Here is a 72089-nt window from a genome sequence, read left to right on the forward strand (position 1 = left end):
TGCTTAAGGAGAAATCACTCTCCTGTGGCAGCCCCTCAAATATTGGAATACTGCTATCATGTCACTCCTGCTCCTTTTTTTCATTAAATTAGTAGACATGCCCAATTCCTGCAACCGCTCTTCATATGTTTTAGCCTCCAGACCCATAATCATTCTTGTTCCTCTTCTCTGCATTTTTTCCAGAATCTCAACATACTTGTCATAATATCACCAATACATCTTCTATCAGCAAATACGTCTTGTATTTAATGTATTTAATAAATAACTAAATGTTAATTTAAATACTTTAATTTATTAAATATGCCAATTATATTTTAAGTAATTAATAATTAAATATTTAATTTATGCCATTAAAATGCAAATACATCTTGTAAATACAAGCAAACACACCTTGTATCAGCAGAAGCTTGCAGAGTATTAACTCTCTGATGCTACTATGACTTAGTGAGTCTTCAAAGTATATTGTTTTGCTTATTTATTTGATTTATAACCCATCTCTAGACAGTATATAAAATTAAAACACAATGAGCAGAGGAAGAAAGGGAAATTAATTGATGTAGCTCTTCGCTATAAATATTTCTTACTAAACTATTTCTTACTAAAGGGCCGGTTTAGCTCACGCTGGTAAAGCCTGTTATTAAGAACACAGTAGCCTGCAATTATTGCAGGTTCGAGCCCGGCCCAAGGTTGACTCAGCCTTCCATCCTTTATAAGGTAGGTAAAATGAGGACCCAGATTGTTGGGGGGGCAATAAGTTGACTTTGTAAAAATATACAAATAGAATGAGACTATTGCCTTATACACTGTAAGCCGCCCTGAGTCTTCGGAGAAGGGCGGGGTATAAATGTAAACAAAAAAACAAAACAAAAACTAAAATATAAGAGATAGAAAACACAAAATAAATTAAATTTCAGAAAAAATACAGCAGCTTCTTGAACTTGTTGCCTCCCTGATGTATTGAATGGCAGATCAGTTGGCCCTCTGCAAAAATAATGGAAGCTGCAGACAAACACCTCCAAAAGGTACCAGGTTGAAGAAGGCTGCGGTTGGGGAGTGGAAAGATAACTTGGTAGTTGGCTGCCAGCAGTTCGGCAGTTCAATTCTCACTGTCTCAAGGTTGACTAAGCCTTTCATCCTTCTGAAGTCAGTTAAAATGAGGGCCAGATTGTTTGGGGCAATATGCTGACTCTGTAAAACCACTTAGAAGGGGCTGGGCTGTAAAGCACTTGAGTAAAATTCTCTCCTTGGTCCTCTTTTATGCACATTGAAAATCTGGAATAGCTTTATTTTTAATCAGGGTGCGGGGAAGCCAGGGGTGAAATGCTCCCGGTTCACACCGGCTCTCCCGATTAGGTAGCGATGGCAGCTGCTGGTTCAGAGGACCGGTAGCAAAAATCCCTGGCCCCGCCCCCTGCCTCTGCTGAGCCCCACCATCTGCAGAATTTTTTTTTTTACTTTTAAAAGCCAGTTTTGCTTCAGCCGAAACATGCCTTTAAAAGTAAAAAAAAGCCTTTGAGGATCCTGCTCCTCAGTTGAGATGGGCAGAGACTTTAAACATAAAAAAAAATATTTAAAGGCTACTCTGGGGATCTCACCTGAGTTCCTCATCAGCAGAACCTTAAAAAACTCCTTTTAAAAGAGTCTAAGCCACTTACCTGATTACTGATTGACCTCATGGCTTTTCTTGCAGCCGGAAAGCCCCAGTTTCGCTTTTAGCACCAGACAGAACTAATCTAAACTTAGCTAATCTATTTCATCACTGAGTGATTAATGCTGTCTGGCTTTGCTTGCTGAGGAACTCTGGGAATTGAAGTCCACAATAAAATAAAATAAAATAAAATAAAATAAAATAAAATAAAATAAAGTAAAATAAAATAAAATAAAATAAAATAAAATAAAATTTGTGCAGCTTTCTGAGATTTGGTGTGTTTCTGTAGTGTTTCACTCTAACTACACAAGCACACAAAATCTCAGAAAGCTGTATGTGGTATTTTGTGTGTGTGTGTGTTTTATTTTATTTATTTATTTATTTATTTATAATTACGTTTCTATACCGCACCATCTCCCGAAGGACTCATGGCGGTGTACAGCCAATATTAAAATACACATACCACTATAATATAAATATAATTATTTATTATATTTATATATAATAGTGTTTATTTAACACTATTTAAAAACAATTTAAAAACAAATATTTAGTGGCCGAATCACTAAAACGGTCGAAGACCGATTAAAACCCATTAAAATTTCACTAAAATACATTCTTAGGCTAGTCCCACTCGGTGAAATAATAAAGTCTTTAGTTCACATTTGAAGGCCCGGAGGTCGGGGAGTTGGCATAACCCTGGAGGTAACTCGTTCCATAGAGAAGGCCCTCCCCCTGGGGGCCGCCAACCTACATTGTTTGGTCAACAGCACCCTGAGGAGGCCTGCTCTGTGGGAGCGCACAGGTCGTTGGGAGGCAATCAGTGGCAGAAGGCGGTATCGCAAATACCCCGGTCCTAAGCCATGGAGCACTTTAAAGGTGGTAAACAGCACCTTGAATTGCACCCAGAAAGCTACCGGCAGCCAGTGCAGGCCGCGCAGGATGGGTGTTATATGGGAGCAATGTGGTGCCCCCTCTATCACCCGCGCGGCCGCATTCTGGACTAGCTGGAGCCTCCTGGTGCTCTTCAAGGGGAGCCCCATGTAGAGAGCATTGCAATAGTCCAGGCGGGAAGTGACGAGGGCATGAGTGACCGTGCGTAAGGAGTCCCGATCAAGGAAGGGGCACAACTGCGAATCAGGTGAACCTGATAAAATGCTCCCTGGCGACGGCCGTCAAGTGTTCTTCTAAGGACAGCTGATCGTCCAGGAGAACACCTAAGTTGCGCACCCTTCCCCTGGGGGTCAGTATTTCCCCACACACACACAGTCAGCGATGGTGTAAGCTGACTGTACTGGGACACCGGAACCCACAGCCACTCAGTCTTGGAAGGGTTGAGTGGAGCCTGTTCCTCCCCATCCAGACCCACACGGCCTCAAGACACCAGCCCATCACCTCGACGGCTTCATTGGGGTGGTTTGGGGTGGAAATGTACAGCTGAGTATCATCAGCGTACAGATGATAATCCACCCCGAAACCATGGATAACCTCACCCAGCGGCTTCATATAGATGTTGAACAGGAGAGGCGAGAGAACGGACCCCTGCGGCACCCCACAAGTGAGGCACCTCGGGGTTGACCTCTGCCCCCCTGCCAACACCGTCTGCGAACGGTCAGAGAGATAGGAGGAGAACCACCGATAAACAGTGCCTCCCACTCCCAATCCCTCCAACTGCCGCAGCAGGATACTATGGTCGATGGTATCAAAAGCCGCTGAGAGATCTAACAGGACCAGGACAGAGGAACATCCCCTGTCCCGAGCCCTCCAGAAGTCATCCACCAACGCAACCAAAGCCGTCTCGGTGCTGTAACCGGGTCTGAAACCGGACTGGAATGGGTCCAGTTAAACAGTTTCCTCCAGGTGCTGAGGAAGCTGATATGCCACCATACTCTCAACAACCTTCGCCAAGAAACGAAGGTTGGAGACTGGACGGTAGTTCGCTAATACAGCTGGGTCCAGGGAGGGCTTCTTGAGGAGGGGCCTCACCACCGCCTCTTTCAAGGTGGTGGGGAAAATGCCCCCCACCAAAGAAGCGTTGGTAACTCCCAGGAGCCAGCCTCGTGTAACCTCCCGTGTGGCCAGTACCATCCAGGAGGGACACGGGTCCAATAAACATGTGGTGGGATTCAGCCTACCCAACAGCCTGTCCATGTCATCGGGAGTCACAGGATCGAACTCAGCCCAGATAAAACTCTCAAGACTCGTCCCCGCCAACCCACCCGGATCTATCCAATCAGTGTCCAGTCCGTCCCGAATCCACGTGATTTTATCAGACAGATACTGTACAAAATCCTCAGCACGCCCCTGTAAGGGGTCCTCCCGAGCCTCCTGCATAAGCAGGGAGCGGGTCACCCTAAACAGGGTGGCTGGGCGATTATTTGCCGATGTGATGAGAGCGGAAAAATAGTTATGTTTCGCCGCTCTGATCACCACTAGGTAGATCTGAATATGCGACCTCGCTAGTGTTCGGTCGGGTTCGGAGCGACTGGACCTCCAGCCGCTCTCTAGGCGTCTTTTCCGGCGCTTCATCTCTCTCAGCTCTTCGTTATACCAAGGAGCTGGTCGAGTTCGTCGCCGGGTCAGAGGCCGCAAAGGCACGACACGGTCTAAAGCCCCAGCCGCCACCTCTTCCCAGCCGCCACCTCTTCGGAAACGGCCAAGCTCCGTCAGAAACCTCTCTGGGTCCACCAGGCGCCTGGGACGGAACCATCGAACCAGTTCCGTCTCCCTGCAGTGCGGTGCAGTGGTTTGAAAGTCTAGCTGAAGGAGCAAATGATCTGACCATGACAAGGGTTTAAATAATAACTCCCCTAACTCCAGACCATCTAGCCACTGTCCCAAGATGAAAATCAAGTCCAGTGTGTTACCCCCAGTGTGAGTGGGACTGGTAACTAACTGGGTCAGGTCCAAGGCCGTCATGGAAGCCATGAACTCCCGAGCTGCCATTGACGAGTCGCCTGCTGACGGCAAGTTGAAATCCCCCAAAACCATAAGTCTGGGGGTCTCAACTGCCGTCCTGGCTATCATCTCTAGCAGCTCGGGCAGGGCTGCCGTTATGTAGCAAGGAGCCAGGTACGCAATCAGCAAGCCCACCTGCACCCCACAGCCCCACTTCACTAGAAGGGTTTCACAACCGGCTATTTGCGGGACAGCGACCTCCCTCCATTCCAGACTCTTGTTAATAACAACCGCCACCCCCTACCCCTACCCTGGGCCCTCAGGGTAGTGTGTGTGTGTCAGTTGTGTTGTGTGTGTCAGTTGTGTGTGCGTGTGTCAGTTGTGTTGTGTGCGTGTAAAGTTGAAAGTTTGAGCTTTTTGTGGCTGTGTGAAGTGTGAAGTGCAGCTGCTTTTACATTATGTGTGAGTCAGTTGTGTTGTGTTGTGTATGTGTAAAGTGTGAAAGTTGGTTTTTGAGCTTTTTGTGGCTGTGTGAAGTGTGAAGTGCAGCTGCTTTTACACTGTGTGTGAGTCAGTTGTGTTGTGTTGTGTGTGTGAAAGTTGGTTTTTGGTACCTCTTATTGTTTTTATACTTTGTTTATTATTTTTATTATTTATTGTTATTGGCCATGCCCAGCCAGCCATCTGACCACCAAGCCACCCCCACCAATTAAGCCACGCCCACAGAACCGGTAGGGAAAATTTTTAGATTTCATCCCTGGGGGGAGCCCAGCAAATTGCTATGCTTGCACCTCAAATAGTCTTGAGCCTGATCCAGGTAGAATAGTGCATTTGAAAATATGAGATCAATAAATAGTTTCATCTGCAGATGTGCTAAATGTCAAGAATTTAGACTGATCTTGTTAAAGGACTATAGTCTGCAGAGATATGTAACTTGTAATGGTGAAGTAACTAAACTGCAGCCAGGGTGCTAAGAAAAATTATTAGAAGGAACCCTAGTGAGTGGTAAATGTTTGAGGAAAACTACATTAAAAAAATCTATCTTACTCTAATATAAAACCCACCTTTGGAGATTCCCTGGTTAAGAATAAAAAATTTCAATAAAAGCTCCACTCAAAACCAACAGTCTTTTAGGATAAATAAGTAGCAAATGTCTGGCATATTTCCAGTCCATTTCAAGGATTCAGTGATATCTGAAGGCAAAGTTACATGAGAAAACAGGCAACACATCAAGAAAAGATGCTGATCCCTGTCTAATGTCACCCTTGAGTCAAGCAGAGTTCCTCTAATAGAGACATGTCCGTGGCCATGCAGTTTTCTTAGTAACAGTATAGAATTGGTTTCCCATTTCATTTTAACACTTTTTGCTACTGCCAGTCTAGCCTCCAGCTCCAGGATTTTATGATAGCCTTTCAGCTGCAGATGTGCTTAGAATAACAAGAATGACAAAAGTGCTTAGCTCTGGGCATGTAATTTAAACACTGTCACTTCCATCTGGATTGCCTCAGTTTGGGCAAAAGGGCAAGTATTTGCTTGGTCCAGGGCCTCTCACTCTAGAATTGGAAGCAGGTCTGGAATCTCTAGGTATAATAAACAGAAGAATTTGGAAACTGCTTTTTTTGCATATGAAGCTTGTGCCTAAGCACAAAAGTGCATGAATATACACAAAAGCATACAACTTTAATGTTACTGCCAGCATTCCATCCATTTTCCTTCTGAAGGTCATGCACATTAATCTAGCATTGAACCCTATCCAACAAGAAGTTCAGTGGTGAGAAAAGTAAGGCCCTATACTTATGCAGGAAAATGTAATAGTAACTGTGAAAGTAATCTTAGTGACCTAGTGCAGTGGCCACCAAACTTTTGGGCATCAGAGACCAGTTCTAGAGAGAGAGAGGTTTTTCTGCAGAGGGGACGTGGGGATGTGGTTTTGTGTGCTGCCTGCATCCCATGGATGGTGCTTTGTTTGTTTGCATGGCCCAGTTTCTGGCATGCTATGGACCAGTGCCAGTCTATGGACTGGGGGTTGAGAACCCCTGTCCTAATGGACCATCATTTAAGTATAAGGCAGCAGTATGATGCAGTTGCCAAAACAACAACAACAACCCAATGCAGTCCTGGACGGCATCAAGATCACAAGAATGGTAATACCACTTTATACTTCATGCGGCCACACTTGAAATACTGAATGGTCACCATGATACAAAAAAGATGCTGAGAACCTAGAAAGAGTGCAGAAAAGAGCAACACAGATGAAAAGGGATCTGGAGACTAAATTGTATGATGAACCATTGAGGTAACCATATCTAGCCTATTGAAGAGAAGAGTTAGGGGTGACTTAACAGCTGTCTTCTTGAGGGCATCAATTTATTCTCCAAAGCATGAGAAGGCAGGTCAAGAGGTAATTGGTGGAAACTAGTTAAAGAGAGATCCAATCTAGAATTAAGAAGAAATTTTCTGACAGTGAGAACAATCAATGGAATACCTTGCTTCCTGGAGTTGTATTGCTGGAGGTTTTCAAAAATAGATTGAATAACCATTTGACCAGGATGGTATAAGGTTCCTGCCTTGAATAGTGGGTTGGACTAGAAGACCTCCAAAGTCCCTTCCAACCCCATGATTCTATGGTCTAAGTACAACTTGTCTACAAGGATCTTAATTAAAACAGCATTAATCTATTCTTCTAGGCAATCAGGCAATAGCATGATGAGTTGCAAAAAGTTCTCTTTTTCTTTTATTTGGGTTATGTATGATTTACTAACGGCCAGAGCATCACTTCCTTAATACCTGTTGATGTGCTTTGACTGCAAGATGCCTCATAACCAAAACACCAAACCAACCCCATGATTAGGGAAGGGACCCCAGCAATGCAGTCAATAGAGCACAGGTGACTCCTACCATAACTCTGATGGCTCATGCACTATTTAAAGCCATGTGGAACCTTTTCCAGCGGGCATCACACTCAGTGGTGATGCACAAGGATTGGAAGAGGCACCCAGTTAAGACATGAGGATATTACCTAATGTACATGTCTCTAGTTATATAAGGCAGGGATCTATTCTAATATGTCTTGTTCCAGTTGAGTGAGTATGACCCAGATTAGTTGGTATATTAGAGAAAGTACTGAGCCCTCAATCTTTGGCCATGCCTAGGAGATGGGATGCTGGCACTCTGGAGTCAGGCAACAGACTAGCTCTCATTCCCCCCTCAGCACCAAAAAGAGATTCATCTTAAGCAAGAGGAGTTTCTCAATCAAGTCAATGTTGAGACATGAGCAATGGGTGTCACCAAGTTGCCTATGCTTGAGAACTCTTTTGGTATTGCCAGGCAACCAATTGCTAAGACTGGCTATGCCTTGGCACTTCATTGCCTGCTGTAGGGCACCAGCAGTCTACACAACCTCACCTCCAATGTAAGTCAATATTAGGAGGGCCATGGGTGGTCCTGAACCAGACAAATGTACGCCCAATTTCACATTCAAGTCACAAGAGGTAAGGCAACCTCCAGTCCAAGGAACTGTATTTCCTTTTTTTCCATCCAGAATCTTGTTTTCGGGATTTTATCTCAAGAAGGCCATCCTCATTTTTTATTCTGGATGAGAGAAAGCAAATGGAGAATATAGCTTTCGCTCCATCCACAGATCAGCCAAAGCACTTATTATGTGCATAAAATGTTTTCTATCTCACTGCTTTTATCTAAGTAGCAACCAGCATCATCCCTACTTAGCTTTTGAGCCCAGGAAGGGAAGCTAGAAGCGACTACCTGCTGTGGTTGTGTAACCCTTGTGCCTGTTTCCACTCCTCCTTCCTTCCCCTTTGCCATTAGTAGAATGAAGATGGAACTAACACTTGCATTGGGGTAACTAGCTGACCTGCTGCTAGTCTTTTGGGAATTTTCCCCAGGCCATAGGCTGAACTACAAGCAATTCCTGTGCTATGAGCATAGGCCAAAAAAACAAAAAACAAAAACCAGAGCCCTAGGACAGCCTGCTTTCTCTTCTCTCTGTCAAGCAGAACAGCTCTTACCTGTGCCACAGCACAGCTTTCAGGATTAATTAGTTAATGTTTGTAGAGATCTCTCAAAATGCAAAGCTCTGTGTAAATGTCAGCTCTTATTATGAGTAAGCAGCTTTTCAAAGGCAAGCCTCTCAGTGCAATGACATGGAAGCTAAGAGGAACATTTTTTGTTACCTATAAGGATCTGCTCAGAATTATCTGGGCTTAAGTAAAGCCCATTCTCTTGATTTACACTGAAATGGTGCCCTTTGCCTCACTTGAGTGCAATCTAATAAAAGACAAATCCTGTTTGAAAAGCTTTGGCACTGCACCAGGACATGGGGAGACCAAATAGCTAGCCAGGGTATGAGTCACTCAAGGTAGTACGTGGAAAACCAGGCTTGTTCTGGGGTGGCATATCAGATGTTCTTTCTTGAAGTGCTCTTTGCTTCCAAGGACCCCTTTGGATTCACTGGCTGAGGAAGAATCTTCAGCAGCATGCGCCACAGCTGGGAAACCAAATGAATGTTCTTCCACTCTTTCCCTTGAGGGCAGCAATAGTTTCGCAAGACTGAGTTAAGGCAGAAGGCATTTTATAGAAATGAGATGGAAAGATCTGCATGCCTTATTGCTCATATCAATGAGAAAAATTGTCCCCCAGCATTTCACCAGGCACATCTGCAGAGCCTAAAGAATAGGGAACAGCTGGTTCCTACTTCCAGGCCTTGGCCCCTGTAGTGTTTTCCAACATATTGCCTTCATTAGCACTTTGCTCAGTGTCGCAAGAATACCCAGAAAGAAGAAAACACAGTAAATTGTAGTACTGCATTTTCATTCTTTAGGAGCAGGTGGACTTATGGTGAACCTCTTGGGCTAAATTTGTCATTATGTAAAGAAACACCAAATTGTTACTAAAATGAATATGACTAAAACAAACTGATTTTTGGAAGGTCCAGAAGCTATGCAAAAGCACACCCCATTCTCACACAGCCTCCAAAACTCACACAAGAATGGGGTCAGCTTTTGAGAATAGTGGTTGAATGTTGGTGAATGCTGATGCATCAGTCACCTTTGACACATGTCATAGGTTCAATATCACTACCTTATATGCTTTGCATCAACAGAGTTTTTCCCATTTATGTTAATGGGAGTGACTGGAATCTTCAGAAACGAAGTCGACCTCAAAGACGCACTCGTGAAAGAATTTGGGGACGTTTTCAGAGACTGCCTGGGCAAGTACACGGGGACCCCTATCTCTTTTAACTTAGACCCCCAAGTTGCCCCTATCCGTCTAAAGGCTAGGAGGGTCCCGTTCGCCCTAAAGCCCAGGATTGACCGGGAACTGGACAAGTTAGTAAACCAAGGAATTCTAGTGCCAGTTGACCATGCTAAGTGGGAGACCCCTATAGTCACCCCAGTCAAACCGGACGGGTCGGTCCGGATTTGCGCTGACTACAAGGCAACGCTTAACAAAGCGTTGCAAAAGAGTGCTTACCCCGTTCCGGTGGTACAGCACTTACTGCACTCAATGGGGCAAGGGCAAGTTTTTGCCAAGCTAGACTTGGCCCAAGCCTATCAACAGCTGCCCGTAGATAGCAGCACAGCCGAAGCGCAGACAATTGTGACTCACAGAGGGGCTTTTAAGTGTACCCGGTTACAGTTTGGGGTTAGTGTGGCTCCAGGGTTATTTCAGAACCTAATGGAGCGGCTGTTGCAAGGACTACCAGGGGTGGTACCATACTTTGACGATGTATTGGTGTCCGCTGAGAACCTGGAGGAATTAGGGATAAGATTGCGGAAAGTTTTGGCCATTTTCCGGTCTGCCGGTCTCACGGTTAAACTGAACAAATGCCAGATCGGGGTTGAGTCTGTGGAATTCCTGGGCTACCGGATAGACAGGAAGGATTCACCCCACTGAGAGCAAGGTACGGGCCATCAGGAAGGCCCCGGTTCCAAAGAACAAAACGGAGTTACAGGCATTCTTAGGTCTGATCAACTTCTACGCAGTATTCTTAAGGAATAAGGCAACAGTAGCCGAGTGGCTGCATAAATTACTAGCAAAGACGGCTGCATGGTCTTGGGGAAAGGCGGAAGCTAGGGCATTCGAAGGGTAAAGAATCTCCTAACGGTGATAGCCTCCTTATCCAATACAATGGCACGCTGCCATTAGTGTTAAGCTGCGATGCATCTCCCTATGGGGTGGGGCCTGTGCTCAGCCACAGGTTACCAAATGGCACAGAAGCCCCTATTCCATACTACTCCCGAACCATGTCATCAACTGAAAGGAATTATAGCCAGCTTGATAAGGAAGCCTTGGCTATAGTCTCCGGAGTAAAGAAATTCCATGAATATGTATTTGGTCGTGATTTTGAAATCATCACGGACCATAGACCTTGCTAGGTCTGCTGGCAGGCGATCACCAACGCCCGTGGCACTTTCGCCCAGACTGACCCGATGGACTATCTTCCTGGCAGCGTATTCTTACAAATTACTACACCGGCCAGGAAAGGAATTAGGCATGCAGACGCCTGAGCAGATGCCCGTTACCAGAGACTATCAAGACCCCACTCCGGGATACCAGTTCTGCTAATTGACTCTTTGGACTCTGGCCCAGTCACATCCAAAGAGGTGGCTCGGCTTCGTATAAGGACATTACAATAAGAACTGTGATTGGTTGGGTACAAAGAGGTTGGCCCGCTGCGCCGGGCGAGCGGTTTAAAGAGTTTGTAAAAAAACGTGGGGAACTCTCAGCTCAAGGGGGGTGCCTGCTATGGGGGGATCGAGTGGTGATCCCGGAGATTGAGGAAAAGGTATTGATCTCCTTCACGAAGGCCACCCAGGGATCGTGAGGATGAAGGGTCTAGCGAGAAGCTATGTGTGGTGGCCCTTAATGGACTCGGAAATTGCTGAGGGTAGGGAAATGCCAGGCCTGCCAGGAGTCCAGACCGCTACCCCCAACGGCCCCAATTCGGGAATGGGAGAGACCCCAGGGCCCCTGGTCTAGGATCCATATCGACTTTGCCGGCCCCTTCCACGGCCAAACCTTTCTGGTAGTAGTCGATGCCTACTCCAAATGGCTGGAAATCATTCTCATGAAATCCATGACAGCCGAGGCCGTGATTTCAGTCCTACGGCACCTACTTGGAACCCACGGGTTGCCCGACACTTTAGTCTCCGATAACGCCCGCAATTCACGGCAACCCAGTTTGAGGGTACTTGGCAGAGGAGGGCATCCGCATGTCCTCTCGGCGCCTTTCCACCCTGCGACGAACGGCCTTGCAGAACGTTTCGTTCGGAGCGCAAAGGAAGCATTGTCCAGAATCAGGCCAGGCAATTGGCAAACAAAAATTGATACATATTTAGCAGTCCAACACAGAACCCCCTGTGTCACAACTGGCCGCAGCCCGGCCGAGCTATTAATGGGTCGGAAGCTTAGATGCCCACTAGACCGCTTAAACCCAAACTACACACCAGACGGTTACAAAGGGGCACACGGTAAAACAAGAGGATGGCAATAGACCTAGTGTGGGCACACAACTACAGCGAGGGCCCGACCTGGTTAGCAGGAAAATCCTAGAAATAACAGGACCAAAATCATATCTAGTAGAGATAGAGGATGGCCGGGTATGGAAGCGCCACATAGACCAAATAAGGAAACGCATAACCGTAAATCAGAATCAGACGAAACAGGCCCTGACTATTCAATGTTTGAATCCACAGCTGACTCAAACCCGGGCAACGCGGGACTTATCTGAGTTCCAGGAGGTCCAGCGACGCCAACCGGTTCCTCCTGAAGACAGCAGGGACGACTCTGCAATAATCCAGGGCCGGATGGCCTAGAGGAGGAGCTGAGAGGAACAAACAGTCCCTCCGGTCAGCTCGACTCACTCCCAGAGAATGAATTGCGCAGGTCTGAAAGAGTCAGGAGACGCCCAGTCTACTTGCGTGATTACGTCGAAAAATGAGATGTAAATATTATGTAAATATTGGTAAAGTGTTTTCTGGGAGGGAAGGAGTGTAATGTATCTTTAAAAGTTTTGGCGGGAAAAAAGCACGTTGCTGATTGGTTGAAGCCACCGGCTAAACTGTATATAAGGAGAGGTTTTCCCGGGCACTGCCTGCTGGGTTCACCATATAGTAAAGAGCTGTTGTCACTATCCTGGTCTCCTGCCTCGTTATTGCCCGAATCTAACATTAATGGTTTTGGAAATGTGTCCACATGCTACACAATTCAAGGAAAAGTTTCCAGTGTACCAAGGTGCCAGGAAATATTTCTTATAAGTGGTTCAATATGGATTATCTTTAATAGTGCAGCACCATGCTAGCTTCCTTGATTCCCAAAATGACAGAAAAGAAAATCAAAAAGAGGGCAAAGAAATTCTTAAAGTTAACTGTCTCAAAATACATTGCCTAACTTAAAATAACATACAGCTGCCATGAAACAAACTGTATAAAAGAGTTGTCACAAAGCATGTGTGGGAAAAGTTGAAAAAGCCTCTACAGAGAAAATGTGCAAAAGAATTCTAGGATAAGGAGATAGAATGTAGATGTTTTTATGCATTGCTTTGTTTAGAATACAAGGAGCAGATTGTAGTACAATGAGCAGTTTTGGATTCATAAACCTAAATGTTGCCCAGTTACTTGTGGCAGTCCAGCACTGGCTTGATCAGTCTCTTAGGGCTGGCAGATGGTCATGGCAAGGATTTGGCAGATATGGCTTTGGCAAGATTGCATCATCACTATGGTAATTCAAGGAGAGGCGACTCATTGTCCTTCCCTTCCAACTCCCAATAGGAGACCAACGAAGTTAGTCATTCCAATAGTATTTAAACAAATAGAAAGTACTATGTATACAGGAAATACTTTAAAAGATAACTATATGTGAATAATAAAAAGTCATAATCAACTTTACAAATGTAGCAAGACAAACATGTCTTACAAAACATGTCTTATAAAAAACATGTAAGGGATGTATTAGTCACTGTTCTGACCTAGGCTTCCTTAGACAGTATACAGCACAAACTTACTTCTGGCAAACCTGTTTAATTCAGACGGCTGTGAATTATTGTCATTCCCAGTGGAAAGGCTTATCAAACTGTCTTGCAGAGGAGTGTTTACAAACACTCACCTTATCACCTTTGGAATGCTGCCAAAGAACTAATTGCCACACGCAGGGCAAGGCCAAACTTAGCACAGAGTCAAATGGAACTTCTCCACAGCTTTTACTGACCAGATGAACTAATTGCTTCCTGAAAAAGCTCACATCCTGTTTGCTTCTCTTTTATGTCTTTTGGGAGGGGCCAATCATCTCCAAGCCTTACTCCCAAGTCGACCCTGTTTCTTAATTGTTCCTGTCTCCTGGCAGTTCTGCACATGCACACACTGGGAACAGGCTCACACTGCTATGGGCCTATACTAGGTCACCCAGGGCCTGAAATGGGACAATGGGCACACACCTGCTCTGGTATTTCTCTCAGAGGAATAGCTACATGATCTTTGATTAGGAAAACTTTTAAGTGCCCCCCCCCGCATTATGGTCAGATTATTAGACCCATTATATTGGTCTCCTCCCAGAGACTGAAGGACCTGAATGGGTTCCAGAGGAAGCTGGGAGCTGTTACTCTGTTCCAACTGAGGCCTTGGATTGGATTCATTCCATCACTCCCCAAGGTTTACTGAGAAGCTGAGTGAGATGAAATGGAAGAAGAGATATCTAGAGTCCTGCTGAAACTCACCTAAAGATGAACTCAACTGAACATGGATTAGAGCCACATTAAAGCCTATTTTTGGTAATAATGGAGGCGAAACAGCAGTACTTCTCTGGTGCACCTTTCTTTTATTGTGTATGCAGATTCCTGCCCCACAGCCTTGTTTCAGGTGACAAAAGCCCTCTTGGGTAAGAGGGGCTTGAAGAATCTTTTCTAGGGGTGTGTGGAAGAATTTGCATAACATCTTTTGGAGATAAATTCACTCAGCTTCGATCTCAGCTGGACTCTGGCCTTGTTGCAGGTCCAGAGAAGATGGTTGTGGAGCAGTCTTGCCTGGTAATCTAGGAACAGTTTGAACATGTTGGGTCTCAGGAAATGAACAGGATTCTTAGGAGCCAAGTTATTTGAAGGGCCACTTTCTCCTGATTATATCTGCCTGTTCCATCAGGTCTGGCAAAAGAAGCACATTACAGGTCCTATCTATAAGAAGTTCCAGGAAATGGGAATTCTCTTCCGTGGTGCCTGCCTTATGGATCATCTCCCCACCCCCACTCTGAAGTGAGACTGGCTCCATCCCTGTTGATTTTTCAGAAGTCCCAGATGACTGCTGAGATACTGAGGTGACACCATTATTGTCTTCTCTTAGAATTTGTGACTTTTATTTTTATAATAAGAATTTTGTTTATATATTAACTGTTTTACAGTTTTATTGTATACCATCCAGAAACACTTTTTTATGAGATGGGTAGCCATATCAGTTTGATGAATAAATAAATAAAATAAATCAATAAAAACAAGCTGCTTTAATGTGCTCCACAAAAGGCAAATCTGCTAGAGCACTGTTTCTCAACTTTGGCAGCTTTTAAGGTGTGTGTCAGGCCTGGAAACCATATTAAACTTTAGGTTTCCAGACGCTGCCACATTTTTATCTTGAGGGGAGGAGGGGGGGTTGAGGGGTATGGTAACATTCTTCAAGCGGTCAAGGTCGGATGGTGTTCACGTCTGCAGGAAGAGTGGCAAGAAGTTACTCGAATGAACTGGAAGAACGTGGGACCGTGTGATCATCAGAGGGGTCAGGGGGGTGGGACTATTGGGGGTTGTATAACTGGGGAAACGAATCTGGAACTTCAGTTTTGGGAATTGCACTCATCGTGTGCCAGTCTCCTCATGCTAGTAAAGGTCTCTGAGAAAAAGAAAAAATGCCTCTGAGTCTCTTTTACGCAGAAGAGGTATTTCTGGAACCTTGACATTATTCCCAAAACTCCAAAAACTTTCTTTTGCTAACGGTACCCTCTCCTCCTCTCAGAGGGGGCCCGTTAGAGGGGTGCTGGGCCCCAGTCTCTGCAATCTCCACAGCGGTGCAAAGACCCAGTGAAGATGGAAGAGCAGCAAATTGAAAGCGTAGAAGGAGCCACGAAACAGGATTCTAACGATTTAGTAGAAGTCACCTATTTCCCATCTGACAACAGGACCCGAAGCCCCGAAAAGGAAGAGCCTGCTTGTCCGCTTGGAGCACGCCCCAAGGACTCTGATTCATGGGTGAGCTGCCAGTCGGGAGAAAACATTTCCCCGGGGGGGAATGGAGAGCCCCCTCCCTCTTCTCAACCTCACTGGAGGGCAATAAAACCTGGAGAATCGGGAGAGTCCCTGGATTGGGACCTGAGAAACCCCCTTGATAATCCAAGGTGAAACCCACTATGAAATCAAGAAAATTCTTGACTCTAGACTCTACAGAGGTCAATTACAATACTTAGTCCACTGGAAGGGATACCCATTATCTGAATCTACTTGGGTCAAAAGTTGGAAAGTGAATGCGGACAATTTAATTAAACAATTTCACGACACTTTCCCTGACAAACCTAAGAAACCTCTTGGAGAGGGGAGGGGGGGGTAGAAGGGAATTGTGGACCATTGGCACTTTTCTTTATCGACTCTTTGTTTTTCTTTCCTAGGATATAGTTTCTTTTCCAAGAGGGGACGCCTGTCAGGCCTGGAAACCATATTAAACTTTAGGTTTCCAGACGCTGCCACATTTTTATCTTGAGGGGAGGAGGGGGGGTTGAGGGGTATGGTAACATTCTTCAAGCGGTCAAGGTCGGATGGCGTTCACGTCTGCAGGAAGAGTGGCAAGAAGTTACTCGAATGAACTGGAAGAACGTGGGACCGTGTGATCATCAGAGGGGTCAGGGGGGTGGGACTATTGGGGGTTGTATAACTGGGGAAACGAATCCGGAACTTCAGTTTTGGGAATTGCACTCATCGTGTGCCAGTCTCCTCATGCTAGTAAAGGTCTCTGAGAAAAAGAAAAAATGCCTCTGAGTCTCTTTTACGCAGAAGAGGTATTTCTGGAACCTTGACAGTGTGTAGATTTCAACTGTCTACTGCTCTAGATAGTTCATTGTGTTTCTATCTAACTTGTGGCTGTTAAAAGAATGGGACACTTTTCAAGGAGCAGTGCTGGTAACTTTTCCCAGGAAATTTGCTTCTACTCATCTTTTTTATTGAAAAAAATAACTCGAACAAGGAAGTGGGGTCCACAACTACGGCTACACCTGATAGGAGGTTGCTGATCCCACCTGAAGGAGTTACAGAATAGTCCTTGTGCTAGATGCTGATGGTAATGAGAGTCTAGGGCAGGGGTAGTCAACCTTTTTATACCTACTGCCCACTTTTGTATCTCTGTTAAGTAGTACAATTTTCTAACCGCCCACCGGTTCCACAGTAATGTGCTGTGTATTGTCATCTGCGCATGCCTCTCGCGCATCGTAGATTGGGGTTGGAGGGGTGCTGGCTACCAGCTCTGCTTGTCTGTTACAGCTGGGTGGTGTGGGGCGAGATGCGCGAGCTATTCTGGGATGAGGGTCTTTTGTTTGCAGTCACACTCTAGCGCCATTTAGTTTCACTTACGTAATGTGAACTAAACTTATGCGTGGACGATACAAATAATATATTTTCAGAAATTTTAATTGTCCCGGGGAAATTTATGAAAACCTAATGAAAATGTTTTTAAATAATGCTATGAAATTTTTTTAAAAAGTCAATTAAATTTTAAAAAAGGAAAGTGCTTCAGTATCGGACAAACCCCTAACGCCCACCATGAAAGCTGGAACGCCCACTAGTGGGTGGTAGGGACCAGGTTGACTACCACTGGTCTAGGGGGTTGCTGATGAAGAAATTTATGCACACAAATTCCAGTCATACATTTTTTGGATTTGGCCTTGGGAGTCAGGATTACAACTGTGCCAACTCAGTAAGCTCAAACTGCCTAAGGAGCTGCTGATTCAGTTCTACAGAGGAATTATTGAGTCTGTCATTTGCACCTCTATAACTGTCTGGTCGGTTCTGCAACCCAACAAGAAAAACACAGACTTCAGAGGATAATTAGAACTGCAGAAAAAATAATTGCTACCAACCTGCCTTCCATTGAGGACCTGTATACTGCACGAATCAAGAAGAGGGCCGTGAAAATATTTGCAGATCCCTCGCATCCTGGACATAAACTGTTTCAACTCCTACCCTCAAAACGACGCTATAGAGCACTGCACACCAGAACAACTAGACACAAGAACAGTTTTTTCCCGAAGGCCATCACTCTGCTAAACAAATAATTCCCTCAACACTGTCAGACTATTTACTGAATCTGCACTACTATTAATCGTCTCATAGTTCCCATCACCAATCTCTTTCCACTTATGACTGTATGACTATAACTTGTTGCTGGCAATCCTTATGATTTATATTGATATATTGACCATCAATTGTGTTGTAAATGTTGTACCTTGATGAACGTATCTTTTCTTTTATGTACACTGAGAGCATATGCACCAAGACAAATTCCTTGTGTGTCCAATCACACTTGGCCAATAAAATTCTATTCTATTCTATTCTATTCTATTCTATTCTATTCTATTCTATTCTATTCTATTCTATTTCACATTGTTCCTTCTAAGCAGTGGAAATTGGACTGGATGCATTTTTGAATGATACATTATTCTTTAATTGCAGGGAAAATATCCAACATTTTACAGTAATGCTCATACTGTAATCCAAAGTGAATCCTTTCCCATATTATAAGATCCTAAAATGGGGGAATTATGTAAAACATTACTAAAATGTTTATTTAGAGACATTCATTTTAATTTATGATAATTAGCTTAATTTATAATATTTGGGGTAAAGCAAAATGTTTTAGAAAATGAAATAGATTGGTAACAAACTTGAAACATTACTGCAGAACAGTTAGAAACACGTATGCCACATATAATTTTCTTTCTAAAAAAACAGCTTAAAAATGTAATACCATTTCCTGAATAGTTTCCCAAGACTTTTTTCATTGTGTTTGCTGGGAGCAGATAAACCTTCATAGATCCATACAATATAGTATTGTCTTTTTTAAAGACTTTTACATAATGCAAGAGAAAATCTGTGTGATTTAATCCTGGGTGGGGGGCTGGCAAATAAACAAGATAAAAAGAACAAAATGAAAAGGAGCAAACATATCCCATTTCTCACATAATTTCATAGTTATATTCAAATATTTTTTTGGAAGTTTTATCTCAAATTATTTCAATTTCACTACATATGCTTAAAAACTGCACATTTTCTTAACTTATTAGATTCCTTGTTACCCCATTCCTCCTCTTTTCAATATTTTATAATCCTCTAATCTTTAACATAAATTTTAGTTTTACATTATTATATAATGCTTTTTATATTCTTCTCTATCATTGCTGCATGCAGCTCATTTCTTTAATATTCCAGCTCTGTAATAATTTCTTATATTTCTTGCTTAAATGACAGTTGTATACTTCTTATTGTCCATTGTTTTCTACTTTATTCTTTGATGTTATGAATCTTAAAGGTCAACCATCTGGTTACAAAAATCCTCCTTTGAAATTGTCCTGAAATCACAAAGACATTTCCCTCCTGTATTTCTTCTTCTGCCTTTAGGTGTCAGTCTTTAGTCTACAGTTACAACCCACAATTAACAAAGTATCCATTTTCGAGCTGCACCTTTTTTCTCTTTGTTTCAATTTGTTACCTCTTTTCCATCCTGTTTAAATAGTTTCATTATAATCCTTTAAATCCAAATTTATAAAGAATAGAGGAACTGGGAGATGCTCAATTAAAATCCATTTTTTAAAATCTTAATTAATTCCTCTCTTTTTTCTTCTTGCTTATAATCTTTAAATATTCGATAAAAGCCTCCAAAATTCTCTGAGGTCAATTTTAATTAAAAGTAATATTTTTCTTTGTTTTCTCTATTCAGTTGGGGCTCTAGACTTAGGTTCCAAGCCAACTTTTGTCAGGTTTTAGGTATCATTAATTATTTCCTTCTGTTTTCATTTCCTGTTTAATTTAGCTGCTATTTCTCAATTTTTTTAAAAATGCTTGTTGGCAAAATTGCTCCTAGTGCCTCTTCGTGAGCTGATATTAACTCACCCGGCTTCAATATCTTGTTCAGTACTTATGCTTTATTCTCCTGCCCATTCTTGTGGCCGTCCTGACTTCAGGCAGCTGGTGATGGCTGCGGTCCTCCTCGCTGGGTCAAGGGAAAAGAGCTGGAGCTACAGGGAATTTGCAACTTCCCTGTCCACTCCAGCAGCTCCCTCATTCTTCACTACCCCTTCAGGGCAGCTAGTGTCTAGACCAGAGGTCACCAACCTTTTGGATCTCTGGGACCACTAAATTCATAATTTTAAATCCCGAGGACCACTAATATGATTTTTTAAAAAAAGATAAATAGTATTTAGTGCAATATAAAAATGAAAATAATTTTTCTGCGGACCACCAAAATTTTCTTGCAGACCACTAGTGGTCCACGGACCACTGGTTGGTGACCACTGGTCCAGACTAGACCCCCATATCAAGGGGATTTACGGCACTCACCCCGGAGCTCTCATGCCGTTCCGTCGCGACGCTGGCCACGCCTCTCTAGCACCTTTCTATATTCCTGTTTTTAAAAATTTCCTCCAGAATAAAAATGGTTTGGATTCATCTGATTGTATCAACAGGTCTTTTTCTCATGTTAAAACCATAGACTTAAGACTGAGTATGTTGTCCAGAAAGACAAATTGATCACTATGGGCAACAGAGTTGAATAAAATTTGTCAATGGCTCTCCACCTTTCATTTTTTCCTTCTTCTCTAGGCTTTTAGCTGACTTGGAGCTGAAGATTCTGGACTTTCTCCAACCTTCTTTTGTAGCTGTGCTCTTTTTGCGAGCATCATAAGCTGTGGAACGGTGAGGCGATGGGAAAGATAACCTGTAAAGCAAACATGGACACGACTCAGAACAGAAAGGATTTCTTGTAGCTGTTGTTGTAACCATGCTTTTCAAACATCATTTAGATCAGCACTGAACCATTGCATGTGCCAGTTGACATAAGCACTGAACCATTTGCATAGCTACCATCTGCTGTGATTAATGCAAAGCCTATACCTGAAATACAATAAACTGAATCATTGCTTCTCTCTCTCTCTCTCTGACACCCCCTATCAGCAACCAAATTTAAAAATATGCCTGTGTTTTATTCAGTTGTTTGTGTGTCTGTCTCTCTGTCTCTCTGTGTGTAGGTATGTATGTATGTGTATGATGACAGAAACATAGAACTAAAACTCTTGTTCCATAATCATTAACTGGATAAAATGGTATATCATAGGGTAACAATTTTTGAACTGAGTTATCTCCAGTGTTAGCTCATTAAAGAATGTATTCAAACTCGGGGCCACATGACTTCCATGCAATTGAAACTTGGCAAATTAAAAAAAAAATTTATGACATGAATATGGTCATAAAATAGTGTATGATATAATACAAAACATTATACAACACTTCCTTTGAGGACATATGACTTTGCTCTCCACTTCAACATGGGCTGTTTTCAAGGCAGGCCCATCTCTGAATGTAACCTAACTTCTCCACTTCAGGCAGTACTTCAGAACCTCTACCACAGTTGAAGGCATTGAAGAATCTGATAAAAAAACATCTCAGAAATGATGACCCATTGGGTCATGGTTTGTATGCTCTATGCAACATTAATGCATACAGTGGGGTTTTCTCCAGCTCCCATGAAGCTTATATGAGTTAATATTTCTATTACAGCTACAGATAAAATATAGTCTCTTTTTATCCAGCTGTAAAAGCGATCACAACTCACCATTGTCCTCCTTTCTTTAATCATGTTCTCCTGTCTTAGGCAATCCCATTTCTGGACTTTCTGAATGGCTGCAAGAAACTATGATGGCATTATAGGAAGATCCCTGGTTAATTTTGTGCAAAGGCCCCTTGTTTTGCCTCTGGGAGGCAGGCAGTTTCTATTTTCACAATTAAAACTCCTGAGAAGTGGGACAAAGAGGAAGAGCCATTGGTAACCCAAAATGGCTAAATGATAGTGTAAATCTGGGCTTTTTTTCAAGAGAGGAGTTGGTATGACAATGCAGCTGGTTTGCCTCTCATAGGCCTATTTCCATAACATAACATAACATAACATAACATAACATAACATAACATAACATAACATAACATAACATAACATAACATAACATAACATAACATAACATAACATAACATAACATAACATAACATAACATAACATCAGAGTTGGAAGGGACCTTGGAGGCCTTCTAGTCCAACCCCCTGCCCAGGCAGGAAACCCTATACCATCTCAGTCAGATGGTTATCCAACATTTTCTTAAAAATTTCCAGTGTTGGAGCATTCACAACTTCTGAAGGCAAGTCGTTCCACTTATTAATTGTTCTAACTGTCAGGAAATTTCTCCTTAGTTCTAAGTTGCTTCTTTCCTTGATCAGTTTCCACCCATTGCTTCTTGTTCTACCCTCAGGTGCTTTGGTGAACAGCCCGACTCCCTCTTCTTTGTGGCAGCCCCTGAGATATTGGAACACAGCTATCATGTCTCCCCTAGTCCTTCTTTTTGTTAAACTAGACATACCCAGTTCCTGCAACCGTTCTTCATATGTTTTATCCTCCAGTCCCCTAATCATCTTTGTTGCTCTTCTCTGCACTCTTTCTAGAGTCTCAACATCTTTTTTACATCGTGGCGACCAAAACTGGATGCAATATTCCAAGTGTGGCCTTACCAAGGCATTATAAAGTGGCACTAACACTTCACATGATCTTGATTCTATCCTCTGTTTATGCAGCCCAGAACTGTGTTGGCTATATAAGTGGACCCAGGTATCCATGCTTAATGGGAGAGCACAAGAAACAATGTGGACCTTTTCCAATCAAGATATATGCTTTGAATTCTTTGGTCCCCAGAACTCTTATCTAAAATGGAAGTTGAAATCAAAACATCTGTAGAACACTTAGGGGCTGTATCTAATCTGGGAGGAAGATCAAAGACATGAATGGAGATATTGAAATCTACAGTTCATTGTCTCCAGCTTCAACCCTTTATGCTGCAGTCTTTGTATTCTTCCAAAGGCCAAGTTCTTTCTGATGTTCTGTATGTTTATTGTTCTAAAGCAACCCACCTTGGGAAGGATTTGGTCTGAAAGGCAATGTATCAATATTTTAAAAAGATAACCATTCTGTCTGTATTATTTATTAAAGTTATCTGTAGATTGGCTATATAAGTGGACCCAGGTATCCATGCTTAATGGGAGAGCACAAGAAACAATGTGGACCTTTTCCAATCAAGATATATGCTTTGAATTCTTTGGTCCCCAGAACTCTTACCTAAAATGGAAGTTGAAATCAAAACATCTGTAGAACACTTAGGGGCTGTATCTAATCTGGGAGGAAGATCAAAGACATGAATGGAGATATTGAAATCTACAGTTCATTGTCTCCAGCTTCAACCCTTTATGCTGCAGTCTTTGTATTCTTCCAAAGGCCAAGTTCTTTCTGATGTTCTGTATGTTTATTGTTCTAAAGCAACCCACCTTGGGAAGGATTTGGTCTGAAAGGCAATGTATCAATATTTTAAAAAGATAACCATTCTGTCTGTATTATTTATTAAAGTTATCTGTAGATTGGCTATATAAGTGGACCCAGGTATCCATGCTTAATGGGAGAGCACAAGAAACAATGTGGACCTTTTCCAATCAAGATATATGCTTTGAATTCTTTGGTCCCCAGAACTCTTACCTAAAATGGAAGTTGAAATCAAAACATCTGTAGAACACTTAGGGGCTGTATCTAATCTGGGAGGAAGATCAAAGACATGAATGGAGATATTGAAATCTACAGTTCATTGTCTCCAGCTTCAACCCTTTATGCTGCAGTCTTTGTATTCTTCCAAAGGCCAAGTTCTTTCTGATGTTCTGTATTTTTATTGTTCTAAAGCAACCCACCTTGGGAAGGATTTGGTCTGAAAGGCAATGTATCAATATTTTAAAAAGATAACCATTCTGTCTGTATTATTTATTAAAGTTATCTGTAGATTGGCTATATAAGTGGACCCAGGTATCCATGCTTAATGGGAGAGCACAAGAAACAATGTGGACCTTTTCCAATCAAGATATATGCTTTGAATTCTTTGGTCCCCAGAACTCTTATCTAAAATGGAAGTTGAAATCAAAACATCTGTAGAACACTTAGGGGCTGTATCTAATCTGGGAGGAAGATCAAAGACATGAATGGAGATATTGAAATCTACAGTTCATTGTCTCCAGCTTCAACCCTTTATGCTGCAGTCTTTGTATTCTTCCAAAGGCCAAGTTCTTTCTGATGTTCTGTATGTTTATTGTTCTAAAGCAACCCACCTTGGGAAGGATTTGGTCTGAAAGGCAATGTATCAATATTTTAAAAAGATAACCATTCTGTCTGTATTATTTATTAAGTTATCTGTAGATTGGCTATATAAGTGGACCCAGGTATCCATGCTTAATGGGAGAGCACAAGAAACAATGTGGACCTTCTCCAATCAAGATATATGCTTTGAATTCTTTGGTCCCCAGAACTCTTACCTAAAATGGAAGTTGAAATCAAAACATCTGGAGAACACTTAGGGGCTGTATCTAATTTGGGAGGAAGATCAAAGCCTTGAATGGAGACATTGAAATCTACAGTTCATTGTCTCCAGCTTCAACCCTTAATGCTGCAGTCTTTCTATTTGTTCCAAAGGCCAAGTTCTTTCTGATGTTCTGTATTTTTATTGTTCTAAAGCAACCCACCTTGGGAAGGATTTGGTCTGAAAGGCAATGTATCAATATTTTAAAAAGATAACCATTCTGTCTGTATTATTTTATTAAAGTTATCTGTAGATTGGCTATATAAGTGGACCCAGGTATCCATGCTTAATGGGAGAGCACAAGAAACAATGTGGACCTTCTCCAATCAAGATATATGCTTTGAATTCTTTGGTCCCCAGAACTCTTACCTAAAATGGAAGTTGAAATCAAAACATCTGGAGAACACTTAGGGGCTGTATCTAATCTGGGAGGAAGATCAAAGACATGAATGGAGATATTGAAATCTACAGTTCATTGTCTCCAGCTTCAACCCTTTATGCTGCAGTCTTTGTATTCTTCCAAAGGCCAAGTTCTTTCTGATGTTCTATGTGTTTATTGTTCTAAAGCAACCCACCTTGGGAAGGATTTGGTCTGAAAGGCAATGTATCAATATTTTAAAAAGATAACCATTCTGTCTGTATTATTTATTAAGTTATCTGTAGATTGGCTATATAAGTGGACCCAGGTATCCATGCTTAATGGGAGAGCACAAGAAACAATGTGGACCTTCTCCAATCAAGATATATGCTTTGAATTCTTTGGTCCCCAGAACTCTTACCTAAAATGGAAGTTGAAATCAAAACATCTGGAGAACACTTAGGGGCTGTATCTAATTTGGGAGGAAGATCAAAGCCTTGAATGGAGACATTGAAATCTACAGTTCATTGTCTCCAGCTTCAACCCTTAATGCTGCAGTCTTTCTATTTGTTCCAAAGGCCAAGTTCTTTCTGATGTTCTGTATGTTTATTGTTCTAAAGCAACCCACCTTGGGAAGGATTTGGTCTGAAAGGCAATGTATCAATATTTTAAAAAGATAACCATTCTGTCTGTATTATTTATTAAGTTATCTGTAGATTGGCTATATAAGTGGACCCAGGTATCCATGCTTAATGGGAGAGCACAAGAAACAATGTGGACCTTCTCCAATCAAGATATATGCTTTGAATTCTTTGGTCCCCAGAACTCTTACCTAAAATGGAAGTTGAAATCAAAACATCTGGAGAACACTTAGGGGCTGTATCTAATTTGGGAGGAAGATCAAAGCCTTGAATGGAGACATTGAAATCTACAGTTCATTGTCTCCAGCTTCAACCCTTAATGCTGCAGTCTTTCTATTTGTTCCAAAGGCCAAGTTCTTTCTGATGTTCTGTATGTTTATTGTTCTAAAGCAACCCACCTTGGGAAGGATTTGGTCTGAAAGGCAATGTATCAATATTTTAAAAAGATAACCATTCTGTCTGTATTATTTTATTAAAGTTATCTGTAGATTGGCTATATAAGTGGACCCAGGTATCCATGCTTAATGGGAGAGCACAAGAAACAATGTGGACCTTTTCCAATCAAGATATATGCTTTGAATTCTTTGGTCCCCAGAACTCTTACCTAAAATGGAAGTTGAAATCAAAACATCTGTAGAACACTTAGGGGCTGTATCTAATCTGGGAGGAAGATCAAAGACATGAATGGAGATATTGAAATCTACAGTTCATTGTCTCCAGCTTCAACCCTTTATGCTGCAGTCTTTGTATTCTTCCAAAGGCCAAGTTCTTTCTGATGTTCTGTATGTTTATTGTTCTAAAGCAACCCACCTTGGGAAGGATTTGGTCTGAAAGGCAATGTATCAATATTTTAAAAAGATAACCATTCTGTCTGTATTATTTTATTAAAGTTATCTGTAGATTGCCTATATAAGTGGACCCAGGTATCCATGCTTAATGGGAGAGCACAAGAAACAATGTGGACCTTTTCCAACCAAGATATATGCTTTGAATTCTTTGGTCCCCAGAACTCTTACCTAAAATGGAAGTTGAAATCAAAACATCTGTAGAACACTTAGGGGCTGTATCTAATCTGGGAGGAAGATCAAAGACATGAATGGAGATATTGAAATCTACAGTTCATTGTCTCCAGCTTCAACCCTTTATGCTGCAGTCTTTGTATTCTTCCAAAGGCCAAGTTCTTTCTGATGTTCTGTATGTTTATTGTTCTAAAGCAACCCACCTTGGGAAGGATTTGGTCTGAAAGGCAATGTATCAATATTTTAAAAAGATAACCATTCTGTCTGTATTATTTATTAAAGTTATCTGTAGATTGGCTATATAAGTGGACCCAGGTATCCATGCTTAATGGGAGAGCACAAGAAACAATGTGGACCTTTTCCAATCAAGATATATGCTTTGAATTCTTTGGTCCCCAGAACTCTTATCTAAAATGGAAGTTGAAATCAAAACATCTGTAGAACACTTAGGGGCTGTATCTAATCTGGGAGGAAGATCAAAGACATGAATGGAGATATTGAAATCTACAGTTCATTGTCTCCAGCTTCAACCCTTTATGCTGCAGTCTTTGTATTCTTCCAAAGGCCAAGTTCTTTCTGATATAATCTATTGCCAATTATTGCATGGAGTATATAGCAGAAGGGGCTGAACCCAATCCCCTTCCCTTCCTCTCTTACAGACACCTTCACACACTACCCTTTCTCTCAAGAAGTAGGCTTTGGAGGCCAGTAGGATAGAAACAGTAGCTCTTAGAGGCCTGGGTTGTTCCCTGGCCAAGGATGTTTCAGATTAAGCAAAGGGCTACAGATGAGCCACTTCTTATGCTGTCTGATGTCAACAGACTTGAGTTCAGTGAATCAATAGCCTGATTCATCATAAGGCACTTCCTATATTTCTGTAGAGATGTAGTTATTTCTTATATATAGTGCAACTCCACCTCCTCTTTTATTTATTTATTTATTTATTTATTTATTTATTTATTTATTTATTTATTTATTTATTTATTTATTTATTTATTTATTTATTTATTTATTTATTTATTTATTTATTTATTTATTTATTTATTTATTTATTTATTTATTTATTTATTTATTTATTTATTTATTTATTTATTTATTTATTTATTTATTTATTTATTTATTTATTTATTTATTTATTTATTTATTTATTTATTTATTTATTTATTTATTTATTTATTTATTTATTTATTTATTTATTTATTTATTTATTTATTTATTTATTTATTTATTTATTTATTTATTTATTTATTTATTTATTTATTTATTTATTTATTTATTTATTTATTTATTTATTTATTTATTTATTTATTTATTTATTTATTTATTTATTTATTTATTTATTTATTTATTTATTTATTTATTTATTTATTTATTTATTTATTTATTTATTTATTTATTTATTTATTTATTTATTTATTTATTTATTTATTTATTTATTTATTTATTTATTTATTTATTTATTTATTTATTTATTTATTTATTTATTTATTTATTTATTTATTTATTTATTTATTTATTTATTTATTTATTTATTTATTTATTTATTTATTTATTTATTTATTTATTTATTTATTTATTTATTTATTTATTTATTTATTTATTTATTTATTTATTTATTTATTTATTTATTTATTTATTTATTTATTTATTTATTTATTTATTTATTTATTTATTTATTTATTTATTTATTTATTTATTTATTTATTTATTTATTTATTTATTTATTTATTTATTTATTTATTTATTTATTTATTTATTTATTTATTTATTTATTTATTTATTTATTTATTTATTTATTTATTTATTTATTTATTTATTTATTTATTTATTTATTTATTTATTTATTTATTTATTTATTTATTTATTTATTTATTTATTTATTTATTTATTTATTTATTTATTTATTTATTTATTTATTTATTTATTTATTTATTTATTTATTTATTTATTTATTTATTTATTTATTTATTTATTTATTTATTTATTTATTTATTTATTTATTTATTTATTTATTTATTTATTTATTTATTTATTTATTTATTTATTTATTTATTTATTTATTTATTTATTTATTTATTTATTTATTTATTTATTTATTTATTTATTTATTTATTTATTTATTTATTTATTTATTTATTTATTTATTTATTTATTTATTTATTTATTTATTTATTTATTTATTTATTTATTTATTTATTTATTTATTTATTTATTTATTTATTTATTTATTTATTTATTTATTTATTTATTTATTTATTTATTTATTTATTTATTTATTTATTTATTTATTTATTTATTTATTTATTTATTTATTTATTTATTTATTTATTTATTTATTTATTTATTTATTTATTTATTTATTTATTTATTTATTTATTTATTTATTTATTTATTTATTTATTTATTTATTTATTTATTTATTTATTTATTTATTTATTTATTTATTTATTTATTTATTTATTTATTTATTTATTTATTTATTTATTTATTTATTTATTTATTTATTTATTTATTTATTTATTTATTTATTTATTTATTTATTTATTTATTTATTTATTTATTTATTTATTTATTTATTTATTTATTTATTTATTTATTTATTTATTTATTTATTTATTTATTTATTTATTTATTTATTTATTTATTTATTTATTTATTTATTTATTTATTTATTTATTTATTTATTTATTTATTTATTTATTTATTTATTTATTTATTTATTTATTTATTTATTTATTTATTTATTTATTTATTTATTTATTTATTTATTTATTTATTTATTTATTTATTTATTTATTTATTTATTTATTTATTTATTTATTTATTTATTTATTTATTTATTTATTTATTTATTTATTTATTTATTTATTTATTTATTTAAGCATTCAGATCTCTGAAAGGTTTGAGACTGAGTTTTTTCTCAGAGTTTTAAAAATTTCCTCCAGAATAAAAATGGTTTGGATTCATCTGATTGTATCAACAGGTCTTTTTCTCATGTTAAAACCATAGACTTAAGACTGAGTATGTTTTGCTGTCCAGAAAGACAAATTGATCACTATGGGCAACAGAGTTGAATAAAAATGTAACTTTGCAAGTAATCTTGCATTTACAACCATGAAGTGTCCTGCAGTTACATGGTCACCTTTTGCAAGTTCCATAACCAAATACCAACAAACAGAATTAATAGAGAATGTGGAAGAGAAATGGAAGTCAGTCACATGATGTCCTGCTTAACAAGGCCATTGATTCACTTAGTGACAGAAGCAGAAGTGACATCAGTTTGGGACAGTCGCATTTTGTTTGTTTGCTTCTAGGTGTTCGGTGATTCGTTGCTTGATTATCTTTTCCAGAATCTTCCCGGTATTGAGGTCAGACTGATAGGTCTGTAGTTTCCTGGATCTGTTTTTTTCCTTTTGTGTAAAGACAGATGCAAAATATGAGTTAAGTAGATCTGCTTTCTCCTGTTGCTTGTCATCTTCTTGCCACTTTCTCCCAGCAATGGGCCAATTGTTTCCTTGACTTTTTCTTGTTTTTAACATGTTGGAAGAAGCTTTTTGTTATTTTTACTTTTGTCGCTAGCCTTTGTTCATTGTGAGCCTTAGCTTTCCTCACTTCATCTTTACAGGCTCGGCTATTTGCTGATATTCTGCCTTAGTTATTTGCCCTCTTTCCACTTTTTATATTTGTCCTTTTGTCTTTCAATTTGTCAGATAGTTCTTTATGCATCCATGCTGGTTTCTTTTGAGATCTACTATTTTTCTTCTTCATTGGTATTGTGTTAGACTGTGCTTTTATAATCTCACTTTTCAAAATTTCCCAAGCTTCTTGAGTTGTTTTTCCTGAGGATTCTCATCCATTGAATCCTTCTCAAGCTCTCTAAGTTTATTGAAATTAGCTCTCTTAAAGTCCAAGACTCTAGTTTGACTTTGTTCTACTACTTGTATTTGCTTAATGTTGAATTCCAATATTGCATGGTCACTTGCCCCCAAGGTTCCTGTAGCTTCAACACCTTCTATCATTTCATCTCTGTTAGTGAGAATTAAGTCCAGTATGGCTGATCCCCTTGTTGCCTTCTCTATTTTTTGGGAAACAAAGTTGTCTGCTAGGTTTGTTAGGAACCTGTCGGATCTTCCACTTGGTGCAGAGTTTGTTTCCCAGTTGATGTCAGGGTAGTTAAAATCTCCCATTACTACTGTGATGTGCTTCCTACATACCTTAGTTAGCTGACTAGCAAAAAGTTCATCTACTTCCTCTGTTTGGTTGAGTGGCCTATAGTATAGACCTATGGCAATATCGTTTTTCACCCTTTTATATTGACCCAAATACATTCAAGATGATTTTCATCATTGTTGTGCTCTATTACTGTAGAGATGTAGTTATTTCTTATATATAGTGCAACTCCACCTCCTCTTTTATTTGGTCTATTTCTTTTAAATAATTTATATCCCTCTAGCTGTATGTTCCATTTGTCAGTTTCATCCCACCAAGTTTCCGTAATGACAACAATATCATATCTACCCTCATTTACTTGGATTTCTAATTCACCCTGTTTATTCCTCATACTCTGTGCATTGGTGTATAGACATTTGAGTCCATTTGGATTGATCTTGTGTTTACTGTCTACATAACCTGTGTTGACTGCCCCTACTTTCTTGCCACCTGTTGGTTTAGTGCACATGGTATGGCACTCACTGTTAAATGCTTGGTTTTGCTTGATAGCATGGTTGATAGTCTTACCCATACAGACATCTATGTTACATGCACTGATAACCCTTTTAGTTTTCGATTGCTGGGGACAGAAATTTTCTATATCAGTTAATTCTCTGTCCCCACTGTTCTGTTTAAATGTTTATCCAGAAAATCTGTGAATGTATTGCTAAGTAACTCAGTCCTTTCTTTGATGGATGCAATCCATCTCTTTGTACAATTTTTCATTGGACCAGTTGCAGACATCATGACTAATAAAACCAAAGCCTTCCCTTTACACCACTCCTTTAGCCACACATTAAACTCCACTACACGCTGGCCTTTACCTTTTGTTCCTTATGTACTGGTAAAACCTCTGAAAAGTTAAGCCTACAACCTATGCTATTAAGTTCATACCCTAAGCTCTGGAAATCATTCTGCACAGAAAGCACATCCTTTTGGGACAGATCATTTGTGCCAAGATGTATAATAGCATCAACATCAGAATCCTTACTGGCATTCTTGACTATCTTAAGAATACGCCTCTTGTCTCTGCTGGCAGTAGCACCAGGTAGACACCTGACGTCCATTCCTATCATTATTTTTTACATTGCTGACTATCCATCATACAGAGTTTTGGAGAAGGTATTTGTGGTCTGCTTCAGCTAATAGTAATCCAGAGAGACGATGTGTTATTTATGAACATATATAAAGTACGACAAGTTTATTTATTTATTTATTTATTATTTAAATTTATATACTGCCCTTCTCTGAAGACTCAGTTGGAATGTTTAAGGGCATATGCAATTATGCTAATATACTGCTCCTATGTATTGATCTGTAAACTAAATTTTGTAACTTGAGGATACTAGTCTGTAGCTTGAGGAATATTTATCAAGGGTCAGAAGGAATTATAGTCCAACAATGTAGAAGATCTTTTCTATGGCAATCACCTATTTTGCCAATCATATAAATATCACTGATTATCCTTTAAAGCAGGGTTCTCCGACCTTGGCAACTTTAAGACATGTGGACCTCAGCTCCCAGAATTCCTCACTCTAGCTGGGGAATTCTGGGAGTTAAAGTCCATAAATCTTAGTTACTAAGGTTGGAGACCCATGTTTAAAAGAAAAAGGTTCTAACTGATTACCCAAATGAAGTTCCTGAGAATATTTTGGCAGAAAAAAAATGTTCTTAAATCAGGCCGCCAGCCAAAAATGCTCTTTTCCAGGAGCTTTGCAGAAGTGTCTAATAGAACTCTTATCCCAGATCTCAAAATAGAGGTATGTAACTTGGTGCTGGCCAGATATTTTTGGATTCCTATAAATTTCAACGAGGAGGGAATATTTATCAAGGGTCAGAAGGAATTATAGTCCAACAATGTAGAAGATCTTTTCTATGGCAATCACCTATTTTGCCAATCATATAAATATCACTGATTATCCTTTAAAGCAGGGTTCTCCGACCTTGGCAACTTTAAGACATGTGGACCTCAGCTCCCAGAATTCCTCACTCTAGCTGGGGAATTCTGGGAGTTAAAGTCCATAAATCTTAGTTACTAAGGTTGGAGACCCATGTTTAAAAGAAAAAGGTTCTAACTGATTACCCAAATGAAGTTCCTGAGAATATTTTGGCAGAAAAAAAATGTTCTTAAATCAGGCCGCCAGCCAAAAATGCTCTTTTCCAGGAGCTTTGCAGAAGTGTCTAATAGAACTCTTATCCCAGATCTCAAAATAGAGGTATGTAACTTGGTGCTGGCCAGATATTTTTGGATTCCTATAAATTTCAACGAGGAGGGAATATTTATCAAGGGTCAGAAGGAATTATAGTCCAACAATGTAGAAGATCTTTTCTATGGCAATCACCTATTTTGCCAATCATATAAATATCACTGATTATCCTTTAAAGCAGGGTTCTCCGACCTTGGCAACTTTAAGACATGTGGACCTCAGCTCCCAGAATTCCTCACTCTAGCTGGGGAATTCTGGGAGTTAAAGTCCATAAATCTTAGTTACTAAGGTTGGAGACCCATGTTTAAAAGAAAAAGGTTCTAACTGATTACCCAAATGAAGTTCCTGAGAATATTTTGGCAGAAAAAAAATGTTCTTAAATCAGGCCGCCAGCCAAAAATGCTCTTTTCCTTTTTTTTTAATCCTAAATTGGACTGTGCAAAAAAGGGAACTTTCCTGGGATGGAAGAGTCTGCTATGGGATTTTATGTGAAAGAATTTGCACAATAAAACAGTTTTTTACATTTAATGTTTGTTATAGGGGGAAACATCCGGCGGGAAAACATTCAAATCTAATTGGCTGGTGACTCAGCCAGGTAAGGATAAAAAGGGGACCTTTGTCTGGTGCCCCTTGCTGAAGTCTCACTCTAATAAAAAGAGCTGTTGTCACTTGCTTGCCTCTGCCTCCTCACTCACCCATCCAACATTGGCGATGAGGATGGGATCCTGAGGTTGGCACAAACAGGCTGAATAAACCGAGCTAACAGAGGGACCCCATTGTAAGGAGAGCCAGTCCGGCCAGCCCTTCCAAAAGCTGATGCACCAAATCTACAGGATGGCTCCACTCCCTTCGACCCTGCCAACGAAAAGTGGGGATCGTATATGGCGCGATTCCATTGTTTCCTTGAAGCCAACAATTTCCAAGGGCTGCCAGACAATTGTAAAAGAGCCTATTTCCTACATCACTGCGGACTAGCTGTGTTCGATGTGGTGGAATCTCTATCGGACCTGACCCCGGTGCAGAACATGCTCTGGCACATACTTAAGGAAACACTCCAGACTCACTATGCTCCGACACCATCTAAGTTCGCCCAATGATACGAACTCTTCTAGCGGGTTCAGCAAGAAGGTGAGATAATTTGCAATTACATTGCTGCCATGCGGAGAGCGGCAACCCATTGCAACTACCAGGAACACCTAGATGATGCATTGCTGAAACAACTAATATGCGGGGTCCGTGACGTTCGACTGCAAAGACAACTGATCTCCAGATCCAGCCTAACATGGCAGATCGCGATAGACAAAGCAAAGGCACATGAACTATCCAGCAAAGCCACCGAGACACTACATCGACCAGGCATGGCCGGCACCCCATCCGAGTCGGCACCAATTCACCAAGTGGTCACCCAAGAAGAGAACAAGAGCAAGGAGATTGAAGAAGAGGCAGTTTTCTGGATGGATCAGTCCAGCCGCGATGGTGAAGGGGAATGTTCCAGCTTCAGAGGGGACCACAACCGGAACAACTGCCGCTTCTGAGATGCCATTTGCCGCCACTGAGACAAAAAGGGGCATTTGGCTTGAGTTTGCAGGGCAAGTCAACCTTCGTGCCAGAAAGACCGCATGGCATGGAGGCCAACCAGCCAGCTGCCACCTTTGCGCAGGTGCGACCAAAATGACCACACAAAAAGGACACAAATTCAAACCTAGTCCGGATCAGCCAAGCCAACACAAACCCCGAGAACAGAAAGTTCACAATAGTTGACATTGATGGGCGGCAAATCGAGATGGAGATTGACACAGGATCATCCATCACAGTTCTATCCTGGAGCACTGTCCAAGCATCCCTTCCTCACATCCGGAAAAGCCAGCTGGAGCCCCAATGACTCCAAGTGCGGAACTGCCAAGGAAACTGAATCTCCGTGGAAGGCATCGCAACAGTTACCGTCAACTACAGACCCTACCAAGAGAAGTTACCGGTCACAATCGTTAGAGGAAAAGTTCCAAGCCTCCTGGTCTGGGACTGGATCCGAGCCTTGGGCATGGGTCTCTACGGAGTCAGGGAGATTCGCACTAACCGCAACAGCCTGAAAGACAATCTCCTATGAGAATTCCAGGACATCTTTTCCAGACCCCCATCACCTTTAATCTTGACTCTGGGACTTCCCCGATAAGACTAAAAGCCAGGCGGGTCCCATTCGCGCTAAAGCCAAAAATAGATAAAGAGCTGGCAAACTAGTCCAGCAAGGGATCCTCGTTCCCATCGACCATGCCAAATGGGAGACACCTATAGTAACCCCCATCAAACCCTACAGGTCCATCCGCATCTGCACGGACTACAAAGCGACCCTAAATAAGGCCCTGCAGAAGAGCGCTTATCCGGTACCAATTGTGCAGTACCTTCTGCATTCCCTTGGGCTGGGAAATTTTTTTGCAAAATTGGATCTTGCCCAGGCATATCAACAATTGCCTGTGGACAATGCCACAGCAGAGGCGCAAACCATTGTAACACTCGGGGCGCTTTTAAGTGCACCCAACTACAATTTGGGGTCAGAGTCGCCCCCAGACTCTTCCAGAATCTAATGGAAAGACTCCTACAAGGAATTCCCGGGGTGGTTCCATATTTCGACGATGTCCTAGTGTTAGCTGCAAACCATCAGCAGCTGAAGGACAGGTTGCGAGAGGTCCTGACGATCTTCAGAAACGCGGGACTGCAACTAAAACTTGGGAAATGCCAAATCGGGGTTCCATCCATTGAATTCCTAGGCTACCGTATAGATCAAGCCAGCATCCACCCCACTGAGTCCAAGGTCAAGGAAATCTGAGAGGCACCCACCCCTCAGGACAAAATTGAACTGCAAGCATTCTTGGGCCTCCTAAACTTTTATGCAATCTTCCTCAAACAAAAGCCACCATAGTGGAGCCGCTCCATAGATTATTAGCAAAAAACACACCCTGCATCTGGGGCAAAGAGGATAGCACAGCGTTCACAAGGATGAAGAGACTACTGACAGAAGACAATCTCTTGATCCAATAAAACCACACCCTCCCCCTGATCCTTGCGACGCATCCCCCTTCGGAGTCGGCGCTGTCATAAGTCACCAACTGCCCAACAGTTCCGAAGCACCAATCACCTATTTCTCCCGCACCCTATTCAGTGCTGAGCGGAATTACAGCCAACTCGACAGGGAAGCCCTAGCCACAATCGCTGGGGTCAAAAAATTTCACGAATACCTATTCGGGAGGAAATTCGAACTCATTACTGACCACCGCCCCCTTCTAGGACTGTTGGCGGGGGATCGACTAATACCCATCGCCATGTCACGGAGGTTGACAAGATGGGCAATATTCTTAGCAGTCTACAATTACACCTTAGCCCACCACCCTGGCAAAGACTTAAGCCATGCCGACAGTCAGCCTCCACTCCAATCTTCATATCTTTTTGTACTTCTTATATTCAGTTGTTAGTTAGCATGGGATTTTATTTCTACTGTAAATAGCTCTTGGATTTAAGTTAAGTAGAGAGGGCCCTTTAAGAGTGTCGGTATGACATAATTAAGGGGGGAGGGGAGATTAATGTTTTGAATTCAACAGGAATGTTTGAGCGCGAACTCTAACGGACATTGCATTCCTGATATGATTGACAGCCAGAGACCTGCGGAAGAAGATTACCACGGGACCCCGGGAAGGAGCTGGCATTGGACCAGACCTGATGACCACTTGGGGAGGAGGAGGGAGAAATAGGGGGATATAGATTGTTAGCCATATTTTGTCTCAGATTCAACCTTCGTGCCAGAAAGACCGCATGGCATGGAGGCCAACCAGCCAGCTGCCACCTTTGCGCAGGTGCGACCAAAATGACCACACAAAAAGGACACAAACTCAAACCTAGTCCGGATCAGCCAAGCCTGATTGCTGTCAGCTGGGTCTGCAGGCATGAACTGAGGGGGGCAAGAGTCAGGGGAAGGAGGCCTCGTTATCTCTTTCACCTGGCCTACTTCTGCCTCCTGGAGCTGAGCCAGGGGGGCCAGTGCTTCCGAGGTAAGTCCTGACAGCCCTTCCCCCTCACTGTCCAAGTCACTTTCTGGCAGCAGGCCTGGCTCCCAGTCACTTTCTGGCAGCAGGCCTGGCTCCCAGTCACTTTCTGGCAGCAGGCCTGGCTCCCAGTCACTTTCTGGCAGCAGGCCTGGCTCCCAGTCACTTTCTGGCAGCAGGCCTGGCTCCCAGTCACAATCATTCGAGGAAGAGTTCCAAGCCCTAGGCATGGGTCTCTACGGAGTCAGGAAGATTCGCACTAAAGCCAAAAATAAAGAGCTGGACAAACTAGTCCAGTAAGGGATCCTCATTGCCATCGACCATGCCAGATGGGAGACCCCCATAGTAACCCCCATCAAACCCGACGGGTCCATCCGCATCTGCGCAGACTACAAAACGACCTAAATAAGGCCCTGCAGAAGAACACCTATCCGGTGCCGATAGTGCAGCACCTACTGCATTCCCTGGGGCCGGGAAAATTTTTTGCAAAATTGGACCTGACCCAGGCATATCAACAATTGCCTGTGGATGATGCTACAGCAGAGATGCAAACCATTGTCACACACCGAGGTGCCTTTAAGTGCACCCAACTACAATTTGGGGTCAGCGTTGCCCCCGACCTCTTCCAGAATCTAATGGAAAGACTCCTACAAGGAATTCCCGGGATGGTTCCCTATTTCAATGATGTCCTAGTGTCAGCTGCAAACCATCAGCAGCTGAAGGACAGGTTGCGAGAGGTCCTGATGATCTTCAGAAACACAGGACTGCAACTAAAACTTGGGAAATGCCAAATCGTGGTCCCATCCGTTTAATTCCTAGGCTACTGTATAGATCAAGCCGGCATCCACCCCACTGAGTCCAAGGTCAAGGCAATCCGGGAGGCACCCACCCCTCAGGACAAAACTGAACTGCAGGCATTCTTGAGCCTCCTAAACTTTTATGCAATCTTCCACAAACAAAAGGCCACCATAGTGGAGCTGCTCCTTAGACTATTAGCAAAAAACACACTCTGGTTCTGGGGCAAAGAGGAAAGCACAGCATTCGCAAGGGTCAAGAGACTACTGACTCTTGATCCAATACAACCACACCCTCCCCCTGATCCTTGTTTGCGACGCATCTCCTTTCGGAGTGGGCACTGTTCTAACCCACCGACTGCCCAACGGTTCTGAGGCACCAATCGCCTATTTCTCCCGCACCCTGTCCAGCGCCGAGCGGAACTACAGCCAACTGGACAGGGAAGCCCTAGCCGCAGTCGCTGGGGTCAAAAAATTTCAGGAATACCTATTCAGGAGGAAATTTGACCTCATTACTGACCACCGCCCCCTTCTAGGACTGTTGGCGGGGGATCGACTAATACCCATCGCCATGTCACGGAGGTTGACAAGATGGGCAATATTCTTAGCAGTCTACAATTACACCTTAGCCCACCACCCTGGCAAAGACTTAAGCCATGCCGATGCTCTAAGCAGGTGCCCACTTCCGAAGTTGGTAGAGGATCCAACCCCGGGGTGACCAGCCCTGCTCATTGACTCGTTAAGCTCAGGCTCTCTTACATCGGCAGAGGTGGCTAGGGCATCGCGGCGAGACATTACTATCAAGACTGTCATGGGCTGGGTGCAGAGAGGTTGGCCTAAAGAATGAGTGGCGGGAGAATTCAAACAATTTGAAACAAGAAAAAATGAGCTAACGGCACAAGGGGGTTGTCTTTTATGGAGAGACCGCGTTGTAGTGCCATCTTGTTTACATGAGAGAGTTTTGGAAATGCTTCACGAGGGCCACCCAGGTATCGTCCGAATGATGGTCTAGCCAGGAGCTATGTATGGTGGCCAAAAATGGACGCTGATATAGACAACTGGGTAGAACAATGCCATAAATGCCAGGAGTCCAGACCCAACCCCCCCCCACATCCCCACTGTGGGAATGGGACTGTCCCCGAGGCCCCTGTGTTATGTCCTCCTCGCCTCTGTCCGAACGATGGCTTAATTAGCCGGCTCTTATCAGATCTGGCAGCAAAAGAGCCAGCATCTGCCAAGAGCCCTCGTTAGCTGCCAAGATACTGGTGAGTCACAACCTTCAGCTCTAGTCAATCCGTGGATTTGCCTGATACAAAGAGACACACCAGCTCTTGCTGCCTTTTATATCCTGTGGGGTGTGGCTCCATGACTCAGCACTTCCTAGGCCTGCCCCTCCCCTGCTTCTGTTCCCTTCTCTCCTGCCTACGAAACCTAGGATTCAGCCAAGCCTGATTGCTGTCAGCTGGGTCTGCAGGCATGAACTGAGGGGGGCAAGAGTCAGGGGAAGGAGGCCTCGTTATCTCTTTCACCTGGCCTACTTCTGCCTCCTGGAGCTGAGCCAGGGGGGCCAGTGCTTCCGAGGTAAGTCCTGACAGCCCTTCCCCCTCACTGTCCAAGTCACTTTCTGGCAGCAGGCCTGGCTCCCAGTCACTTTCTGGCAGCAGGCCCGGCTCCAAGCCACTTTCGGGCATGGGGCCAGGTTCGGGGGCGGGAGCCACAACACCCTGGTCCCGAATACACATTGACCTTGCAGGGCCGTTTCATGACCAAACGTTTCTAATTATTGTTGACGCCTTTTCCAAATGGCTGGAAGTCATCCTACTGAGGTCGACCACGGCTGACACCTTCATTAAGGTGCTCCAGATATTGTTTGCCACCCATGGACTACCGGACACCTTAGTGTCAGATAATGGGCCCAATTCACAGCGTCCCTTTTTGAGGGCTACCTAGCAGAATTAGGGATCCGCCATGCTCTCTCGGCCCCATACCACCCGGCCACGAATGGTTTGGCAGAGAGATTTGTGCGGTCCACCAAGGAGGCATTAGCGCAGCTTGGCCCGGGGGACTGGCAAGAGCGGATCGACATTTTTTTTAACAGCTCAGCACGGAACACCCTGTGTGGCCACGGGCCTAAGCCCAGCCGAACTCCTAATGGGTCAGAAATTTAGGTGCATGTTAGACTGCCTCAATCCCAATTACTCACCTGACGATTACCAGGGGGAAGGGGAAGGCACAAGGAGTTTTCAAATAGGGGCACCAGTCTTCACAAGAAACTTCGCCGAAGGCCCCACATAGGTGGCCGTTAGGGTGACGGGGTAACCGGACCCAAGTCCTACACCATTGACATGGGAAACGGCAGAATCAAGAGGAAACATATAGACCAACTCCACAAACGAACAGTCCAAACACCACAAAAGCCAGGCCCTAACTACAATACAATCCTTCCAACAGCTAACTCAAGCCCAAGGGAACCGGAGAACTTACCTGAAGACTTCGGTGTCCAGCGCTGCTCGGGTCTGCCAGCAATTTCCATCGACAACCAAACAGCCAGTAATCCACAAAGGAACGAAGAACCAACAATAAATAATCCACAAAGAGAGGCCCCAATGGAAGAGCTGGGAGAAACTGAAAGCACCTCCGACTAGCATGCTTCCCCCACCAAAACTGAACTGCGCAGGTCAAGTAGGCTCAGAGAACGCCCTGCCTACTTGCATGATTATGCATGCAAATAAAATGCATAAAAAGGCAAAGTGCCTTCTGGGAGGGGAAGAGTGTTATGTACAATCCTATTTCTCCGCACCCTGTCCAGCGCTGCTCGGGTCTGCCAGCAATTTCCATCGACAACCAAACAGCCAGTAATCCACAAACAAAGGCCCCAGTGGAGGAGCTGGGAGAAACTGAACGCACCTCCGACCAGCATGCTTCCCCCGCCAAAACTACTTGAGCTGTGCAGGTCAAGTAGGCTCAGGGAACACCCTGCCTACTTGCGCAATTATGCATGCAAATAAAAATGCATAAAAAGGCAAAGTGCCTTCTGGGAGGGGAAGAGTGTTATGTACGATCCTATTGGAGGAAACCTCCGTCAGGAAAACATTCAAATCTAATTGGCTGGTGACTCAGCCAGGTAAGGATAAAAGGGGCACCTTTTTCCGGTGCCCCTTGCTGAAGTCTCACTCTAATAAAAAGAGCTGTTGTCACTTGCTTGTCTCTGCCTCCTCAATTACCCATCCATCAATGTTCTTGGTTTTGAAAATGCAGATGTTTATGTGGGGGAGCCTTAAGAGATAAATCTCATAACCAGAGAGGGAGAGTTTAACTTTTTCTTATCTCTACTACAATCTGCCTGACTTCCCCTGCTTTGAAACATGTTAAAAGCAAAATCATGCTTTTAACATGACATGTCTTTGGGTCTCTGTTCTTTTGCTAAAACAAATTCATGAGTGCAGTGTGTTTCTAGGGTGTGCTGCCCATCTGAAGCCACATTTTTTTGTCCTTAGGCCTGGTTTGTTTATGTTAAAGTTTTAGTAAATTGGAATCCTATTCTTTATTAATTCAAATGTAGGTAAGAATTTGAGGTCAGTCAGAAGAAGTAAGAACATTGCCCTGGAGGGGACTGGCAATCTAATTCCCTGAAGATCTTTGGGATGTATCTCTTAAGGCCTGACCTTTGCCATACAGTTTAGGGTGGTTGAAAGCTAAAATGTGAGACCTCTAGAGAGCATCAAGCTCTTTATCCCTGCCATCAGCAAAGGAGGCATTAGCGCAGCTTGGCCCGGGGACTGGCAAGAGCGGATCGACATTTTTTAACAGCCCAGCACGGAACGCCCTGCCTACTTGCATGATTATGCATGCAAATAAAATGCATAAAAAGGCAAAGTGCCTTCTGGGAGGGGAAGAGTGTTATGTACAATCCTATTTGGGAAAACAGCTGGCAGGAAAACATTCAAATCTAATTGGCTGGTGACTCAGCCAGGTAAGGATTAAACGGGCACCTTTGTCCGGTGCCCCTTGCTGAAGTCGCACTCTAATAAAAAGAGCTATTGTCACTTGCTTGTTTCTGCCTCCTCACTCACCCATCCATCAATGTTCTTGGTTTTGAAAATGCAGATGTTTATGTGGGGGAGCCTTAAGAGATAAATCTCATAACCAGAGAGGGAGAGTTTAACTTTTTCTTATCTCTACTACAATCTGCCTGACTTCCCCTGCTTTGAAACATGTTAAAAGCAAAATCATGCTTTTAACATGACATGTCTTTGGGTCTCTGTTCTTTTGCTAAAACAAATTCATGAGTGCAGTGTGTTTCTAGGGTGTGCTGCCCATCTGAAGCCACATTTTTTTGTCCTTAGGCCTGGTTTGTTTATGTTAAAGTTTTAGTAAATTGGAATCCTATTCTTTATTAATTCAAATGTAGGTAAGAATTTGAGGTCAGTCAGAAGAAGTAAGAACATTGCCCTGGAGGGGACTGGCAAGAGCGGATCGACATTTTTTAACAGCTCAGCACGGAACACCCTGCCTACTTGCATGATTATGCATGCAAATAAAATGCATAAAAAGGCAAAGTGCCTTCTGGGAGGAAGAGTGTTATGTACAATCCTATTTCTCCCGCACCCTGTCCAGCGCCGAGCGGAACTACAGCCAACTGGACAGGGAAGCCCTAGCCGCAGTCGCTGGGGTCAAAAAATTTCAGGAATACCTATTCAGGAGGAAATTTGACCTCATTACTGACCACCGCCCCCTTCTAGGACTGTTGGCTGGGGACCGACCAACACCCATCACCATGTCACCGAGGTTGACAAGATGGGCACTATTCTTAGCAGCCTACAATTACACCTCAGCCCACCGCCCGGAAAAGACTTAAGCCATGCCGACTGTCAGCCTCCACTCCAATCTTCATATCTTTTTGTACTTCTTATATTCAGTTGTTAGATAGCATGGGATTTTATTTCTACTGTAAATAGCTCTTGGATTTAAGTTAAGTAGAGAGGGCCCTTTAAGAGTGTCGGTATGACATAATTAAGGGGGGAGGGGAGATTAATGTTTTGAATTCAACAGGAAGTGTGATTGATTTAAGTAAAAAAAAATTTTTTTCCCTTTTTCTCTATTTCCACTCCCCAGACTAGCAGTGACTATATTCCCTTACATACAGTAAGCATTAAACGTATTCTACAAGACTCTTATTCTTGAAGCTTCTAAATACCTGTGATATAGAAAAATATGATGGCTCAGCATCTAATTTCAAGAATAAATTCTGGGAAAAGTTTAGATGGTTCAGTAGATGATATGATTGACAGATGAGAACTTAATAGTTCACCTTCCTATTTTTGGCATTCAGTAATAGTGCAGGAACTTAATCCATGGGGCTTCAGTTTACATTAGAGTTTTTTTACCTCAGCTAACCTAGCATTAAAATAAAACATGATTTGAATCAATATGGAACTTCCATGCAAGCATAAAGCTGGAAGCACGTGCAACATTCTTTCAGGCAGCAATAATGCGCAGGAAGCATTGCATTCAGGGTGTAATGTATTTTTAATTACAACTTTTGAACGCCCTTGATAGAGATTTTCCAGTCCATCACCTCCTCCCTTTGTCTGTGTTAATGGATTGCATTGATTATGTGATTTGTTAATTTTGCCACTGGTATACATAATATGGTGAAATTTAATCTCCTAATTGATTTAATTGATTACATTTTGAAATGTATCAAGCTGTAGCAGATATTCCAGGGGTATGGCCTAGTGCTGCATGAGAACTTTAAATTAACTTGCACATAAAGTTCTTAAAAAATTTTTTTTTGATTAACCCATGGGACTTTTTCACACTACAGAACTTACTCCTACAATGACTTGTTAAACTCCTTTCATCTCTTCCATTTGTACTGCCACTCCAGCATAGATTTCACAATTATTTTTTCCTTTTCATGAAAAATGTGCTGTGGGAGAATATGCAGTATATAGACACACTGTATCATGGCTTGGGTTTTTCTTTCCTAGGATATAGTTTCTTTTCCAAGAGGGGCCTGTCAGGCCTGGAAACCATATTAAACTTTAGGTGTCCAGCGCTGCTCGGGTCCGCCAGAAATTCCCATCGACAACCAAACAGTCAATAATCCACAAAGGAATGAAGGACCAACAACAAAGAATCCACAAACAAAGGCCCCAATGGAAGAGCTGGGAGAAACTGAAAGCACCTCCGACCAGCATGCTTCCCCCGCCAAAACTACTTGAGCTGTGCAGGTCAAGTAGGCTCAGGGAACACCCTGCCTACTTGCGCAATTATGCATGCAAATAAAAATGCATAAAAAGGCAAAGTGCCTTCTGGGAGGGGAAGAGTGTTATGTACGATCCTATTGGGGGAAACCTCCATCGGGAAAACATTCAAATCTAATTGGCTGGTGACTCAGCCAGGTAAGGATAAAAGGGGCACCTTTTTCCGATGCCCCTTGCTGAAGACTCACTCTAATAAAAAGAGCTGTTGTCACTTGCTTGTCTCTGCCTCCTCAATTACCCATCTAACACTTCTTCTCTCCATTTACAGTATGTAATTCATAACCAGGGATAGTAAAACAGAAATCCATGAGTTAAAGTAAAATAGATTTTCTTGTTTCTGCAGACTTGACACTTTCAAATATGTTTTTTCTGCTCTCTTGGTTATGAAGATAGCATTCATAATGTAAATTGATCCGCCCTCTGGCTGTATTTGCTGTTGCTATTTCATCCAATAAGTGAGAATTCCCAGCTGTACATGAACAGGGCTTTTACATCAAGTCTCAACTTATGGACATTTAGACAATATAAACCTGTCTGTTCCATGAGGACAAACCCCCTCTCCAATTCATCTGCTTTTTGATCCCCAAACAATAGTTATGTGATATCTATCATCTAAATCGGAAATTGTGATAAGATGCACATATTAGGACATGCAATAGATTACAGTAATTCTAATTTGAGGTTGAATACAGGATTTCTTTCCATTCACATGCAGAGGAAGAGAATCAATTGTCTCTGCCTATCCCACTCATCACTTAAACACCTGTTTTGCTGAAGAAGTCTATATGAAATTCAACTCAAGGGGTGCTTTCACTAGCATAAAGGACATATTGGATGCAAGCCAATAGAGAGCTTTCTTCATTCTTTCCTTTCTAAGCCATAATTCAGTATACAAGGCCCAATAACTTTCCACCAGCTTCCTAAACTGGCCTTTAAACTGAGTCTAATATGCAAACTCCTTTTGTAGCGTTCCTCAATAACCAGTATCTTGAGCTCAAGTAGGAATAACTATACCCTATAAGTCCTGTAATTATTTTTTTTCCTGCCTTTGATATTGCAAGAATGAAATACTTTCCTAATTACAAAGACTGGCCTTGTAGGGAGTCAAATGTTTTATATTTTGTGGGATATGTTAAGTGTTTCATACATACACCACACATACAGACAGATATTAATCATACTATTTTATTGGACTAATTTTAATTTGGTTATGTTATCTTTGCTTCAAAGATTATTACTTGCCTAATGCTCCTTGGTTTGGATAGAATGGAGAAAATCTATTCAAAGAAATTGAGGTGGACCTGAGTATCATAAAATGGAACGATGAGATTGTAGATTAATTACAATATCTGTAGTCTGTCTACTGTAGTGAGATAAACTGAATGCATGGAGAATGTTATGAACATTACCACTACTCCTTCAACAGGAAGTGTGATTGATTTAAGTAAAAAAAAATTTTTTTCCCTTTTTCTCTATTTCCACTCCCCAGACTAGCAGTGACTATATTCCCTTACATACAGTAAGCATTAAACGTATTCTACAAGACTCTTATTCTTGAAGCTTCTAAATACCTGTGATATAGAAAAATATGATGGCTCAGCATCTAATTTCAAGAATAAATTCTGGGAAAAGTTTAGATGGTTCAGTAGATGATATGATTGACAGATGAGAACTTAATAGTTCACCTTCCTATTTTTGGCATTCAGTAATAGTGCAGGAACTTAATCCATGGGGCTTCAGTTTACATTAGAGTTTTTTTACCTCAGCTAACCTAGCATTAAAATAAAACATGATTTGAATCAATATGGAACTTCCATGCAAGCATAAAGCTGGAAGCACGTGCAACATTCTTTCAGGCAGCAATAATGCGCAGGAAGCATTGCATTCAGGGTGTAATGTATTTTTAATTACAACTTTTGAACGCCCTTGATAGAGATTTTCCAGTCCATCACCTCCTCCCTTTGTCTGTGTTAATGGATTGCATTGATTATGTGATTTGTAAATTTTGCCACTGGTATACATAATATGGTGAAATTTAATCTCCTAATTGATTTAATTGATTACATTTTGAAATGTATCAAGCTGTAGCAGATATTCCAGGAGTATGGCCTAGTGCTGCATGAGAACTTTAAATTAACTTGCACATAAAGTTCTTTAAAAAAATTTTTTTGATTAACCCATGGGACTTTTTCACACTACAGAACTTACTCCTACAATGACTTGTTAAACTCCTTTCATCTCTTCCATTTGTACTGCCACTCCAGCATAGATTTCACAATTATTTTTCCTTTCTGCTCTGTTCCCAGATGGCATGAAGGAAGCAGGGAGGTGTTGTGCTTTAGCAAAGGTCACCAATAATAATAATAATATACCTTTGATGCTTTCAAACTCTGAGCCAAGATGCTTGTCTTGTGTCCACAAATGCCCTGGGAAGATTTTCCATGGGATCATTTCCATGCAAATACTCCTCCAGTTATTTTATAGTTACAGTTTGGCAATTTCTGATCTTAGAGCAGAGCTGAGAGAGAACAGCAAACTAATCAACTATGCAAAGGAGCTAGTCCAGGAAACATTAAACATCCACCTCAGCCCCTCCTATGTATTACCCCTATAAAGGGCACCATTAACATTATAAAGAAAGATGGGCCTTGTAGACCCCTAGTTTTGCTCAAAATAAATATTTCAGCAGTCTCCTCTTGTAGGAACTTAAGTGAATTTGGAGGCGATGCTCCCATCATTATGATCATCCAGCAGTATGGACAAATGATGCTGAAGATTTTGAAGGCAAGGAAAGAAAGTGTCACTTTTATAGAAGTGGTTGGGCACAGAAGGGGGTGTTCCCCTCGTCGAGATGTGCCCACCGGGTTTCCGCGCATTTCATCAGCCGAGGGTTCAAGGCAGGGGAGGGGGGGTTGCGGTTATTATAAATGAAAGTTTGGATCCGAGGGAGGTCTCTGTCCCGCAGACAGTGGGCTGTGAGTCTCTCTTTGTGCGGTGGAGCCATGGGGTACAGATGGGTTTACTGGTCACGTACCTGGCTCCCTGCCATGTGACAGCAGCCCTGCCCGAGCTGCTCGACGTGATAGCCGAGGTGGCAGTTGATACCCCCAGGCTTATGGTCATGGGGGATTTCAATCTGCCGTCAGTAGGTGAGTCATCGTCGTCAGCTCGGGAGTTCATGGCTTCCATGGCAGCCTTGGACCTGACCCAGTTAGTAAATGGTCCCACACACACTGGGGGACACACGCTGGACTTGATTTTTGTCTCGGGACAGTGGCTGAATGATCTGGATGTGGGGGATTTAGTCATTACTCCCCTGCCATGGACAGATCATTCTCTCCTTCGCCTGGACTTTCGGACTGCAGACCCTCACCGCAGGGAGATGGAGCCAGTTCGCTGGTTCCGTCCCAGGCACCTGATGGACCCGAGTAGGTTCCTGACGGAGCTTGGGCCATTTCCTGAGGAGCTGGCCCACGGCTCAGCCGAGGAACTCGCCGCCGCCTGGGAAAGGGCGGCGGCAGGGGCTTTGGATCGCGTCGTGCCGATGCAGCCTCTGACCCGATGCTGCTCTCGACCGGCTCCTTGGTTTACTGAGGAGCTGAGAGAGATGAAGCACCAGAGAAGATGCCTAGAGAGCGCCTGGAGGGCCAGCCGCTCCGAATCTGACCGAACACTAGTACGGTCACACATTCAGACCTATCTAGTGGCAATAAGGACGGCAAAGCAATTATACTTGGCCACCCTTATAGCATCGGCAGATAACCGCCCAGCCGCCTTGTTTAGAGCGACCCGCTCCCTTCTGTTTCAGGGGGCTCGGGAGGACCCCTTGCAAGGTTGGGCTGAGGAATTTGGAAGTTATCTGCACGATAAAATCGCTCAGATCTGGGATGGGTTGGACACGGATTGGGTAGATCCGGACGGGATGACGCGGGCACATCTTGAGAACATTGTTTGGGCTGAGTTTGATCCTGTGACTCCTGATGACATGGACAGGATACTGGGGAGGTTGAATGCCACCACATGTTTATTGGACCCATGTCCCTCCTGGTTAGTATTGGCTACCCAGGAGGTTACATGAGGCTGGCTCCAGGGAATTATCAGCGATTCTCTGAGGGAGGGAGTCTTCCCAGCCGCCTTGAAAGAGGCGGTGGTGAGGCCCCTCCTTAAGAAGCCTTCCCTGGACCCAGCTATTTTAGCTAATTATCGTCCAGTCTCCAAGCTTCGCTTTCTGGTGAAGGTTGTAGAGAGTGTGGTGGCTTGGCAACTCCCCCGGTACCTGGAGGAAACTGTTTATCTAGACCCGTGCCAGTCCGGCTTCAGGCCTGGGTACAGCACAGAGACAGCTTTGGTCACGTTGGTTGATGATCTCTGGAGGGCACGGGACAGAGGTTGTTCCTCTGTTCTTGTTCTGTTAGATCTATCAGCGGCGTTCGATACCATCGACCATGGTATCTTGCTGTGGTGGTTGGAGGGCTTGGGTGTGGGAGGCACTGTGTTACGGTGGTTCTCCTCCTACCTTTCCGACCGCTCGCAGACGGTGTTGACAGGGGAGCAGAGATCGACCCCTAGGCAACTCACTTGTAGGGTGCCGCAGGGGTCAATTCTCTCGCCCCTCTTGTTCAACATCTATATGAAGCCGCTGGGAGAGATCATCCGTGGTTTCAGGGTGAGCTGTCAGCTGTATGCTGATGACACTCAATTGTACATCTCCACCCTGAACCATCCCAACAAAGCCGTCGATGTGATGACTCAGTGTCTTGAGGCCGTTCGGGTCTGGATGGGGATGAACAGGCTCCGACTCAACCCATCCAAGACAGAGTGGCTGTGGATGCCGGCGTCCCGGCACAGTCAGCTTACTTCATCGCTAACTGTGGGAGGCGAATTGTTAGCCCCCAGGGAATCGGTGCGCAATTTAGGCGTTCTCCTGGATGCACGGCTGTCTTTAGAAGACCATTTGACAGCCGTCTCCAGGGGAGCTTTTCATCAGGTTCGCCTGATTCGCCAATTGCGCCCTTTCCTGGACCGGGACGCATTATGCACGGTCACTCATGCCCTCGTCACTTCCCGTCTGGATTACTGCAATGCTCTCTACATGGGGCTCCCCTTGAGGAGCACCCGGAGGCTCCAACTGGTGCAGAATGCAGCCGCGCGGGGGATTGAGGGAGCTCCTCGTAGCTCCCATGTAACACCTCTCCTGCATAGGCTGCATTGGTTGCCGGTGGTCTTCCGGGTGTGCTTCAAGGTGTTGGTTATCACCTTTAAAGCGCTCCATGGCATTGAACCGGGATATTTACGGGACCGCCTGCTGCCAACAGCTACCTCCCATTGTCCAATACGTCCAGTGCGCGCCCACAGGGAGGGTCTTCTTAGGGTGCCATCGGCTAGTCAATGTCGGCTGGCGGCCCCCAGGGGAAGGGCGTTCTCTGTGGGGGCCCCGGCTTTATGGAATGAGCTGCCGGTGGGACTCCATCTCCTCCCTGATCTCCGGACCTTTAAGCGCGAGCTCAAAACTTTCTTTTTTCACCAAGCGGGGCTGGCCTGATTGATTTTAGTATGGGGATTTTAGTGGGTTTTTATAGGGTTTTACCTAGGTTTTAGTTTTGATAAATTTTAACTAATATTTTAATGTTACAGCGATTGAATCAGTTTTTTAAATTTGATAGTGTATTTTAAATTTTTGGAGATTCTTGTCGTTTTATTGGCTGTACACCGCCCTGAGTCTTCGGAGAAGGGCGGTATAAAAATATGAATAAATAAATAAATAAATAAATAAATAAATAAAGCAGCCAGGATCACAATATTGAACCCAGGCAAATAGTTGGAAAGCAATTTTTCTGGTAATTTGTACAATTGTGTTGAATTTACTAATATCACAGCGAATATCAAACATGTTTCCTAACTTAAGATAGAAAAGGGCATGTTAACAAAATAAAAAGACTGTAGGCCACAGTTCAGCCTCTATGAAATGGGGAATGCTGAATGAACTATAATCTTGATTGGTATCTTATGCTTTATTCTCACCTTATGCTGGGTGTTGACAGCTTTTGAAATGTACCAGAGCCTTGGGAGACTTCGCTTACGACACCTGCTCTCTGCATCAAGGGAACTATTGGAAACATAATAGTAAAAATCATCTTTTCATTTCACTTCTTCTCAACACAAGACAGGATTGTTCCAAGGATACGGACCTCTGAGTCCACTACTGTTCCAATTCTGCTGTGGGCTTCTCTTCAAATGCCAAAAAATATATTTCTTAAAAGGTCAATGAGTTGTGAAATATTTGTATTAACCAACTCGCGGATCAGCTCAGTTCAAAAGACCTTCTCAAGTACAAGAGCCTCTGGGCTGCATTGGAATAAAATAACTCAACTCCTCACCCAGAAAAAAAGGCAGCTCCTCAGCCTCACTGCAGGAAAGGAAGGGCTGAGCAGTGCAAGAAGCTAAAAGCAATTGTCAACTTTTGGATTTCTGCCTGCTCATCCCCTCTTGTCCTTCTCACCATATGGTCAGCTTGTAAATGCAGGGCAAACTCTCTTGCTGATTAACAAACTCTCAACAGGGAAAGGGAAAAAAACTGAGTAAGATATGAATCTTACTCAAAATCTCAATCAACAAATGCTCTGTCTTACACATTGGCAAAAGGAATCAGAACCCAAATACAAACTGAGTGGACATGACCTTGTAGATGACACTCTGTCAAGAACCTTGGAGTACTCATATCAAATGATCTAAGTGCCAGAGCCTACTGTAATAACATCGCCAAAAAGGCATTAAGAGTTGTAAACCTAATCTTGTGTAGCTTCTTCTCCGGTAATATTACACTACTAACCAGAACGTACAAAACATTTGCTAGACCAATTCTCAAATACAGCTCATCTGTCTGGAACCCGCACTGCATATCGAACAATTACAATTGAATACAAATACAATTTAATGTGTCCAGAAATATTTCACAAGAAGAGTCCTCCATTCCTCCGCTCACAACAAAATACCTTATGACACCAAACTTAAAATTTTGGGCTTAGAAAATTTAGAACTACACTTTCTTCGGTATGACCTAAGCATAGCTCATAAAATCATCTGTTACAATATCCTACCTGTCAATGACTAGTTCAGCTTCAGCCACAACAATACACAAGCATACAATAGATACAAACTTAAGGTAAACCACACCAAACTCGATTGCAGAAAATATGATTTCAGCAACAGAGTGGTCAATGCCTGGAATGCACTACCTGACTCTGTGGTTTCATCCCAAACCCCCCAAAATTTTACTCTTAGACTGGCTAATGTTTACCTCACCTCATTCCTAAGAGGTCTGTAAGGGACATGCATAAGAGCACCAGTGTACCTACCGTCCCTGTCCTAATGTTCCCTTTAATTGTATTCATTTTATGTATTCAATTCATGCTTATATTTATTTATATTATCCAATATGTACTTGACAAATAAATAAATAAATAAATAAATAAATAAATAAATAAATAAATAAATAAATAAATAAATATCAAGAGTGATCAGGGTTTCATTGTTGTTTGTATTAGGAGAGACAAGCAGACCTTGTGGGGAAGCTTAAAAGCTAGTTACCAGTCTTTCACGAAGCTGGCTTTCTGAACAAATTGGGACCATGAACAAACAAAATGCAAGCCATAAGCTCTGTGTATGTGTGTTTGACAGTTCATGAAATATATTACAATTAAATAATTAAAAAAAACATTTTAAGACAGTAACTTCCGGGTGGCTCCGCTTCGTTAATGGCAGGCGATCTCAGTCCGCCAGTTCTGTGTGATTCTGTAGAGCTGTTTAGACAGCGTTAATCTGCTGTCAACAGCTCGTAAATCTCTGCCCTCGGGCAAAGAGGGGGAGATGAGCATTTGGGCTGAAGTAGAGCCCCCAAGAAAAGCCCCAGAATGATTTCTGGTGGTTTGTTGGGAACGCTCCTTCTATAGCTCGAAAAAAGCTCCAGAATCCAGAACGCTTCTGCAAAAGCAGAACAAAACGCAGCGTCCATCTCCGTGACTGAAAAGGATTATTGATAGATTGCCAACACGGAAAGAGCCGAAAACAGGAGGGCTGGCATTTGATTGTAAGATGATTTTAACTCCCTGACAGAGAAGGTATTTGTATTTAAGAGTGGAGATGATGAAAGATGGCATTTTGTGTCTTGAAAGTGAAAGCTAAGATAAGCGAAAGCTAAGGAAATGCTGATTACAATTGCTGGCGTGGAACCTTTAAGAAGAATATAAAAAACATTTTAAGACAATAAAATCGGTAAAACCATTAAAAAAACATTAGAAATATCCAATTCAAGATATTTGCTCAAGAAGAGCAAGATATTTGGCCCATTAGCATGGCATAGTCAGGAAATGGAGCCCTTACTGCATTCAGCACCCTAGGCTCAGGGACATGGCCAGGTGTTTAAGGCCTTACAAAAGGTTCACAGGTTTGGGCCATTCTAATCTCTGATACTGCTTGACCTAATTGGGCTGTAGAGACTCTTGAAAAAAGGCCATCCCTCAGATCCCAAGGCAGGTAGGGCTTTATAGGTAACTACTAGCATCTTGAATTGCACCTGCAAATATACCAGTAGCCAGCACAGCTCACTCAGGAGTGGTGTTACATATACCATATATCTGGCACTATTTGCTATCTGTGCAGGTGCACTGTGTACCACTTAGAGTTTCTGAAAGTTCTTCAAAGGTAGCCCCATGTAGGGTGTTACAGAAATCTAACCAGGAGGTTACAAGGTGTGAATTACTATGAGCAGGACTTCCAGGTCCAGGTATAGATAGAACTGGCACACCATGTGGAGGTGTGCAAAAGCCCTCCTAGTCACAGCTGCCACCTACTCCTTGAATCCAGGAGGGCTCCTAGTTTGTGGTATAGGTCTGTTTGGGGAAGTGCAACCCCATCTAGAACCAAAGATGGAAATTAATAAGAATAATATCATCATCATCATCATCTCTCCTTATTCTTTGATATTTTCTTTTTTCCAGGAACTTCAGATGACTTCCCTGATGGTCTCCCTTCATGTATGTATTTCTGAGTGATAATTTCAGTTCAATTCAGAATAGAGCTAGAAGGGATCTTGGAGGTCTTCTAGTTTAACCCCTTACTCAATGAACTAAAATGAACTAAAAGTAACAGTTCTTCAACGTCTGGTAACTGAAGTGCTTTTGTTCAAAATTATTTTAAGAAAAAAAATCAATGCAAAGGGCAAAGTGGTCCATAGGAAAAAAAAAATACAAAACAGCCTATTGAGACAAGCTTAAATTTGGTCCATGGTCTGCAAACATTGTAGGCTACTTATGCTAAGTGAAATAAGTCTGGGATGATAGAGATTTTCTTGGAGTAGGGCTAGCATTTAAACTGGTTAGAAGGCATTTTTTGCCATGTCCTAAAAGCTTATAATAGGAAGTTTTAATAAAAGCTGAAACTTGGGAAAATGTATTTAATAAAATTAAATACTGAGTTTACATGGGCCATAATTATTTGCACTCCTTGATCTCAATGGTTATGAGTTATTGCAACTGTACAAGACCTTTCATTCAGAGACTGACAAAACTGAACAGTCTAAATGTGAATTGATCAGGATCATTCTCCCAGCTTATGAGATTCTTTTTGCTTTAATCATGTGGGCTGATAAATTCCATAGGCTGGCTCTGGAAAATGCCAATCACAATGTAAATATCAAATACCAAATGGGAAATTTCAGCTGTCAAAAGGCTTTGCTTTCTGTAAGCCTTTTTTCCTAAGTACAAATTTATTCTATTCCACTGACTTAAAAATTTACATATACATTCATATGCCTTTTTAAAAAAACTCTTTCTGAGGTGTAAAAATGTATATTCAACTTTCCAGTTTTATGTATATTCGTAATATACATGTTTTAGAGTAACATGTTCAGTAATATGCACATGTTTGTGATAAACAATTTCTTTTCACATTTCATATTTTTTGGGGGCAAGGGAACCCCATCACAAAATTGGGAAATGATCAATAATGAAGGATAATTGCATTCCAATTCATGTATTGGTTTGGAAAGAGTTAGTCTACATTAAGCTGGTTCTTAATAAAATGTACATCTTGCGGTGTGCATTAAAGGACGAAGCTGGAGAAGACCAAAGATCATACAGTAATCAATTATTTAAAGGAAGTCAGAAGAAAGGGAGTTTTTCAAGCATGAGATCTGTATTTCTTGGCATAAATCAGGTAGGCAAGGAAAGACAAAAGTGACTTTGGCTTGGTTCTCACTCAGTACTAAAACTGTGTTAGGCAGTTTTACATTTGGCGGCGATCGGAGCCCTGGCGTGGAGAGATGATAGTGGTGATTATCATCTGATTGATGATAATCAATATAATGATTGAGTATCAATCAATCATTATATTGTTTATATTGATAATGATCAATATAATGATTATAATAATATAATGATTTCTTCCATCAGGTAGAACATAGGTTTTGTCATTCAATCTCTCACTTATAGATTGTCACAATATCAACTAGACAAAGGAGAATTTTGACTCTACAATGAGGTACTGATTTGGGTAAAGAAGGACAGGTATAGCTGATCATTGTAGAGTCAAATTTTCTAAGAGAGTTTGCCATTCCAGAGGAGACTGAGTTCTTTTTACCATTCGCTCCAGCCTAAACTATGACTTACATTTGGTTTGGTTTTATAAGTTTCATACAATACATAAATTTATTTCAATTTAGTTGGAGGGCATGAAATTCTTTTGTTTTTAGCATAAGACAATGCTATGTTCATTTTCTTGCATTTCTGTTTCCTGAATAAAATCTGCACAAGAAGCAGCATTTTAAAAAAAAGAAGCATTTTCTGCCTCAGGAGAGTAACAGCAAAGCCCACTGACATTTTCAGAAGCAAATGGGTTTTTTGTGTCTTGTATCTATTTTGCCCCTTCTCTTTCCTTACACAAAGAATGAAAAAAATATTTTAAGTGGAATTAACAATACATTATCTCAGGAAGGTGGCTGAATTGGCAGAAGCTAGACAAAAGAGACTGCAAGAAACAAGGTTGCTTGTAATGCTGTTCTTGGAAAACACGTCCTGGATATCTCCCACTTGACACAGCCTTGGTTGTCTGTGAGGGCATTCATATCCAACTGTAATTGTCTAACAATTGTTCCACACTGGGAAAATAGTTCTGATTACAGACATTAACACATTGAGGCATTAAGTTTCTCCGCAGTAATTACCCTTGAGCTTAGTCTCACAAATGAATTAATATGCTGATCGCCTGGACTAATAGAAGTAGCAGAAGAGTGATGAATTGCTTCCAAATCAGATAAAATCAAGCATGACATCATTTAATTAATTTCTTCTTTGGGGGACATATCTAAGGAGGGAAGACAGTGGAAACATTGGAAAAGAGACAAATGATCTTTTTGTGTGGGATTCTGTCTCTCACACCTAACCCCTAAAGAAGTCTTTAGACGTCTTGGCATCTTGGCGTCCAAGACAACAGATTTTTCCTTTTCATGAAAAATGTGCTGTGGGAGAATATGCAGTATATAGACACACTGTATCATGGCTTGGGTTTTTTTTTCTTTCACATATTCCAAGCCCTTTAAAATGGACATAAAGACTTATTGAAAACTCGGCTGCCACTTTTGTGATTTTTCTAAATCCCAACTAGACTGAATTACGGTGATGAAATTAAAAAAGCTATCGCTATTGCATGGCTTCATCCCAGTGGTGAAATTCAATTGTTTTTTTACTGCCGGTTCTGTGGCTTGGTGGGCATGGCTTGGTGGGTGTGGCAGGGGAAGGATACTGCAAAATCTCCATTCCCACCCCACTCCAGGGGGAAGGATATTGCAAAAACTCCATTCCCACCCCACTCTGGGGCCAGCCAGAGGTGGTATTTCCTAGTTCTTCGGACAACTCAAAATTTCCACTACCGGTTCTCCAGAACCTGCTGGATTTCACCCCTGCTTCATCCCATGCTGGTGAGAAAAAGCTTGATTATGTGAGATCTGTAAATTGGGGAGAGGCTGGGATGACATCCAGTTTTCCTTGTCAAACAAAACTATTCTGCCTTTAATTTTTTAGATTCATACTTGTTGCTGCATTGTAAAATCATTTCTTTAAAATTATATCCCTCCAGTTATAGAAACCGCAAGTGGCCTATATCTAAATAACAAAGCAGTCCAACAACCAATAATATAAACCTAACAAGAAAACTAAATACATTAAAAGTATTAAAACCAATCAAGCCACAGCTTTTAAATGTTCTTCTAAAAAGTCTTTGTCTTAAAGGAATGTGGAGGCCATGGAGATTTCAGGGGCTGTAGCTTCCATAAGGATGAGGGAAGAGGGGAGAATCAAGAATATCTCCTTGTAAGTTGAATGAACAGCATGGTCCCATAGCAAGTATGGACATTATAGGCAATAAACAAGCAATTTGAAATATATCCAGAAACTAGCTAGTAAGTGATGGAGTTCCTGAAATATTGCCATTACATTTTAAGGACTTTTACTCACCAACATATAGATCCCTACATTTTGCACCAATCACATTTTCCTAATAGTCTTCAAAGGCAACCCCATATAGAGTGAACTCCAGTGTTCCAGTTCTGATGTAATAAGACCTCCAAATATAAAACTGTCACAGCTGACATGCCAGCTGAAAATAGAAAAAGTCCCCCCACACCATAGTTTTCTCCTACTTTTTTCAGGAAGAACTTTGATTTCCTAAAGACATTCAGTTTGGTGTAATAGTCAAGGCATCAGGCTAGAAACTGGGAGGCCCTAAATTCTAATCCCACCTTAGGCACAAAGCCAGGTGAGAGACTATGTGTCAGGATCTTTCTCTCAGCCCTAGTAGCAGGCAATGGCAAACCCCTTCCAAAATCTTGCCAAGAAAATTGTAGGGACTTGTAGGGAAAATTGTAGGGACCAACCATCAAGAGTCAACATTGAGTCAAAGGCACCCCTCCCTCATATGTCCATTAATAGTGACTAAAATCTACATACTGCTGTACCCTTTTTTAATTCCCAAAATGGAAATAATCAGGTTGTCGAAATGGAGAAACATCCCCATGGGGACCTACATGGACCTTTTGGTAAGATAATTTTTAAAACATTTTAAATGCTTATACATTCAGAAAAAAAATCACCAGTATTTTATAGTGCAATTATTTAAAAGTGTGTAATGTTTAAAATGTTGTGAACTCCAGCCTTTCCTTTTCATTTGGGTAGATGCACTAAGTTCCCAGTCTGTTATATCAGCTCCCTAGATTTCAAAATAGTTTCTCAGAAAGTTGTAATAGCTAACCTCTAGGGAAGATTTAAAGACAAAGAATGGGGAACTTCCTTTCACAGAAGGCAGGAAATGCAAATATGTTTGCTCATTCACTGAACAAAATAACAGTAGAACATCCTCTTTTAAAGAAGATAAACAGAATAGTGGCTTGGCTTGCTCAGTTTCTAAAAGGACCTCAGGCTCTTTTTCAAATGAAAGGCTGCATTTGAATCTGAATCTGGGGATTATGATATGGCCCTCTTGGCCTTTCCAGTGGATACCCATAGACAATTGAGAGTGAAATAAGGAGCAGGAAGTATACCAGAGTTGATTTGGTGTAGCCCAAACCCATCCTAAAGTGTGTTATTTTCATTGTCTGCTGGAAATAAGTGATTTCAATACAATATGATACTGTACCTGAATTGATTTTAAAAGGTTGTTGTTCTTTCAGAATCATGTCTTTATTTAAAGATAAATAGTTGTTCAGCTTCCACTCCAGCTCTCGCAATCTTTTTTCTTCCTGTACATAAAGAACACTAATTTAGGTTTTTTCCACACTTGACTCAAAGCAGAGCACTGACATACCTGAAAACACTTCTTTGTTCATCAATTCATGAGAATGTCTTGTCCCCATCTCATGAACATTACTGGTTTAAGTTGTCCTTAATTGAAGCAATAGTAAAACAATATTTCTCCCTTTAATCTAACACTATCCAAGAACAGCAATTTTTTGGTATATAATCTTTTAGTCATCCATGATCTTGAAAGGAAATTGGGCCACTAGAGAGGCTTGAACCAGAAGCAAGAGAGTTAGGACAGGATTGGTAATTGAGTCAGCAGATTTCAGGTTAGCTCAAGAAAAGATTAGGATTAATTTCACAGTATATGGCATTTGAAAGAAGAGCCATGGTGGCATAGTGGTTAGAATGCAGTATTATTGCAGGCTACTTCTGCTGACTGCTGGCTGCCAGCAGTTTGGCAGCTCAATTCTTATCAGCTCAAGGTTGACTCAACCTTCTACCCATCCAAGGTCAGTAAAATGAGGATCCAGATTTTTTGGGGAGCAATATGTTGACTCTGTAAAATCACTTAGAGAGGGCTGTAAAGCACTGTGATGCAGTATAATATAAGTCTAATTGCTTTTGCTGAAAGAATTAGATCAATTCATGAAGACTTTAAAAAGGAATTTCCATGCCCAGAGACATTAATCCCATTTCACTGGGACTTCAGTTTGGGATTTAGTATTGAGTTTTGATTGTGCTTGGCAGAGCTTGGCAGAGGAATGGTGCATCTGTCCTTATACTCTTTGACCTCTTGGTAACTTTTTATACCATTCACCACAGTATCTTCTGAATTGGTTGTGGATTGGGAATTGTGGGCACCATTGTGACAATGAGAAATCAACCACTAGACCACCTTTTTGTGGGGTGCCACATAATTCTACTCTCTTTTCACCCCTTTTCAAGATTAACATAAAACTGCTGGGTGAGGTTATTGCCAGTTTGGGTTTGGTATCATTAATATGATGACCTTGGATGGGGTAGCACTTTCCGCTTCAAGGTTGGTACATATTCTGGACTTGCGACTTCTACTTGAAGAGCAGATTCAGCTATGGTCAGGAAGACCTTTGTAAAGCTCCATCTGGTGGGCCATGCTGGTCACAGAGCCAGTTTGGTCTAGTGATTAAGACACCAGACTAGAAACCAGGAGATTATTTCTGGTTCTGCCTTAGGAATGAAAACTGGCTGAATGACCTTGGTCCAGTGACTCTATTTAAACCCATGACATCAGGGATTTGGGCAACAAGCCGGTTGGTCAATTCCTGATTGATCCAAAGTAATTAAATAAGTAAATATTGTAAATAATAAAGCAGACTCTGCACTTATTAGCAAAATAATAGGAAGAAAAAAAAATCCAGTGAGTCAGTTGCACTCTCATGACTTGGTTACCTCACAGCTTGACTACTGTACTCTACATAGCACTGCCCTTGATACCATCCAGAAGCTTCAAGTAATCCATAATGCAGAAGCAAAAGCAGTGGTGGGCATGCCTCAGTATATCCCATGCAACAATTCTGCAAATACATTGGTTGCCAGTTTGCTTCCAGGTGTGATTCAAGGTCATGGTTGTTATGTATAAAGCTATAAAGTTATCTATCCCCTTAACATCTGCCTGGCCAATTTGATCTTGCAGGGTCAGCGTGTTATTGGATTATTTGGTTAAACAATGCCATCTATTGGTACCTCAGAGATGTAGCAACACCTGTCTTCTAGAACAAGGTTTCCTTGAGAAATCCAGTGATTTCAACTCTGCCATGGTTCAGAAGAGCTGTGAAGACTTGGCTCTTCACTCAGACTTTTGGGGGGAGAGCTTGAAACCCTGGCTTCATCATGTTTTCCATCTTGTATCTTTATTTATTTATTTTATTATAATTTCCTTGATTGTTGTGAACCATCAAAAATCATTGATAGCAGGTGGCATGCAGGTTTACTAAGTTCTTGTTATTATGGTTGTTGTTATTATCCAAACTAGGCAGCTTAGAAATATGGCCTAAAGCGATTTCTCTGATTCTTTGAAGATTTGCACATATTTGATATTTCAATTTCAAATTGGAATTTATTGTTTGAATTTGTATTTTTAACAATATTTTTTTTTTATTCAGAAAGTTAAAATGCAAACTTCAGAGTAAAAAAGGACTTTTACAAAAACCAGAAAAAAAGACAAAATATTAAAAAAGCACTGAAAAAAAAGACAACTCCCCTCACATTTATACATATATTGTCCCCCAAATTGAATATTGATAAATATATTACAGCAAAAATAGTTCCCTTCCTTGGAAAGCAGGCCAACAATTTATAAAATTCTACAAATCTGTTTGCTACCAATTGACTTGTCAATGATCTACTATAAATAATAGTATATATAAAAGTATATATAATAGTATATATAAAAGGGTAGTTAACAGGTAAATCAATAGTTAAGTTAAACTTCAGAGCCCTCTGTTAACAATTCATTATTGTATTTAACTCATAGAAAGTCTACAATGGCTTCTTATCAAAGAAGCCATTGTACAAATCACCACAATCATTATCTCTGATCCATCCAGGATCAATATCCTTGTTTGATTCTTAATAATAAAACTTTTCTTTAAATTGGGATCTTTTCCAGCAGTTGCTTCTCATTTCCAAAGTCATAAACCTCTATTGTAGATATTTCCATAGCACCCACTATTCAGAAACTCTAGTTGTAAAAAAAAAACATAGTGTCTCTTGTCAGTTGTTTTCTGGTTAAATATAATAAATCCATTCTACAAAGTATTTCCATCTTCTCAGAAAAATCCAGTTCATTGCTCATCCATTCCATCCTCTCTGGGTTTTCTGTATTGGTGCACCTTTCAGCTTTCTCCATCAAGTCTGCAATTCTCAAACAAGTCTTTTGTATTTTTCCTATCCTGCAATTGGCTCAGAGTGATATATTTCTATTTCATTGTATAATTCTATCAGCTTTGTGTTCTAGGTGAGGTAATAGTGATTGGCAAAATAATATCTGGTAAGCTATATGACTAAACAGCTGGAGTTAAATGAAGTGTATTCCAATAGATTTTAAAATTTCCATATAATTGCCACCAAATTGAATTCCAAATATGTAACTCTGTAACACTTTATTCATACAGAAATTAAGTTTAGTTGGACTAGTTTTATGATTTAATAAAATATCTAAAATGTTATTAAAATTTTCAAAAATAATTATATGATATAATTATATAGCATAAAAATGTCTAAACATATATAAAATATCTAGATGGTACTTAGTAGAACAATAATAATTAATAAATTCAATATGGTTATCAGAACATTTATTTATTTATTTATTATTTAAATTTTTATACCGCCCTTCTCCCGAAGGACTCAGGGCGGTTCACAGCCAGATAAAAAATACACAATAAAACAATATAAATACGATTAAAATACAATTAAAAAACTTATTAAATTGGCCAAGATTAAAATTTAAGATAAAAACCCATTAAAAACCCATAAATTTAAAAACTAACCCAGTCCAGCGCAGATAAATAAGTGAGTTTTAAGCTCGCGGCGAAAGGTTCGGAGGTCCGGAAGTTGACGGAGTCCTGGGGGGAGTTCGTTCCAGAATATCCTTAAAGAATATCCTTAAAGAATATCCTATAGGATCACTTATTTTTTATTCTACTGTACATGTTCAAGACCTGTTGATGAAACTTACTACACCCTTGATAGATTTTATATCACCACTAATAGTCTAGCTTCCAGACAAAATATTTTTCTCATATGGAAGAATATAAGAATTTTTTTTTAAAAAAAAACTTCACATTTTAAATTATCCAATTCAATAAAAATCTCTTACATTCAAGGGAATAACTAAACACAACACTAGAAGAAAAGCAGTACTTTTAAAAAACAAAAGGGTATTTCCATAGGTGAAGAAAAAAATGATTAAACCTATCAAGGAACTTAGGGAAAGAAAGATAAAGAGAAAAAGAGAAATTGCTCGCACGCGAGAGAGAGAGATTGAAAGAACAGCATTACTACTAAACAATGACAGCCACAAAAATTGCTAAACCGCCCTGAGTCCCTAGGGAGATAGGGCGGTATAAAAGTACGAACAAATAAAATAAATAATAAATACATCATATTGAACCTTACACCATTCTAGGAAAACATCTAAAAGTAAAAACGACTGTAACTGCTATCATCCATGCCGAACTCTGTGCATGTTCAGATGCATGTGCTTTCAATCCAGAACTTCAATTCCTTTTGCAACAAGATGTTAGAAGAACCATTTTTGTTCAATGCTACCCCTGTCACAGGTCAGGGAGTATTCAATATAGAATTCATTTTTTTTTTTTTTTTTTTTTTTTTTGTTCAAAAAGTTTTTATTGGTCAAAAAAGGTATATACAAATACATATCAGGTATGGCAAATTTTCATTTTTCTTATCCTAGATAAGAATTTTACTCAAATTTTTTAACACATACAACAGCCATATGGCAAGCAGGTGACACGAAGTAGCTAAGTTTACAAATCTTACATACGCAATAAAGAAGGGTCAAGAATAAACAGAATATCATACAAAAGAGAATAAGGAAAACCAACACAATACCAAATATCTTTATCACTTCCTAGTTTTGGATCTCAGAACTCTGGGTTCAGCCTGACCCAACTCCAGGGCCGCAACAGCGGCAGCCGCCACCGCCCCATGGTCTATAACCTCCCCTTCTTCAATTCCTGGGTCATCTGATTCCAGGAGGGCTTTGTGTTCCTCCACGTAGGCCGTAGCCTCCGCAATTGTACTAATTTTTTCGTAATGCCCTCCCGGAAAATCATCAATCCTCTGGCATCAGCCATCTGAAGCCCACTCCTTCTGGTACAATTTGCTTGACAAAAGTAATATTTCTTTCTCATTTCACGTACCTGTCTGGGAATCTGCCTCAGAATGGCTATCTCCTGCCCCTGTAAGTCAGTGCCCCACTCCTATGTTTTCTAAGAATTTCATCTCTCGCCTCTTCTCACAAATTTGACATGAACCTCTCTGGGAACTGCATGCGATGCGTGCATATTGTGAATTAACTCTATAAACTCGATCCACATCCCAATTCATGAAATCAACACCTCTCCCAAGAAATTCTCCCAACAATTTAGTCACAACATCTCTCAAATCTTCTTGGTCCACTTCTTCCAAATTTTGAAACCTAAGGAAATAAGACATTTTATCCATCTGTAGTCCAAGCACAGCAATGCCTGTCGCCTCCTCTCTTTTCTGCACTGCCCGCATCTCACCCTCCAGACCTTCCACTTTCTGCTTGTTTTCTGCTGAGACTTGTTGAGTATCCTTTAAATCCTTTTGGATAGTCACAATTTCTGCTCTTATTTCCGTTTGGCCTCTTTGCAAATCATCCAGTTTCTTGTCCATATTGGATAACTTTTCCAGAATTCTCCATCTCTCCAGCAGTTGGTCTCTGACCTTTGCCATTTAAAAAAAAATTCAAAATCCTCAGGCAAGCACAGTATCCTTGTAATTTCCTCCGGATCCACCAGGGGCACTCACAGGAGCAACGAGTCCAGAGTACAGTTAGTCAACCAGGAAGTCAAGGGAAGTGATGTCATCAAGATTCTCATAGTGAAGGCGGAAGCTGGACGCCACCACTGTTCTCAGAGGAGGGGGCCTCAAACCTCCCTCCTAAATTTCTCCATCACCTCTTCTCCAGAGCTCCACAAAACCGTAATCTTCTTATTTTAAGTTCTCCTCTCCAGAATGACTCGTGCTCCTTCCAGCCGCAGGGGAGAAAACCCCCGCACTCGGAGCACTCCACTGCCACCGATATCCCTTCCTTCTCCATTCCTCAATTCTTCTCCGCTCCTGTTCACCACCAGGCTGCTGCAGTTATAAATCCAAAGCCCCGGTGTCACCGGGCACAGCGGCCCAGGCGACGACCAAAGTAATGGCCGTGGCCCGTGGCCTCCGAACCCCGCCGAGCCTAGGACGCGCCAGCATCGGTCCCCCCAGTCCTGTATGTCGGCTGGGAGACCCCTGGCGAGCCGTCCGTGCGGCAGGTGTCCTTTTCGGAACACCTGGCCCCTGGGGGCCTCGGCGGCGGCCGGATTCGGGCGCTGGGGGCAAGAGAAGCCTCCAGATGACCCGTTGCCCCTGGACACCGGAAGTCGTCTCAATATAGAATTCAATGTGTATGTAGCTTCCTTTACTTACTTTTGTGTTCCGCAGTTCATTTTAGCTAGAATGTAACTCAGAAGAATGCCCCTGAATTATCTTTCTGGAATCTTCTCTCTCTTAGCTATAGAGTAGCTGAAGTGAGTTTAATAGTTATTGTTAAATAATTGGCCATTTTAGTACTGCTATCTACAGGTTCTTGAATTCTTTAAAGGGAAGCCTTGATAATGAATATGAAATAATATGACAATAAAAGTAGAATGAAGAATTATGGTTATATTGTACAAATACACTATCCCCCAACATTTTATAATGAAAAAAAATAAACGTTTGACAACAGTAAAACTATCACAATTGAAATTTCATGTAATGGCCTTAGAAAACTACGGAAACAAGCTTCTTATTTACATGGCAAATCAAATAATGCAATATAGATAAGTATGTTATTTTTCATTTCTGGAATTTAAAAATTATAATTTTAGGAAAAGAATATTAAATTATAACGTCAAATCACTAGCACAAATATTAGTGAATCAGATACAAAGTGTCTGAAGACTGTAAACTATTTTCTCACCATGGAATCACTCCGACTTCTTCATAAGCTTGACACTAAAATATGGGGCTTATAAAATTACATCATGCCATCCTAGCCCTCTTTTTATTTTTATTTTTTTAAAACAATCAAAAATCAACCTCAATTCAATTAGAAGCAAAGAAGACCTGTATCTGCTCTCCTTAACAGGACAATTTGCTCCTCATTGCTTCTCCCTCAATAGCTCTTCAAGCTACATATAGCTACATTATGCACGCCTCTTATAGACCTATCTAAGAGGTCTATAAGAGGTGTGCATAAGAGCACAAACGTGCCTACCGTTCCTGCCCTACTGTTTCCTTCATTATACACAATTTATATAGTTATTACATGCTTATACTCATATATATATAGTTATATGTTGTATAGATACTTCATGCTTATGCTTATGTATACTGTTATGACAAATAAATAAATAAATAAAAATACATGAAACCAGCCTTTTCCAGACAATCTCATCCTTTTCTTTGAATTAATTTGCACCAAGATTTTGTATGGAAACCCTGAATGGGAAGAAATGCACCGCAGAAATGTCCTTGCTGCAGTTTCAAGAACAGAAGTGTATCCTGAGACAGGTTTTCATTGGGGTCAAAACTCTGTCGCTACCACTGCAAAATCAAATCCTGCTCTTCCTTCCATCTTTGTTCAAGCAATCAAATTGTATGATTTTTAAAATTTGCCAATAACGGAAGCATGCCCTTGTTCTTTTCTGTATTTATCTGCATTTTGTAGAAAGGGAAAATGGCTCAAATGATAATGCTGTTATCCAAAAATCTGTTCTTCACCCGTTCCCTTTCAATTTTTTTGTTGTAATTTTCAATGCTAAACAACAAAGAAATTGAATTTGCACAATACAAAGCTTTCAGGAGAGCAATTTAGAGAAGATGGAAAGTAGGACATGCATTTTAAAAGAATGTAATTTGCTATTTCCATTGTCTTGGGTGATAGTAATAAAAGTTATATGATTATTATATTTTTGCCGTTCATATGGGTGTCTTAAAAACTAGTTGAGTGTATATATAACTAATGATTTATACCGCTTTGTTTGTTTTAAGCCAGACTTGAATTCCCATATTTATGTATAGGTTGTGAGGAGGGCAGGAAACACTATCTTCCTTGAAAGCTGGACTCTTTGGAAGGTAGAATTTTCCAAAGAAGTAAAAAAAAAAAAGTAAAATCTTTTAGCTTGACTCCTGATGTCTTCATGACACATTTATTATATTTTCTTGATAGTAAATTGGAAATGGTTAGCTGTTGTGTAACTCTTCTTTTTTCCCCCTCCTCCTCTTCCTCCTCCCTCTTCTTCCTGCCACCATATATCTTTTTTTTTTTTTAATTAAACAAGCTCCTGGGAAGCATGATCCTATAGTTTTTATTGAAACAAGACAGCTGTAATTGTAGCCCAAGATCATGGAAACCTAGGTCCCTAAGATTTTAAAAGGACATTATTTGCAGAAGTAATATACTCATAGCTCACTATATTCTGAAATTCTGAATTTTCAATAACTTAAGGTCTGCATTTAATACACATTCGACTGAGTTAGAATTAAATGTCCTTGTGGAGATTAGGCAGCAAAGTCTAATAGGATTCCACTTCCTTGAGGATGTTTTTGTTAGGCTTTACAAGGGCCAATTTCTGAGGAAGGAAAGTGAAGCAAGATAACAGAGGATGCCTAGTTTAAACCCTGGCATCTCCAGTTAGAAGGACTAGGTAAAGTTCATGCATGTGTGTGCCTGCATGTCTCTGTGCATTGGTATGTTAATAATAAAATATTTATATGCATGCAGTCAGCCTTTGGAGCAAGCAAATGTCCTCTAACTGTAATTTTAGCCTGGTCAAGGTAATAGACCTTTCTCATTAAGTGTCACCAAATTTCCAATCTATCCATGAACGTGAAAAATCTGTGCTAATTAAGGCATGTTGTGTAGGCCAATAGTGCAGAGAGAAGGTAAAAGGTTTTCAGAGAATTTTTTTAAAGGCACAGATTCGGCATTGAAATGAAGATTAATTTTCCCTTCAACTAAAATAATGTATATATAAACTAAGTTGCAGAAGGTGTTGGTATTGTGATTTTCAGAAAAGATACTTCTTGATTCGACTGGTTTTCTTAGAAATTAAGACAATAAAAGCTTGGACCTGCACAGAATTTCAGCAGTGCAACTCAGATCATAAGTCATCAACAGCTGTAATATATTGGGTAAGAAGGGGGGGGCGGGCTGGAGAGAAAACACATAATTTGGAGAAAGAAGAGAAACAATGGATTGGAAGAAAAATCTGTAATGCTTCTTCATTTTCTCACACTGCTTTTTCTCTCCCCCAGTCTGTGTGGGGGAGAGATGTAAGGGACAAAGTATGGTAAGCATCCTCCTACTGATATTAATTTGTGGAACTAGATTAGTGGATTGAGGAAATAGTGTGGATGTAGTTTATTTAGACTTCAGTAAAGAATTTGACAAAGTACACCACAACCTACTCCTGGGTAAGATGTGGGCTAGACAATATAGCTACCACTAGATGGATTTGCAATTGGCTGACCAACCAGACCCAGCGTGCAGTCCTCAATGGAACTACATTTAAATGGAGGGAAGCCTACAGTGAGGTAACTGTAGGCTTCTGTTTTAGGCTCAGTACTCTTCAACATCTTCATAAATGATCTAGATGACAGGATAGAATAAGAATTCATCAAATTTGCGGATGACATCAAGCTGGTGGAAATAACTAATGCTTTAGGACAGGCGTGTCAAAGTTGTGTTGTCATGTTGTCACATGACGTATCACGACTTTTTTCCACTTCACTAAAATGGGGATGGGAATGGCCAGCATGTGACGCATCCGCCTACGGGCTGTGAGTTTGACACCCTTGCTTTAGGAGGTAGACTCAAATATAGAAGGATCTTGACAAACTTGAATATTGGGCCCTATCCAACAAAATGCAATTCAGTGGTAAGAAAAGTAAAGGCTTATACTTAGGAAAAATCAAACACACAGGTATAGAGTAGGTGGTACCTGGCTCAAACACTAGTGACTATGTGAATGATCTGTGTGTTCTAGTGGACAACAATTTAAATATGAGCCAGCAGTGTTGCAGCTGCCAAAAAAGCCAATGCAGTTCTGGACTGCATCAACAGAAAGACAGTATTAAGATCACATGCAGTGCTGGTACCACTTTATAGTGCACTAGTTAGACCACACTTGGAATACTGCATCCAGTTATGGTCACCATGATACCAAAAAGATGCTGAGACTCTAGAAATACTTCAGAGAAGAGAAACAAATATGATAAGGGATATGGAGGCTAAATTGTATGATGGATGTTTTTGAGAACTATTATGTCTAGTTTAATAAAAAGACGGATTAGGGGGTGACAGTCTTCCAATACTTGAGAGGCTATCACAGAGAAGAGCAGCTTCACTTATTCTCCAAAGCACCTGAGGGCAGGACAAGAAGTAGCAGGTGGAAAATTATTGAGATCCAACCTAGAATTAAGGAGAAATTTCCTGATAGTTAGAAACAATTAATCAGTGGAATGGCTTGCCTCCAGAAATTGTGGGTTCTCCACCACTGGAGGTTTTCAAGAAGACGTTTGACAACCATTTGTCGAGAATGATATAGGGTCTCCTGCTTGAGCAGAGATTTGGACTAGAAGATCCCCAAAACCCTTTCCAACCTTATTATTCTATGTTTTATGACACTTAAATATCTTTCTGACTTCTGCTATGTACTCCTGATTTTTCAGTATTGTCTGGTGCCTGGATTTCAGGGCACAGGTACATCCTTGAGAACATATGTAACATAATACACAGAAAGATGCATTCAAATGCTCCTGGGCACTCTTATACACATTGTTAAAGCTTATGAAAAGAAATCATAGCATGAAATAAAATTGTGTGTATGATGTTATGTTACTTGTTACTGTGGTTATGATAACGTGTGAGATTGATCTCCCTTTTTAACAAAATAGATTTTGATACATACAAAAATACTTTAATCTATTTGAATAACTTGAGCCTGGCAGCAGAGTTCAGTTGAACATTTCTTACAAACAAAGGACCATCAATTTTTATTTTCTAACATCTGTGGGGCATAGATAAAATCCAAGTGCAGTATGGCAATGAATAATTTAAGAAACAGAGGTTTTGAGAGTGTCAGTAGATTAAAATAAGGGCCTCACAGGCACACTGATTCCCATATGAGCCCATTTCAGTCCTCAGCTAATCTATTGTCTAAATATTGTTAGTCACTCCAGATAAGTGACAGCGTATTATCCTATGATTCATTATCTTTTCTTCTGGATGGGCAAGAGATACTGATGGTAGTTCAATATTGTGTTTTTGGCAGCCATATTAACAATTAATTTTATAGGTGCCAGTACCAAAAATAAATTAATGATAGCCATTTCTACAACAAGAATGAAGAAACAAAGTCGTTATAGTACTTTTATTGGAAGCACCAATAGAATACCCTGTTCCATTGCTAGGTTCCCCGTGGCCTTCCATATACTGAGATGCCTCGTGTGTGCTTAACAACTCACACATTCAATTAGCGAATGCATGAATCCTTGGTTACGAATGTAATTGGCAGTCTCCATTACATTCGTAGCTCGAGGATTACTTGTAATATCCTAAATGACAAGTTCAATATGTATAAATATTCTTTAAAAACATGTTACTTATCCTGAAGATTTTTAAATCTTTTAGATGTTTTGAACTATTATAAGTCCTTTTAAGTAAAACAAAGAGAATCTCCTGCTGATCTTTTTAATTTTTAAAAATATATTTGGCATTATGTAAATAGTCTACCTCAATCTGAAATAGAATGTAAAGTAGTTTATCATTGCTAACAAGGGAATGAACCGTAAGTCTTAAAATCTGGAACCTTAAGTCAGCTATGAAAGTCATTTCCTTGTGTTTGGAAAGGAAATGTAATATAACAAAGTTCCAAAACTTTCAGTTCTGAAAAGGTGAGATAATATTTTTGTGCCTGAAAATGTTTATCTTAAGAAAATGACAGACCAGGGAGAGGAGACTTTGATTTTCCTCATTGAAACAAATGTTTATCTTAAGAAAATGACAGATCGGGGAGAGGAGATTTTAATTTTCCTCATTGAAACAAAGAGACTGCTTGTGGAGGCATTTTGTGTCCCTTTGCAATCTTGAGCAGGGCTTTCAGAAACCAAAGAAAGCTTCTTGATGTGTACCTGTACAAGCCAATCGAGATTGCAAAGTCAGCTTTTGGAAATGAGGCTTTGTGCTGTGCCTTATTTATCTTCAGATATTAAATAGAACACGAGCACACTAAGACTCCTATGGCTGCAGCAGATACGTAGAAATATTTCTTCATTCAACCTTCTTCAAGCAAATTAATGCCTGCTAGGAGATTACATTTCAATGACCTTAATTAAAGATGCTTTTTTATACAAGGAAATTTATTTGACAAGCAGATCTTTACAAATAATAATCTTGTAATATTTATCAACGTGATCAAAAACCAGGAACTGAGACCCATTAAATTTACCAAAACATGCTTTCAATGAGATCGTTAAAGATTAGACTGTCATTTGTTCAGTCCTCAGTACTGAAATTCCAAAGCAATATTTCCACATTTTTATCCTGAAATTATGGCTTTGTTTTTGTTATTTCAATTTGGTAGCATAAAATCAAGGCTCTCTAGAATAGGGTGCAGCTGCTCTACTGTATAGATAACAACCCATTTGGAAATGATGCAAAATGAGGATCGTACTTCACACATTGTTTTGTTGGGCATCTGTGTGATAGTATAAAGTTGTGGGGCCTGTCCTAGTAAACAGGGGAAACTTGTGAATTGGCAGCTAGACTTTTTCTAGAACCATTTTGGAATATATATATGTTGAGATGAGGAGCCCATTTAAAGATACCTCTGCAGACCTGGATGAACTCACAGATACTGTAACATCATATGTCAGCTTCTGTGAAGACCTATGTGTACCTACAAGGAACTTGCGAATACACAGCAACAACAAACCTTGGTTTACACCTAAACTTAAGCAGCTACGACATTCCAAAGAGGAAGCCTACAGAAAAGGTGATAAAATGCTGTACAATCAGGCCAGAAATGCACTAACAAGGGAGATAAGAGCAGCAAAAAGAAGCTACTCTGAAAAGCTAAAGAATCAGTTTTCAGCAAATGAACCAGCAAACATGTGGAAAACTCTTAAAAATATCACCGGCTATGGCAAACCTCCTTCCCAGGCTGAAGGTAATCAACAACTGGCAGATGACCTGAATGAGTTTTACTGCAGGTTTGAAAGGAAACTACAGCCACCTATCTCCACAACCCTCATCTCAGACACACCAACAACAGCCAAGCCTCCTACAACTGACCCCATTTCATTGGGTTCACAACCCTAGTGATCACAGAAAAGGAAGTGCAGGACCTATTTCACAGACAAAAGCCAGGAAAAGCTCCAGGCCCAGACAAGATAACTCCTTCTTGCTTAAAAGTCTGTGCTGACCAATTGGCCCCCATCTTCACCCATATTTTCAATAAATCACTAGAGATGTGCTATGTTCCTTCTTGCTTCAAACGCCTACCATCATCCCAGTGCCAAGAAGCCCACCATCAAGGAACTGAATGACTACAGACCAGTTGCTTTAACATCTGTAGTCATGAAAACCTTTGAAAGGCTAGTGCTTTCCTACCTGAAAACCATCACGGATCCGCTGTTAGACCCCTTGCAATTTGCATACCGAGCAAATAGATCAACAGATGATGCTGTTAATATGGCTCTGCACTACATCCTACAACATCTTGAGTCTCCAAAGACCTATGCAAGGGTCCTTTTTGTAGACTTTAGTTCAGCATTCAATACCATCATTCCAGACATTCTTCTAACTAAGCTAAACCAGCTACAGGTACCGGAACAGACTTGTAAGTGGATCACAAGCTTCCTAACAAACAGGAAGCAGCAGGTGAAGCTAAGCAAGATCACATCAAATACCTGTACAATTAGCACAGGGGCCCCCAAGGCTGTGTGCTCTCCCTACTTCTCTTCTCTCTGTATACCAATGACTGCATCTCCAATGATCCATCTATTAAGCTACTGAAGTTCGCAGATGACACAACAGTGATTGGTCTCATTCGAGACAATGATGAATCCTCATATAGACGAGAGGTCGAACGACTAGCCTTGTGGTGCAACCAAAACAATCTGGAACTGAACACACTCAAAACCGTAGAAATGGTGGTAGACTTTAGGAAAACCCTTCCATACTTCCACCTCTCACAATACTTGACAACACAGTATCAACAGTAGAAACCTTCAAATTTCTGGGTTCTATCATATCGCAAGATCTCAAATGGACAGCTAACATCAAAACATCATTAAAAAGGACAACAAAGAATGTTCTTTCTGCGCCAACTCAGTAAGCTCAAACTGCCCAAGGAGCTGCTGATCCAATTCTACAGAGGAATTATTGAGTCTGTCATTTGCACCTCTATAACTGTCTGGTTCGGTTCTGCAACCCAACAAGAAAACACAGACTTCAGAGGATAATTAGAACTGCAGAAAAATAATTGCTACCAACTTGCCTTCCATTGAGGACCTGTATACTGCACGAATCAAGAAGAGGGCCGTGAAAATATTTGCAGATCCCTCGCATCCTGGACATAAACTGTTTCAACTCCTACCCTCAAAACGACGCTATAGAGCACTGCACACCAGAACAACTAGACACAAGAACAGTTTTTTCCCGAAGGCCATCACTCTGCTAAACAAATAATTCCCTCAACACTGTCAG

This window comes from Ahaetulla prasina, chromosome 1 (assembly GCF_028640845.1).
Source record: "Ahaetulla prasina isolate Xishuangbanna chromosome 1, ASM2864084v1, whole genome shotgun sequence".
Taxonomy (NCBI): Eukaryota; Metazoa; Chordata; class Lepidosauria; order Squamata; family Colubridae; genus Ahaetulla; species Ahaetulla prasina.